The sequence below is a fragment of the Salmo trutta genome, chromosome 1 (assembly GCF_901001165.1).
Source record: "Salmo trutta chromosome 1, fSalTru1.1, whole genome shotgun sequence".
NCBI lineage: Eukaryota > Metazoa > Chordata > Actinopteri > Salmoniformes > Salmonidae > Salmo > Salmo trutta.
This window is the reverse complement of record NC_042957.1, coordinates 50486618-50558706: the sequence shown is the minus strand read 5'-3', so window position 1 is coordinate 50558706 and position 72089 is coordinate 50486618. Positions and strand designations below refer to the sequence as shown.

Genomic DNA, 72089 nt, shown 5'->3' with positions numbered 1-72089 from the left:
TAAAAATAGGATCAATACTTTATTTTAAGAATGTGAAATGTCAGAATAATAGTTGGGAGGGATATATTTCAGCTTTTATTTCTTTCATCACATTCCCAGTGGGTCAGAAGTTTACATGCACTCAATTAGTATTTGGTTCCATTGCCTTAAAATTGTGTAATATGGGTCAAACATTTCGGGTAGCCTTCCACAAGCTTCCCACCATAAGTTGGGTGAATTTTGGCCAATTCCTCCTGACAGAGCTGGTGTAACTGAGTCAGGTTTGTAGGCCTCCATGCTTGCACACGCTTTTTCAGTTCTGCCCACAAATTTTATATAGGATTGAGGTCAGGGCTTTGTGATGGCCACTCCAATACCTTGACTTTGCTGTCCTTAAGCAATTTTGCCACAACTTTGGAAGTATGCTTGGGGTCATTGTTCATTTGGAAGACCCATTTGCGACCAAGCTTTAACCTCCTGATTGAAGTCTTGTGATGTTGCTTCAATATATCCACATAATTTTCCTACCTCATGATGCCATCTATTTTGTGAAGTGCACCAGTCCCTCCTGCAGCAAAGCACCCCCACAACATGATGCTGCCACCCCCTTGCTTCACGGTTGGGATGGTGTTCTTCGGCTTGCAAGTCTCCCCCTTTTTCCTCCAAATATAATGATGGTCATTATGGCCAAACAGTTCTATTTTTGTTTCATCAGACCAGAGGACATTTCTCCAAAAAGTACGATCTTTGGCCCCATGTGCAGTTGCGAACCGTAGTCTGGCTTTTTTATGGCGGTTTTGGAGCAGTGGCTTCTTCCTTGCTGAGCAGCCTTTCAGGTTATGTTGATATAGGACTCGTTTTACTGTGGATATAGATACATTTGTACCTGTTTCCTCCAGCATCTTCACAAGGTCCTTTGCTGTTGTTCTGGGATTGATTTGCACTTTTCGCACCAAAGTACGTTCATCTCTAGGAGACAGAACGCGTCTCCTTCCTGAGCGGTAGGATGGCTGCGTGGTCCCATGGTGTTTATACTTGCGTACTATTGTTTGTACAGATGAACGTGGTACCTTCAGGTGTTTGGAAATTGCTCCCAAGGATGAACCAGACTTGTGGAGGTCTCCAATTTATTTTCTGAGGTCTTGGCTGATTTCTTTAGATTATCCCATGATGTCAAGCAAAGAGGCACTGAGTTTGAAGGTAGGCCTTGAAATACATCCACAGATACACCTCCAATTGACTCAAATTATGTCAATTAGCCTATCAAAAGCTTCTAAAGCCATGACATCATTTTCTGGAAGCTGTTTAAAGGCACAGTCAATTTAGTGTATGTAAATTTCTGACCCACTGGAATTGTGATACAGTAAATTATAAATGAAATAATCTGTCTGTAAACAAATTTTGGAAAAATTACTTGTGTCACGCACACAATAGATGTCCTAACCGACTTGCCAAAACTATAGTTTGTTAACAAGAAATTTGTGAAGTGGTTGAAAAACAAGTTTTAGTGACGCCAACCTAAGTGTATGTAAACTTCCGCCTTCAACTGTAAGTATTTTTGATTACACTCTGTTCAAAGTGGCAACAGTCTGTAGCTACAAAGTGGCTTATAAAGTGTAATTGGCCTCCTCACTGGTTTGTGTTGCTGGAGAGAGAATCAAATCAGCTTTGATGTGCTTTATGAGAGCCAGATGAGACATTAACCATGGGTTGCCTCTGTTATTTATTGAAATGATGAAGATCATCACGCTCAATAATGAATAAGGAGTGGGGCTCGGACCCATGAGGTTGTGAGATGAATTAGAAGGTGCCTCTAGTCTTTTCATCTGCCCTGGTGAATGAGCCTCGCTCTGCAGTATCATCAAAGTTTTATAACTGTAACGCCCTGGCCATAGAGAGGGGTTTTTTGTTCTTTATTTTGGTTAGGCCAGGGTGTTACATTGGGTGGGCGTTCTATGTTCCTTTTTCTATGTTTTGGTATTTCTTTGTTTTGGGCCGTGTGTGTGTGGCTCCCAATCAGGCACAGCTGAAGCTCGTTGCTGCTGATTGGGAGTCACACATAAGGAGCATGTTTTTCCTTTGGGTTTTGTGGGTAATTGTTTCTGTTTGAGTATTTTCCTAACAGGACTGTTTGCTGTCGTTTTGGTCATTTTGTAGTGTTCTCTTGTTTATTTGAATTAAAATTCTAATGATGAGCACATCCTCTGCTGCACCTTGGTTCCCTCTTACAGACAGCCGTGACAGAATTACCCACCAACAACGGACCAAGCAGCAGAGGAAGGAGCAGCACAAGGAGAGGCACCAGGAGAAAAGCTATCTGGAGTCATGGACTTGGGAGGAAATCCTGGATGGGAAAGGACCATGGGCTCAAGCTGGGGATTATCGCCGCCCGCAGTGGGAGATCGAGGCGGCGAGAGCTGAGAGGCGCTGGTACGAGGCAAGGGAGCTCAACGGACACGGGAGGCAGCCCCACAATTTTTTTTGGGGGGGGGCACACGGGGAGATTGGCAGAGTCAGGTGGTAGACCTAAGCCAACTCCCCGTGCTTACCGGAAGCAGCGTGGTACTGGTAGGACACCGTGTTATGCTATGGAGCGCAAGGTGTCCCCAGTGCGCGTTCAAAGCCCGGTGCGCTACATACCAGCCCCCCGCAAGTGCCATGCGAGTGCAGGCATCGAGCCAGGGCGGATGGTGCCAGCTCAGCGCGTCTGGTCTCCAGTGCGCCTCCTCGGTCCAGGTTATCCTGCGCCGGCGTTGCGCACTGTGTCTCCAGAGCGCTGGGAGGGTCCAGTTCCCCCAATGCCTGCTCTCCGCCTGTGCCGGGCCAAAGTGGGCTTTCAGCCTGGAGTGTGGGTAAAGAGTGTCCGTACCAGAACTCCAGTGCTCCCCCACAGCCCGGTTTATCCTGTGCCTCCTCCTCGGACCAGGCCTCCAGTGGGTCTCCCCATCCTGGTCCATCCTGTGCCACCTCCCAGGACCAGGCCTCCAGTGGGTCTCCCCATCCTGGTCCATCCTGTGCCACCTCCCAGGACTAGGCCTCCAGTGGGTCTCCCCATCCTGGTCCGTCCTGTGCCACCTCCCAGGACTAGGCCTCCAGTGGGTCTCAACTGTCCTGAACTGCCAGAGTGGCCAGGGACGCCCGCCAGCCCGGTGAGTCCTGTGCCTACGCCTAGGGCCAGGCCTCTGTCATGTCTCCCCAGCCTGGTGAATCCTGGGTCAGTGCCGTCGGAGCAGCCAGGGTCGCCCGCCAGCCCGGAGCAGCCAGGGTCGCCCGCCAGCCGGGCGCAGCCAGGGTCGCCCGCCAGCCGGGCGCAGCCAGGGTCGCCCGCCAGCCGGGCGCAGCCAGGGTCGCCCGCCAGCCGGGCGCAACCATCGCCGGCCGCCAGCCGGGCACAACAAGGGTCGCCCGCCAGCCGGGCGCAACCATCGCCGCCCGCCAGCCGGGCGCAGCCAGGGTCGCCCGCCAGCCGGGCGCAACCATCGCCGGCCGCCAGCCGGGCGCAACAAGGGTCGCCCGCCAGCCGGGCGCAACCATCGCCGCCCGCCAGCCGGGCGCAGTCAGCGTCGCCCACCAGACCTTCGGCGCGGCCAGGTGCGCCACCTAAGAGGGCGACGTCAAGGGTGGAGCAGAGGCCACGTCCCGCACCTGAGCCGCCGCCGTAAGAAGGCCCACCCGGACCCTCCCCTTCAGAGTCAGGTTTTGCGGCCGGAGTCCGCACCTTTGGGGGGGGGTACTGTAACGCCCTGGCCATAGAGAGGGGTTTTTTGTTCTTTATTTTGGTTAGGCCAGGGTGTTACATTGGGTGGGCGTTCTATGTTCCTTTTTCTATGTTTTGGTATTTCTTTGTTTTGGGCCGTGTGTGTGGCTCCCAATCAGGCACAGCTGAAGCTCGTTGCTGCTGATTGGGAGTCACACATAAGGAGCATGTTTTTCCTTTGGGTTTTGTGGGTAATTGTTTCTGTTTGAGTATTTTCCTAACAGGACTGTTTGCTGTCGTTTTGGTCATTTTGTAGTGTTCTCTTGTTTATTTGAATTAAAATTCTAATGATGAGCACATCCTCTGCTGCACCTTGGTTCCCTCTTACAGACAGCCGTGACAATAACTCTGTTTTATGCACTGGCCTATTGTCTAAAATAATGGAAAAGAGCTCTAATTTTCATGAGACCTTTTCGGGTAGGGAGCCTAAAGTATTATTTAGATGGACACCATGCATTGTGATGCACAAGTTATTTTCAAGCAAAATACTCTTTGACTTGTGTTTGATGTCATGATTAATAATATCATATTAATTGATTTCATCTGCCTGATTAATGAAAGCTTCTCTTACTGAAACTAACCCTGCTGAAAAAAAACAGCATAGACCAGCATACATTTCAAGCTGTTTCATGCTGGTTTATGCTGGTCAGTGCAGGTCTGATGCTGGTCAAACTGGTCTGACAAGCATGGTCTAGCTTAGGGATGGGCAACTTTGATGGGGGTGGGTGCCACAAAAAATAGGAACTCATCATTACAGGCCGGATTGGCTCTTGCCATGGGTTATACAGAAAATGTAGCAGTTTTAAAGCAAGTTTGCGGCAATCCTACACATTTTGCAACTGTGTAACTAGTTTCATGCAATTCTACTCATTTTGCCATGGGGCAGAGAGAAATGTTTTCAGTTTTTAATATATCTGAGTGAGAGTGACTAATAAAATCAATGGGGCCTCCCCGGTCGGTAATTCGACCATGAATACTACAAGTTTACATAGCTGGACGCTAGACTTACCAATCTAAAACATTTTAGCTGGCATGGGCTAATTGAGTGACTGTCAGTGACTGAGATAACAAGAGAAAAACTGCTGATGAACAACCACATTTTGAAATTGCACCTTGTCAATTCTATTATTCTAACTCTCAACAGTAACTGAGTGGGGTCTCGACGGGCCTCCGAAAGGGCGGGCCGCTAGTTGCCCATCCCTGGTCTAGCTGGTCTGACTAGCATGGGTCTGAGTTTTGGACACTGGGGACCAGCATTCACTGTTTTGGACACAAACCAGCTTATGCTGGTATTCTGGTGACCAAGCAGGGCCATGCTGGTCTATGCTGGTCCAACATAGTCTAGCTTGTCAAGCTGGTCTGACCACACCCGTCATTATCATATTTCTTAGCATGCTCTTCTGCAGTTGATTTCAAAATAATCATGTTTGTTTCAATATCTTTTTTGTTTGCTGTGTTGTTGCATGTACATTGATTGATTAATTAATATTATGCTAAAAAACATATATTTCTCTAAACTAATCCAATTTGTTAGTTGGACTTATTGCACCCATTACTGAAATGGTTGTTCCAGTTTAGATGGCTTAGGAAGTCTCATTTATACATTTTTCTAACCTTGGCAGTCATTCTGAATTCATATTGTGGATAAAGAAAAGTTATAATTGTTGGATATCCCCACTTTCGCTGGATTCCAATAGGAATTAAATGTCACTTTGCAAGCCAGCATTACGTGACTTGATGCTGTTCACCAGTGTCCAAAACACAGCGAGGGCTGGTCACCAGCAAAAACACAGCGAAGGCTGTTCACTACAAAAACACAGCGCAGGTACCAGCAAAAAAACGTAGCGAAGGCACCAGCAAAAACGCAGAGAAGGCACCAGCAAAAACACAGCAAATGATGGTCACCAGAAAAAACAACACCTATGCTGGACCAGCATATGTATCAAATTTCAGGGAAGACCCAGATGCAGACAGAGTCGAAGTAACAAGAGTTTATTACTAGAAAAGGGGGCAGGCAAAACGTCAGGTCAAGGCAGGCAGAGGTCAGTAATCCAGATCGGAGTCCAAAGGGCACAGAATGGCAGGCAGGTTCAGGGTCAGGGCAGGCAGAATGGTCAAAACCGGGAAAATTTGAAAACATAAACTGGCAACAGACAAACAGAGAACACAGGTATAAATACACTGGGGATAATGAGGAAGATGGGCGGCACCTGGAGGGGGGTGGAGACAAGCACAAATGCTGTTTTTTTCAGCAGGGAAATTGAATATATATATATACTGTGTGTGTGCAGTCCACATGAGCCGTGCTGTAATTATTGAGGTAATCCTGTTTAAAGCATTTACTTTAGCTCTTCTCTCTGGATTTATACTGACACCTAAACAGCCTGCACACTTTGAATGAAATGATCCCAGCCAAAAGGGCTCTTGGCTCACTGGACAGAGCTAGTGTATGTTTTTTTTTTGCATGTTTGTGTCCGTGTGTGTGTGTGAGGGACTGTTTTTGGCAGCCTCTAGCAAGTCTAGCGCAAACAATGTTTCCGTTCCATTTGTCGTGCTGAGAGCAACTCCTATCTCTGGCCTCGTAAAAGTTATAGAACACGACCATTACCAGCATCGTCAATCTACCAATTTACAGTCACCAAGACACTTTGTAAATCAACGGTTTGTATCAAGTCCTTCTAAAACCTTGCCACTTACATCCAGTAATTGAACATGTCTCATAGAGACGTGCAGAAATGTTAATATACAGTATATGACCTTCTGAACGTCAAACTAGCATGTCTATTCAGTGTAATAACTGGTGACAAGTTACATGACTGTTTCCTTTTTGAGATATCTCTTTCATCAAGTCTTCAACAACAAAACTGTGGCATATACAACATCTTCACTTCATTTCCTATTCACCCCACACCATGACTAGATAAACAAATATACAACTAGATCACACAGAAAAATAGATGGACAGGGAGGGAGGCAGCGGCGCTTTCTCCAGAGAATGGTGAAATCCTGGATTTTCAAGTGGGAAACCTTACTGTTTTTCAGTGTTTGTGAAATCACCAACATGGAGTAGTCTTATTTCACGTCTTTTTTCCTCGGCTTTTTGCATAGAGCACCTATACAAAGCCCACCTGGTTCCTCGCTGTACCCTATGTGACAGAGCGGAGAGGGTGGAGGAGTAAGGTACATGTTTGAGTTAGTAAGACGTCACTGGCTGCGCCCTTTCACCTGAGGCAGTGCCATGAAAAACAGGTTATTTACTGGACAATTACCGACTCTTAAACTCACCAGTAGTGAAGGACTCCCATTGGGTCAGTGACGTGGCAGGAACACTACAGTTCTCCCACCAGCACGGCTTCTTCAAGTCCTGTACTCCTCACAGGCTGTTATCTACATCCAGTTCAAAACACATTCAGTCATACAGTATTTTGTCCATTCTTAAGCTGCAGGTATAGGCAGTGTAGAAGTGACTAGCCCAACTGTGGTGTATGTCACCTCTGCCATGAGACTTAGTGGGAGGGAAAGTGGTAATAATTCTTTGAACAGAATGACATATCTCATGGCCTAACGATCCCACCTAAATAAAGGCTCTGTGACATGCACAGGAACAGCTGAGATTTTTTTTGCATTACTGAAATTGGCCCATGTGTCAAGGTTTCATTTCCTAGCCTTGTTTCTGTCTCAACCTTTAATTTGGGGCGCTGAAGCATCATTGTTCAACGAGTCACACACTGCCTGCAGCACAATATCAGTAATTGGGTTTGACCTTTTTTCTGGAATACCAAAGCTACAAATGAAATTCAAACAGTTTCAATAATGACGTTTTCGTAGGTGGGGGCTGGGAGATTTACAATGCCACAGCTGTAACAGTGTCTCAGTGCCCTGGGTAAGAGAATAATAAACATAAATGTAGGTGCCTGTATCACAAATACAACAGGGATAAATGGGACTGCTACGTCTGGGTTCACTTCCATGTGCTCCCTCTTTTCTAGGATCAACTATCACAATGTCATCACACTTGGGACTAAGAATATCATGCACTTACAAGAGCAAGAACACATTTGTCTAAATCATCTTTTCGATAAGAACACGTCATGTGTACATACAGAGTGCTTATACTTTGAGACAGGAAGCACTATGACATCTAAGAGTAACTGTTAACATTAACATATGAATAAGAATATCTCATCCATGCATGAATGACAGTGGATGCTTTGGGCTAAAAGATTCAGATTCAGATGAAGACAGAATGAGTAATATGTTGTGGTTAGCTGTACTGTATTATTCATAGTTGTTTTAGAAGACATCCTCGGAATATTCGTATCAGTCAATATGATTTAGATCTGCAGTATTTACAGATTGCTGTATTGTGCACATTCTCAAATGAATCTAATAGAAAAGCAATCAATACACTTGCATTTCTGTGTGAAATAGTTTAGATTCTCACAGAGAATCAAATCGTTTGTACAAAAGCATTAATAGGTGTTTTTAGTCTTGATTGAATAGTTTTCTACTGACATGTCTTTTATATCCATCCTAACATAAAGCCGTCCTGCAATCTATTCTTGAAGGTTATCATATTTCTCTTGACATGTTGAATGTGGAGTGCGTCTGCTGGCCATGGTACAGTGGTGTGTAAAAGGCTGTTTGTTTGATGGATGTCTCAATAGGAGTGAATAAGGGGAAAGTTAACATGATATTTATAGTCCCGTTGTGCTTGGAATACAGTTGGTAATGGTTATAAATGCGTCACTGGGAGTCATGTGCCTGCTTGATTGAGTTCAGTCAGTCACTCGTGACATAGATTTCACAGGGAAGTAAAGCACTCCCTTCCAGCTCCAAACGTTTAGTGGTATGAAATTGTTCCAATACATTTTAAGTAGGTTAAATCTAAGTTAGGTAATATTTCCCCCAAAGCACTTTCTTTTGATAATATAAAAAAGGGACCCTGAATGTAACCAATGATCCTAGTACAATGAAAAGGTCTGTAAATTGTTGCAACATTTCTTTGCCCAGTACTTCCACTCCAATGTCGACGATGAGGATACATTGAACTCAATTTTCATCATCATCATCACAATCTACAGCAACCATTGCAAGAAACAGATGCTTACAGTACTAAGCATCAGCACGTCCCACATCTTAACAAAACGCACAAATTGATCAATAACCTGCCTGAGATCCATATTACTGGAGGCCATGTACAGTATACTGCATGCATTAGTGGTCTGACACCTCTGTACCTAACCTCTGTATGGTGCCTATTCTCCTTTGTCTGTGCTGTGCATGGTGCGGCAGTCCGGGAGCTTTCCATGGTGCTGAATCTCCACCATGAAAACCTTGCTGTAGCCTTCAACTGCATAGTCTCTCACTCACATCACATCCTATGAAGGGCCAAGGACAGACGATTCAGGTTTGCTGGAGAAAGGTAGATAATGAGAAATTTAGTGAGTGCATTATATTTCTATCCTCCACTCATCTCTCGAGGTTTAGAATAAGCTGTTAAGAGAGGTATTTGACCCCCCAGACTATTACCTTAGCCAGTTATCTAACGTTCTCTCTCTGGAACAGTTATCTATCTCTGGAATGATCAACCCTCATTAGATGTCGTATAGACACAGACTTCATTACGGACATTGGATCCTCATCTGTTGATTGTGGCAGTGAATGCTTACCACAGGAGGGCGATAGAGAGCTTCAGAGGCATTGGCGGTGGACAGTATGTTTGAGATCTTTTGAATACCCCCTATTGATTAGTAAACAGTATTTAATATCCTATCAAATCCACTCAGTGATGCTGAATTTTCTCTTAATATAATAGTATTTAACCATATTTTCTCTCTTAATAGAAAATAGCATAAGGCAAGCCAATTACCAATATGACATTCTGGATGCTAAATTTAAGACAGCATAATTGACCCCTCTCTATTCCCTAAAAAAAGCTACAATGTATTTCCCTTTAAATGCCTGACAACATGGCATTATAATCATGCAATATATCCACAAAATCACAAAGTACATGATGCACTGGTCTATCAGTGAAGTGTGGGGGCAGACAGATAGGGAGAATCTACATTGTGATGCGAGTGCTGGCTGGCTGCTTTCATTACCTGTCACACAACAGACCAGATGTTGAAACCAAGCGTGAAAATAATTCCACCCAGTCCTGACCCTGCAGGCCCCAGGGCTCACACGCTTGGTAAGTGTCTCCCCGCTGGAGATGCTATGCAAAATAGGATGGAGGGCTGAGGGTGGAGAGGCAGGAGCTCTGCTACTCGACCCGAGCCCGATGGGCCCCAACATTATACATCGAGGTAGGGCTGGGTAGGGCCTGTTTTTGATTAACAACTAGGGTACGGGTAGGGATTAGGTATCACTAAATGGAGTTTTGTCGTGGTGAAGTTTAGAGTGACGAAAGTTGTTTAAAAGCTAGCTGTTCTCTGTCTCGTCATGGAGCAGAACAGCAGAGCAGAGGCATTTCTATCTATACTCACACAAGCAGAACCATTCACAGAGCGCATGCAGAGCGAGCAGCGCAGGGAGCGAGAGACAGACAGACGAGCTGCTAATGAATTTACTAATGGAGGAAGTTATTTCTGATTTCCGGCAGGGCCGGGCTTTAAACTTGGCAGAAGCAATCGGGCCTGGGTAGGGTAGGGCCTGCATGTCACGGGCATGGGTAGGGCTTAAAATGTATGCCCGTGTAGGGCTCTGGGAGGGGCTGGTGCCAGGGGTTGTAGGTCAGTGTCACTGGTGGTCTGTGGGTACTGTGACCAAAAGGGACACTGCTGCATGAGGAAAAGTCCCTGAGGTGTCTTCAAAGCATCCTTGGAATGGTCCACCGAATACACCTCATCCTTGGAATCTCCATCTTCCCAGACAGCACACCTACTGTATATGAGAATGGTTACTTGCAACCCCCACTAGCTGAAAGGAAAAACAAGTGGAATACGAAACAGTTGGAAAGACAAGGAACCGTATTTACAACACTGAACTCAATTGTGTGAAGTTACAAAGTAATTACTACACTATTATATAACAGCATATAAGTACGATCTTGTCTCTACAGTAATTAGTGTTACAGTTACTAGTACAAGGGGAAAGTGTTACCAAACAGGGATATAACGGAGCAAACTCTGGTACAAATAAACTGTGAATATCCATCATACCCGTTGCAATTCACATCACTCGTCCAATCAGATGAGCGGAGTGAGTGCTAGTGGAAGGGATGGTGTACAGCCGGGTGCTGCTTTCAGAGGGTAACAATGCTATTTTCTAATCCCAAATGCAATTCCCTCTGATTGTTTTTAGAGGTCTTTCTACTGTTCTGTGTCAGACATGCATATTCAATTACCTCAGATGAGCAGTGTTGTTCGTTACTTGATTTAGTCCGGAATTTAGAAACAGACCAGGTTTCAGGTGTCAATCTTTTCTCAGGTGTAAGTATGTATTTGTTTGTGTGTGCGAGTGTTTGCGTGCGCCTGCGTGTTCGCCTGCGTGTGTGTGTTTGTGTTTGTGGTGGGAGATGGTAAAATACTAATTCCTCTGATCCCAAGCAGCAGTCATTTCTTGTGAGGATGCAGACATTGTAAGCTGGGAAGGTTACTACAGAATTGGATTTCACTCCGACATATGGAAACTTTTTCTATCAAAGCTTCTGAAAGTTGGCTGTGGTACAGTTTATCAGTCAGAGGTATAGGTAAGGACTGGGGATAACACAAAGGGAGATAAAAGATCATGTCAAACAAGTGGCAGAAAAGGAAGTTGAAAGGCAAGGCCTAAGGCTTCTTAAAAGTATCCCGCTTTACAAGAACGGGTTGAACTCACGCTTTGCCTCCATTCACAGTGTTTAATTAGTATATTATTGATTTAATGCTGCTATTATTAGAGGTAATAGTATTAAATGTATTGGTGGTGTATATCACAGTTTATGGAACATTTAGATTTGAATGCACTGAGGCCCAAGGGCAAATTAGATTCACATGAATTCCCAACTGCATTTCAACAATTCTATTTATCCTGTTCATTGGATTTGAAGTCAAGTTCAGTCAAAACATAATCAAGATTGCATGAGGGTGTTGTTTATCAGACCATGCGGACAAAATGAACTACAAATGACTCTGTCTTTGACAGCAGTGAGTACCATAATAATAACCTCAATTCAAAAAGTTAACACATCTTTCCTCTACGTAATGAAATTAATAATATATTTTTCAGATTCTCAGAACCGTTTATCACTTTTATGGGGGCATTGCTGGAGGCAGTCCAATGCTTGAATACAAAAAAGAGAACTACAAATAGGTCTGCCTTTGGATAATCTATGTATTTGATAAGGATACCATAGAAGCTTAACACATATTCCAGTGTCACGGAGCTCTGATGTTTTAAATACAAAATCAGTTGTTGTTGCATAGACTTTCAATAATTAATTTAGCTACTGGCTTGCAGTGCCTATAGTAATAACATTAGAGTCCATTATCCTCTGCCACTCTGGTCTGTAGTAAACTTTATTTGTTATCAGTAGAGCTGTAGCCTGAGCTGCATTGCTCAGCAAATATCCTCGCAGGATTTTGTAGCTGGTGATAAATCCAAACATAAATCTCATTAGAGATTGTAAAGTTAACCGTTCCTATCCACCATGACATTGATAACACAATCACACACTCCATGGCAGGCACGCTGTGTGGAATGTTCCATAGGAAAGCCTGGAGCAAGGGATGGAGAAAAAAAGAATAGTTAAGCATAAATATTATTTGAAGACCAAAGATCAATTGTCTCCAGTGATCAAAAAGGACATCGCTGGACTAATTCACTTTGAAGCTGAAGGCACTTCTGCTGAAGCCTCCTGAATTCGAGCATTGCTGATTCAGTGACACGTTTGACCCTTTAAACTGCATTGGAGTGTCCAATCCATTTTATACTTAGTAGATGACACAAAGAAAACTTTTTTTGGGGTGTGGCTTAAGACCCCCTTTTTTTCTACTGCAGAACTTCAAGTACATCGGGACGTCAGTTGATATTGAATGGCTAAACTGCCCTTGGCAAATACTGTTTGGTATTCTTCTCAAATTCTCACAAATGCGAGTAGACAAATGCACATACCAGAGAGAGAATCTCCATAACCCCTTGACACATTATATGTCTGTCTCTGTGTAGATATGGAATACTTGGAGCTGGAGGGTTTTAAATTACACTGTTCGTCCCAACTGATGCTGTTTGAGGATAACCTTTTTTATATTCTGTCCGCTTGCAAACTGAGGAATGACAATGTCAGCATTCCAGTATGTGACACCATGCTAAATAACAGCGCTTTGCTTTCAGGTCTTATTTGAGGCTGTGTTGGCAGGCTTACCAAACAGAGATAAATTACTAATGCAACATCTTCTACGAAAAAAGGCAAGACGCTTCACTGAATAAATCAGACCTCTGCATAGCTGGAAAAGGAAGATGTGTTTCTAAACAGTGTTCTAGGAACGATCGTCTAGATGACCAGGTGCCCTTCCGTCTTAATGATGGGATGAAGATGATGATGTATTTTAATTAGGAAATCTTGATATTGATTATGGCTTTTAGACCAGTGATGACGCAATACATACTAACGTGAAACTGCACGTGCACTGTAGCACTTTTGTACTCTGTATGGCGTATTTCATGATCTCAAGGATGATATCTGTCTGATGGTGTTTAATGTCTGTTTCCATGTTGCGAAGCCAAAGACAAATTTCCATTTCCACATTGCGTGGACAATAAAGTTTTTCTAATTCAAATTCTAATTCAGAATGATCTGAAAACCCAATTTCGAACCTGTATTAAGATATAGCTTCTCTCTCCTCACCACTGTCTCCAGATTCTTGTCAATGCTTCCTTACAGTATGTGTGACCTTTCTGTGATGAATTGTTGGGGACATGAGTTCTGACATGTCGCTTTGTCTTGGGAATGTCTGGCAGTGGAGAAGGTTCAGCCCTCCTCGGTGCAAGGACGCATGACAGAAACCTGGGGTATCCCAAAGGCCACTATCTGTCTTTAGTAAATTTGCCAAGCATAGCATTTAAAGGGAAATGTATTCATCATCTCCTGCACTACCCGAACATCAGCGTGGTGAAAATGGCGCGTTTCTATGTTTTGTAGTAAAAAAGATTGAGGAAGAAACGTTTTTCCAATGGCATCATCTGGCATCGTGACTTAAATCCACATGAAATCACAAATCACATGATGCACACCAGATGATGCAATTGAATTAAAACATAATAATCTCTCCAACACTAGAAGAGCCAAGTGAGTGATTTTGACTCAATATGAATTTAAATTTGAAATCTATTTTTAATTCATGCCCCCCTCAGTCTTCGACATTTCCTAAATAAATCTATTTCAGACACGTATGGTAGAATTTCAATAACACAAACATAATTCGGGTTATACGCAGTTAAGAGGACACCAAAAAGTGACTATTTCAAATCCTCCTACAGAGTCACATGCAGGTAAGACATTTTTATTCATATTTAGTATCAGAAAGAGCAGATTCTGAGGTTTCCAAAACACTTACCATTGCCAAATGACTCTCAAAATAGAACTTTTCCCAAGAATAACCATTGTTCCGGGCACTACACATTTCAGCACATGGCAACAGATAGCCTACAGTAACAAAAAACGAATGAAAATGCTATTGTGTATTGATGGAATGCTACTCAACACCTTCATAAACACAACCAAAATATAGTTTTTGGAATAGTGTTCGGTATATGAAATATATTTATTCGACTGTTAGAATGTTGGAGTCAAAATGACTCGTTTTGGCCTGAAGGGGGGTCCCTCAAGGCCAGACTTTTCCAGTGTTGAAGGTACATCTCAAATAGAGAACAAAGGGAAGAACTTCCTTCAGAACTGTTTTGTACCATCTAACCCACAGCCTCTGGCATCAGGATCAGTGGTGTTCACTCCTGGTCTCATATAGTCACAGTGTCTGATGGTGCACTTTGTTATGCACCACATACTGGACGTACTGTTGGTGAGAGAGAGAAAAACACAGCCTGAAACCACTTCAGATCTACCGAGCAGTAAGGGAGACTCACGCTGACTCGGAAAAACAAAGTAAGACTTTCACTTCAAAGCCTACAGGAGAGCTTCGTCTATGTCAAAGCTCTGCTAACAACACACACTTTCTGAGAATAAAAATACCTACAGGGAATAGAAAAAACTTACAACTGCCCTTGACATTCTGAATGTCGTAGTGAAAGTGATAGGACTCAGATTGCCATGGTTCGAGAGCTAGAATTCAGTTTTAAAGTCCCTCTCCAAACTTTGTGAAGATTCTAAAACTGTCACAGAGATCAGAGGAGAAATGGAGACAGGCTGTGAGAATATCAATCATTAACATCCTATAATATTTAGTGGAGTGCAAATTCTTGTATCTTCCTCATCACCCTTTCCTTTTTTAAGACACGCATGGCATGTTTTACATATCTCAGTAAGTGAGTGGTATGGGAATGACTCTGCCGCTGCTGACTGGTTTGAGACCCTAGACAGTAAAGCTGACGACATTAACAATGAAGCCTGGGCTTCCCTTGACATAAAATGCAACAAATGAATGGGTATACTCTATAGTAATCATGCTGTGACACATTCTGATCTATATTCAACTTATGTTGTATTCAAATTGTTGACAGGCCTTTTTAATTACTCACTGCACACACCGGGATGTTGAAATGACAAACACAAACTCCGGCTGTTCCACTGGACCCCAAGTCCCAATTATGTCAACAAATATTCATGTTTAATTTCTTGGCAATATCTGCTTATCTTTGGAACTTGCTTGGTACTACCTGTCACATATTCTGGATTGATGTATTTTTGCATTTACAGAGCCTCTTTGTAGTTATAAACTATTGTGCTTTGCTCACAGCTGAGCTAAAGTCCCCTTGATGAGGAAATGATACAGCATTGTCCTCCACTGTATATGTGTTCCAGACCTGTGACTGATAAGGTATTACTTACAGGAACTTGTGATGTGGGTCTATAAATAAAGTACTGGTCCTGACCTTCTGTTGTGCTCAGCGGTGCTGCCTGCGCTACTCAGGCCATTTTTAAGGCCGGTCGCCATGTCTCTCCAGTTATCGACCATATGCTAGGCTCTTCAGCGCCTGAAAAACAACACAGGCAGGCCGCTTTCTCTCTACGGAATGTTTGTTTTCAAAAACGATGGACCTGTTATTCAATAAAGTAGTTCCAATGGTAACATCTGAATAGTGATTACTTTACTATAGTACTTTTTTCTGTTATAAAATAAAACATTTTATTCATTCTATCACCAATTTTGAAAAACCTGTATTATAATGGATTTTAGAATACAGCGCAATCACTGGTAATTAAATGGACCGGTTCTCTGGTTGTGTTGCTTTCCTTTCAGAGCACGAGGAAACAAACGGATTCTCTCAGAGCTCAATCAGAGTGGAATGGACTAGGATTCATCATGAGGTGAGCAGTTTCCTTCTGTGTTTTTAACTGAAGTTGATAATTACTTCGTAATTAAATGGTTGTCAATATCAGTGGGGAAAAACTGACAGAAAAGTTATTCAACTTTGAGTCCTGTCAACAAAGTGAAATGGCCTCTTTGCCTTAATGGATATGAACAGCAGACAGAACCACAGAGATTGTTAATAATATATCCTGGGAGGTCTATTAATCCATAGTTGATAGGAATACATCTGTTTCACACCCATGCTAATCCATTGGCTTTTATGAATGTATGACTTACGCTAATAACTGATATGAGCTTCTCAACAGAATGAGAATAATGCATTTTCGATGCCATGCAGGGAATTAAATGTCACCATGGGAAGTGCTTGGATACGGAATACTAAACCACCAGCAGTGTGAGAACAAAATAGCTTGCAAAGTCTACAATAATTCCACTTCCTGCCGCGTATAATCAGAATGCCTTTTTATTTTGGTCTGATTGCAACAAATGGTCTCCTGCTTTCTAGAGTAAAACCATTAGACCCACAGTTACTGACAGTTATGCCCCTGAATGATCCATGTATTTTCTCTAACTGCATACACATTACGGGTCAATGAGACATTACATCAGCAGTCCACGTCTCCCCACCCTGTTTATGGCATTGATTAGGCTTTATTCACACCCTCCAAACAGCCATGACAGGTTTATGACTCAGTATTATGAGAAATGCCTTTATAAATCTGAGCTTCACACTACTAATTGCAACGGGGCTAGCAGCAAAACAGCAGTACAGTATTTATCTCTTGCGAATAACCAAACAGTTGTCAATAGCATTAGCCTTTCTTCTTACCGCTTTCAACAATGTTATTTAAGAACGTTACAACTGGCTTTGTTGGACCCAAGCAATTAGATACTTAGGCCTTGCCAAGGCATAGACAGACCCCCCCCCCATCCCCCCCAAATTACCATTGCAACCTGGTGCATAGCACCTTAAATAACAGGGTATTTACACTTCGCCCATGATGTTCTTTTCTTCAGGTTGTGGTGCAGAGCCCACACCTTAGATTCTGAATCTAAATCTATAACCTAAAAGTAGACACAGCTCTCACTTTGCCAATGAACGGTTTCACAGTTGTCAGAGACATTTACATCATCATTTGGCATCTCCTTATCGTCTGGGGTGTGAGAGAGACAGATAGGGTGGGCATGAGGCAGAACACAGGTGGTGTGAAGCTATGAAATGTGAGAAAATCTTTCTGTACAAGACATTGAAGACTGGTTTGCAAGCTGGTATTTAAAAGTGAGAATAATTTTTTGGGGGTGAGAGCACCGATCAGATAGATGGACATTCAAATGAGCACATGTCCTTGGCATTGTTACTACAGTAAAATCCCAGGGAATCCCAGCATCAAACAAATAGGCCCTAGGTAGTCATTTTTAAATACAACTGAGAATTTCAGGATTATACATGTGCTTGTAAAGTAATACGTGATTGGAATTATAATGATTTGCATAAATGAAAAGTTGTTATTTAAAGGTTTCCGCAAGAGGAAATCGGAGTAGATAAAACATGCATCAAATCAATTGTAACCAATATCTGTGAAGCACGTTTGAGAAAGACTAATAAAAAATGCTGGAATACCGTCAGAGCATTCAAATATACTGCAATCAAAACTGCTTTGACTATCAGTAATGATGGAAGGATCGGTCCGCATGCAAACAAGATATGTGAATGGGATCAATATCTACCCAATCATTAAATGTATCTGGCTCTGAGCACATCCTAATATCCAGTACACTACATCCAGTACATACTATACAGCACACTGTCAGTTGAGTTCTATAAGATCCTGAGGGGATGCAGAGGGGTATGATTACAAGAGAATGCAAATGGCTACACATGCATGAATCTGGGACAAGCTGGCCGTGACCTCCAGAGGTCTACCCATGGCTGGTGGTACTGTAGCTATCCAGGGAGCTGGTATCCTCCAACGTTGCAGCTTGTTGCTAATTAGCCACACTGGGGTCCTGAAATCCTGTCCTGAGACTGACCTTTCTCCAAGGTCGGGCAGCTTACTGCATGTTCAACAGGCCGCGGAGAAATGAGACGAGTCAAGGTAGAGCGTTTCCTGTTCGGTTAAGAGGGGCCACAGTCCAGGGAAAGTCTATTGAGAGACATATCGCAGAGACGTTCACCAACAAACTTTTTAACTCTGGAATCAACCTGAAAATAGATTCTTATTTATACCGTTAGGTACGGGGTCTCTGAAGAATGCAGAGAATCAAAAGATGTTTTACTATACCATGGTGTGTGTATCCATACGTTTTTTGTCTTTTCTTCTCACTACACGTACAGGGCTTGACAGGATCAAAGGCGATGAGACTTTCTGCAGCAGTTTTAATGGCATTGGTCTTCGTTAGTGTGGCATTCAGCCTGTCAGGTGGAGAGCAGATCAACCACGAAGCAGCAACATCCACACAGCTTCCCTTCCAGACCTCTCAATAACAAATGTGTTATCCACTATCCCTCCTGTCTGGGAAATATCTGCATTCGTTTTGTACACCTTTTGATTTCAAATATCCCCTTGAGGTAAAGCATAGCAAATATGTGTTCTCAGGGAAGGCCTTGGGGAATTATAGGGGTTCATGCACTATTGATGCACGTAGAGGTTTGCTCACATGCCATCTCCTGCATTTAATGAGAGTTCCTTGGAGAGGGGGTTATTGCTGCCACCATATAAATCATCCATATTGCTTCCTTATTGTACTACGGAGAAAAGAAACATCCTCATTATCCTCTATGGCTTAGCCTTAGGAGGAGAGAGAAGGTGATGTCTCCCATAAAATAATCTATAAATACCACAAGACTATTAACTTTTATACGGAAGAATCCAAGTTGCTGAGAAAAGTGTGAGGGGGGGGGGGGATACCATAGCCATATGTTACATATTTATTAAAATGGTTACATTTCCCTGCAGTGCATTGGTCACCACTTTCATTGTGCACCCTACAGTGTTACGGTGATTAATTTAGAGAACTACATACAATTACGCAACCATGTAAATGCTAAGATGGATCTGTTTTCTTCTAAAGTAAAAGAGAGTGAACATTGAATATCAATCCACATACTTTCAATTTCCTGTTTTGAGAAAAGGTTCTGGCTCCAGTTTCTGTATAATTGCTGTTAGAAACAAACCAACACTGAACAAGCTGGCTAATCATTGCCTGCAACAAATATCTAAATATACCTGGCCTGTCATCTGAACTACGTTCTTGTGAATGTGCAGAGAGAAAGATGAGTTGCAACTCATTTGGTGTAAGGATTGCAGAAACCGTTAGTTCAGTCCTCAACAGATGCTCCTCTGATCAGCTACAGTAGATGTCAATTGGAACTGAGTAACACTCACCTTTTCAAGCTGAAACATCTGGTTTGTAAGTGGGAACCTCCCAAATGCTATAATCATTGGGGATGGTACGCCTCTGGAGTGACCTACTGTGTGGTGAATTCTGACATTACATAATCTACTGTACAGTAGGTTGTATGAAAGGCCAACGCCACATAAGTGAAATATTGCAGGGCATGATCAAGTTGCCTATAGGACAACAGACAATCAGCAGAATAAACTGCAAGTCTGTCTAAAAAAAAATTCCTAGCTCAGTTGAAGCTTAAACTTCGGATAGAGAATAGGTAAGAGTTCAGGTAATTTTGTCACACCTTGATCAGTATCACCTGTCCTTGTTATTGTCTCCACCCCCTCCAGGTGTCGCTTGTTATCCCTGGTGTATATATCCCTGTGTTTCCTGTCTCTCTGTGCCAGTTCATCTTGTATGTTCAAGTCAACCAGCGTGTTTTTCCCATGCTCCTGCCTTTTCTATTCTCTTTTACTCGTCCTCCTGGTTTTGACCCTTGCCTGTTTTCTGGACTCTGTACCCGCCAGCCCTGACCTCGAGCCTGCCTGCCACACTGTACCTCCTGGACTCTGAACTGGTTTTTACCTTTTGCCTGTCCACGACCATTCTCTTGCCTACCTCTTTTGGATGTAATAAATATCAAAGACTCAAAGCATCTGCTTCCCGTGTCTGTTAAAAGAGAGAAGTGAAGAGGGTTGCACAGTCCCTCTTCACTTCTCTCTTTTAACAGTTGTTTATTTAACACTGCCGAGAGCAGACATCAATTCTGTAAAGTTCATGAAGTTTCGGGTCCCCCTTGAAATCACAATGGGATTTCCTGTCTGGTGAGGTAAAATAAGTTTCAGTAAACCGTTAACAACTCTGAAAATAATGACTCCTTAAATGCTGTCCTGCATGTATATTGTTTTTTTTTTATTCAAAGGCTGTCCTGACAGTGAAGGTTTTGACGAAATGAAACAATGAATCCATGGGAATTGATCGCATCATGTACTGCTTGACATTGCCTGGTAAATGCTGTGGCAAAACTTGCCTCAGTCTTTTCAAAGTTCATGACATTTACAACAGCAGCCTGTTTGCTGCTTGGTATTTCTTTTGAAGGTTAGGCCGGCCATCGGAGGTAATTGGACTGTTACTTCTCCCATGATCATGTCCAATCAATACCTGATGTGGAGAGCACAGTAGAGTAGGCCTGGGAAAGATGACATTTTGCCTATGACCCTACCAGTTCACTATGCTGACTGTAGTGGCTAAAGGACAGTTCTGAGGTTCACTGTCAACACAGTCTATTTGAATGGCAGGGAAGAAATAGAACACACACACACAAGGGATAATATATGAGCCTCAGACTTCAGGCTGTAGACATATTTCTATATATTACCATGGTGATGGATTCTCACACACTCCTCTTTATTGACAACCATCTGGGATTAGTTACCCATAAACATTATGTGAGGTGTGTTTCTTGCATGGCTGCTACAAGTCAGCTAGAAGTCCCAAAAGTCTGTTTTCTTTGTACAGGATGGATCATTATTTCTGTCTGCAGTGCAATCGCACCAAACCGGGAAATAACTTTCTCTCAGTGCTCTGTAGTCAAGCCAAATGCATTCTGGGAGGGAAAAAAATGTGTAATCAACTGTGGTTAGATAAAGTTGAGCTCATTGCTAAACTGCTCAGCGTATCAGTGTGTACGGTGGTGGCTCACAAAGTAGCAGGCAGGGGTAGACAAGCATTGGCAGGTTAATCAAGAATTAATGGAGAGTATCACAAATGACAATTTAAATTAGGGATGGGAAACTTTGATGGGGTGGGGGCCGCAGAGGCTCGCAGGTCTGCATACCCACATCCATACCCACACATGCAGTCAGAGCCGGCCCTAGCCTTTTGGGGGCCCTAAGCAACATTTGAAATAGTGCTATGGCACGTAGGTCCCCTGAACGCAGCTCACTTTCCAGCTCACACTCTCAAACACCTAGATCCCCTGAACGGAGCTCACTCTCCAGATCCCAGTCACCTGAATTCTAATCACGTGTTCACACACCTGTAGGTCATTATTACACACTATTTAGTTCAGTTCTTTGCACCTCGTCACTGTGAGGTATTGCTTGTTTTGTGACACACGTCTTCGGGAACTCTGTTTTTCCCCGTGATTTACACCTCTCGTGTATGATAGTTTTTGCCTGCCTCATTAGCGATGCCTTTTGCCTATTCCCTGCCTGTACTGTAGCCTATCAGATTTCCTGTTGCCTACCTATTGCCTGATCTCCCGGACAACGTTACTAGCCTTTTCCCTGCCTGTACTGTTGCCCTTTTGGACCCCCTGTGTATGACCTTCTGCCTGCCCCTGGACCCAGCTACCTGCCTCCTCCTGTGGTCCTTCTCAAGTATCACCTGCTGCGCCCTGCGCTTGAAACCAGCTCTCTGCCTCCCCTCGTGTTCATTACACCAAGGACATGCCGTGGAAGGAACAACACCGTTTTAATGCTGCTGCTATGAATATGTAATAAATATGTAAAATATGCATTGGTTCTGTGCGTCTATGTTACATGGAGGTGGTTATTTTACAACCCTAATGATTGCAATTAAACGAGGAATACTGGGCATTTATTACATCCCCAAATTTGCAAATGCTTTGTCGGGGTTAAATTAGATGTAAACGCTCTGTAATTTGTGTACTTCTATGTACTGTTTGGGCAATGTTAATACACACGTTCTGCCTTGAAACATTTAACCAAGACTGCAGTACTCAACTTACATTATTCAATCTGAATCTGCTTGTTTGGGAGCTTCTTAGTTTAGCTTCTTTAATCAAGCCATTCCTAATTTCTCAAAAGGCTGAGTAAAAGCATCTGCTGTTTTTCTACATTGCTGCCTTGGATGAAGAGCTCACTTTGCTCTGTAGTTCAACTCCACCTTTTCCTCTATGTCTTTCCATTACATTCTACCTCTTCTCTGTGTGAAGCTGATAAGACAAATGCTTCCAATTATCATCATAATGGCCATGATTTGATACGATAATATGCATGAGGGCATCCATTAATCGTTTTTACATTCATTATTGTCTTAATTTGCCAGAATGCCTTTATGATACACATTTTATGCCAAGTTCATCATACTGTAGCATAGGACGGACATGTTACAACAAATCTCAGCTGTCTCTATACTCTTTATTGTTGTCCATTGAGTTGGAACGATTGACATGGTACAGTGTTGTAAAAGTAACAGGCCTTTGTGAAGAAACACAATTTAGTGTATGACGAATACTAATTGTGAGATTAAATGGCGTGGCAGCATATCTTTCTCTTTTATTTGGTTAACAAAACAGGCATGATGTTAAAGTTGGAACTAGGAAATTAAATCAAAGGTTTTAAAGTTAGAGGCAGATTACACACACCTTGTTAAACTCGCACTGTATTTTCAAACATGAAGAGAAATTGAATTTACTTTAAGGTGTCCTCATTCGAATGACTCCACTGAGGTATCCATTTCAATAAGCACATATCACCTGCCCATTTTTAATCAGATTCTTAATCCCACCTAAAGTCTTGCCCCACCATCTCATAGAATTTGATATTAAAAGGCCTATAAAAGTCCCGGAGCTGCTCAATGACCTCCCGGTCTATCTGCACATGAGTTCTACCCTTTGACTTGCCCAGGCAGCGGGGCTGGCTGCTGCTCTCCGGCTTCTTCAGGCAAGGGAAGCCTTTGGTTCGGTTAAAGTAGAAGTGCTTGTCTGTGATGATGCGTTTGAGACCCAAGAAGTCCTGGACGCGGCCCAGCTCCCCCGCCGGGTCCGTGATCAGCCGCTCGCCGCTCACGAAGTGGATTTGGGAGAGGCGAAAGTACTGCAGCCAGTTCTCTAGGTGGCGGATGTACATCCCTATGCGGATAGCATTCCATGAGGTGTCTACCAGACCCTGGCTCCGGTTCTGGAAGGCCAGCTCCTCGAAGGTTGGGATGTCCGGCTTCTTGGACAGAGTCTGTGTGTAGTCTGAGATGGCCCTGGTGACTGGGTTACGCACCACCACAATCAGCTTGGTGTTGGGGGACATACTGGCGATGCGTCTGGGAGCCTCTCGTGTCACAAAGTAGCTGGGGGTTTTCTCCAAGGTGATTTGGCTGTCTAGAGTCCGTGGCATTAGTCCTCTAAATAGGGAAAGACAGAAAGAGAAAAACGTTGATTTAAAATGTGTTTTTATGCCTGGAATCCATTGTATTAGTACTCTAGAAGGGGATAGAATAGTAAAGCAATTTAATTGTCTTGCAGAAATTGTTATCCACTTCGATAGCTGAAAAGGTTTCATGAAAACAACTCATGTTCCCTATCTCCAGGGTGACAGTGATGCTGAGGGCTGGAGGGAAATCATCCAATCACATTTTAGACTGGTGTTCATAAATCACAATCACCTGCATTAAGGACATCCAACAGAAAAAGATACTTGGGAAAATCTGGGACACGCTAAATAGGTCCTCATTTTCATAAAGTTTCTGGGGAAATGCACCTTAAAATGTTTGAAAAGTTTTTCTCATATCTATGGAAACTATGCATAGCAAAGTAAACTAGCGTTCTGATATTTTACAAGAAAATGTAGAGACCGGCATTTCTCTGGAAACTTCCTTTCATGATTCGAGCAATGGGAGTTAAGAAATGCATCATTCCTGTTTAAAACCTGGGTTATGCAAAAGTTGTATTTAAACAAGGAGTCACTAGAGCGCATTGAGCCAAGTAAAGCCCCACCCTCCCCTAACCCGAATGACACTGGGCCAAATGTGCACCGTCCTATGGGACTCCCGGTTGTGGCACAGCCCGGGAATGAACCCGGGTCAGTTGTAACGCGTCTAGCACTGCAATGTAGTGCCTTAGACCGCTGTACCACCCGGGAGGCCTGAATAGTTCTAAGATACAATTACAACCTACATTTGAATACAACATTATTGTCCATGGGTTAGAACAGAAATGTGTCTTCTGCCTTTCCCAACATGCTTCTGGTCCACCTCTCTAACCTCTAGGCTACTGGGCTTTCCCATTGTGTATCCATAATACAAGCTCTAGATCCAGTAAAATGCTTCTTCCCTCCAGGTCAGGACCTTGTTTCCAGAAATCTTTGAACATTAACATGGATAGATCCCACCTGAAGTGCATCGAGCAGTTTCTCCCAAAACCATTCTTGCACTAAAACCGATACAGGAAATAAAATAGTAACTTTATGTTTGTGACTGAGGATTCTGTGCTTCCGACTTTGTGGCAACAGTTTGGGGAAGGCCCTTTCCTGTTTCTGCATGACAATACAGAAATGGTTTGTCGAGATCTTTGTGGAAGAACTTGACTGTCCTGCTCAGATCCCTGACCTCAACCTCATCGAACACCTTTGGGATGAATTGGTATACCGACTGCGAGCCAGGCCTAAACGCCCCAACATCACTGCCCGACCTCACCGATGCTCTTGTGGCTGAATAGTAGTCACCGCAGCAATGTTCCAACATATAGTGTAAAGCCTTCCCAGAAGAGTGGAGGCTGTTATAGCAGCAAAGGGGGCGACCAACTCCATATTAACGCCTATGATTTTGGAATGAGACGTTTGACATGAAGGTGTCCACATACTTTTGGTCATGTAGTGTACCTTAACAGTCTGAGAAATATTGATCAGTTTAGCTTGATTTATGAATCCTGTGCTGTTCTGCTGGGTGTCTCAGTTAGCCTTACCAGTTTAGGGCCACAGGCAATCATTAATCTTCCATGGGATGGAAGGAACAGAACAGCAGTAGCACCAGCCCCGGAAAACAGCTTTACAGTACGCTAAAAACACACTACTACTGTATATCTCAGGTGCTATGTGATGGAACTTAGTTACATCATCAACCTTAACCTATAGTATAGCATATTCTTCCTCTTTTTTTCACACTTCCATCATCATAAATGTATTATTGCGTTGATGGAATTTTAGGAACCTATATAATCTCATGGATGAAAGCTACAGACATTCCAACACTGTTGGTTATTATCATTTCCAACGCTACCCTTTTCGGTTTCACAATTCTCATCAACACTGTTAAAAGAAATAGCTGCAATTAGGCATATTACATAAACCTTTACAAACATCAACCCAACCAACACCCAGGATGGTGTTACTGACAGTCTAACACTTCCACTGGTGCCTGGTGCAGGAGCTGATCGCAGTGTGAACAAGATCTGAAATTGTCACTTTTCTGCTGATGAGAAGGAGTGTTGGTGCTGTACTAGCTTTAGCGGCCGTGCTTCGTAGCATTTCTCAACTGCCACAAAGAGGTGCATTTCTGGTCGATTAGGAATGAAAGACAATCCATCACCTCCTATAACTTTATTTAATCCACCAAGGTTTCAGATGAGACCAGGACACAAAAAGGTTTTGTGCAGCTTTCCATAGAAAAGCCATAATGGAACATATAATTCATGGGATGCTCTTACTTCACACAACCAATTACATTCTCCATTTTCCAAGTACAGTACAACAATGATCCACTGCCTAAAGAGGAACATGTGCATTTTGGGGAGCACAAGAAACAACATGACATGCTCACATTATCTACTGGGTTTGCTTGAACAGAAACCTAGCTTGAATTGAACTTTATTTGTTCACGATTGGAGTGATGAGATACGCATGCACATTTGCTCTTTAGATTATTCCCCCCTTCTCTTTATCATTAAGCGTTAACAGCTTGTCAGGGACAGCTTTACCACTGTTTTATAAACCGGATTTTAATTACATTGGTGGAAATAGCATTAACATAATTTGCACTTCCATCGTGTGGGCCTGCACGTTGTGCATACATTCTCAATTCAGCAGGGATTTAATCCATGCCATGTATTTGAGAAATGAATTTACCCTCTCAGATCTAATAAACGACATTGATAAAATAAATGATCCACCTGCTGTTCTCTGTAGTTTTTTTTATTGAACTAACATTTGTTTTACAGATATTGATTATTATAAATTAAAGCCCATCCACATTATTTCAAAACATTCAACTGACCAGAATATAAACCTGCTTCTCATCAATAAATATTTCATTAATATTTAAACTAAAGTGCCAACTTCCATTTTCCTCTTATGTAAATACCCAAACCGTGCAGAAGAACAGTTATTCATATGAGCATACTGACTGCATTACTGAAAACACAACCACCACAGTGGGAAATTAGGAATGGCACCATGCAGAAGTCTGATATTACACCTCAAACTTCCGCTAACATTAATTGCCAGTTGCTATTTGCGTTGCCCTCCCTGTATTTAGACGCCTGCCTTTTTCAATGGAGGTGCTTGTAGCATAAGAGAGGACAGGAGGCTCTCGCTGTAAACTGTAATATGCCAAGGTTACTGTAACATGCAGTAAGCCATTTAGCAGCAGCGGATTCTGTCCTGACACCCTATGGTGCTTGAAGAGAACAGCACCTTCAGTAGTGTAGCTTTCTGAAAGCCTTCATTGTCGCGCGATAGGCTGACTCTCAAAAGGATAGGGTCACCATGATCACTCCAGCTCTCAATACCGGCGAGCTGCGTGGAGCTCTGGGACTAAGCTACAGATGATATATTGTAAATCATATCAGATAACTCTGTAGAATTAACCATTAGTAAAATATTAATAATGATGTAGAATATAGTTGGAAGGTATACACACAATGTGGAAATGTACTGCCATTGCACACATTTTGACACATACAGTACATCCACCCACCCACCCACACACACACACACACACACACACACACACACACACACACACACACACACACATATCTATAAAGCTGGCAGTAACTGGCATTTTGTGTCATGAATCAAAGTTGTAGAGAGATGGATGGGCTCCCTGCTCTGATCATCATCCGGATCCTGTGAGCTGGAACTAAATTGACTGGAGTAATTTACAGCCGTCTCCTGTTCAGGTTATTGGTGAAACTCTGAGAGGAGTCAGGATGTGTTACAGGCTGTGACATTTTAATCACTCTGTTAAAATGAACCGAGGTGTGAAGGATCTATACCAACATTGTAAATGTGCCCAGTGCTCACAAGATTGCAAAGAGATAGCAATTCCCCCCTCACCGGTAAAAACACACGTGTGTATTTAATACCCCCCCTGACAGATGTGTTGAGACCAACACCTAAAAATCATGTCTGGCATACTGTAACATTAAAAGTGCCAAAGGATGTGCCAAGTAACCTGTCTGCTAACATGACTCCGCTGAGCAAGTCAACATTGTACAGACACACAGGCACCAGCTATATCAGGCATGTAACACCGTAGCAGCAGGTAAAGGTCAGCTTTGGATCACCTCCTTCAGCACAATCAATTAACCCAGACCTCGCCAGTGGAACTTCATTGATGTTTCAGATCAAGAGGGAATTGAGTGCATTATAAGAGTCCTCAGTAAATATTTGCTCGTGAACCACAGTAGTGCGTTTACATAACTTTGGTATGGTCATTAGCAGGTTTTCTGATGTGGACAAAATGGAATGTATGTGGCGGCAGATGCACAGAACACGTGTAGCATCTCTAAGGTTGAGTTCAAATGTAGCATAGCATCTTTCAATAGATGTACAGAACACGTGTGGCCTCTCTAAGGTTGAGCTAAAATGTAGCATAGCATCTTTCAATAGATGTACAGAGTCAGGTATTGATGTGGCTAAATCAATAACTCAATCATGGAGTATTCTGTTTAATCTCAAACCTTTGTGGCACAGGAGGTTGGCGGCACCTTAATTGGGGAGGACGGGCTCGTGGTAATGGCTGGAGCGGAGTCTGCGGAATGGTATCAAATACATCAAACATGTTTTGATGCCATTCCATTTGCTCTGTTCCAGACATTATTGTGAGCCATCCTCCCCTCAGCAGCCTCCACTGCTTTGTGGATTTTGTTTGCCTACTTCAGTGTTGTATTCACTTCCTCCACGTTCAAGCTATCACCCACTGTCAGTAGAAAGGCTGTGGCGGTGACAGACTGTTTGCAACAGAATTAATCCAGGCCTCGTGGTACTAATTACCCAGCTTTATGATGAGTCAGAGGATTGGACAGTAATGCGAGGGCCAGGCCTGATCTGATTGGGATTTAAATTGGAAACCATCAATCATGACAAGCAGGCAGCGTCCCTGCAACAGACAGACAGCCGGAGAGATTTAGAGAGTGGCCCCTATCTCTGGCAGAGCAGAACGTGTCTGTCATCACACAGACTAATAATGAACCCTGCCTACTATACAACACACAGCTTGTGAGTTACTGTCTACTAACCAGGGACACGGAGCATGGTGACTTCCACGTGTCCATTATATGTGGTGTTGGGATGGCCTCGGCTCGAGGGGAGGTTATTTGGAAAAGCCCCTGATTAAATGATGACAAAGGTCTCATGGCTCATCATGGTCACTTCCAAATGGTCTGTAGAACGTAAGATGAAGTGAGATCAGTGCAGGGAAAAGCCTGGGATTTAGAGCGTGTCTATACTGCTTTCTTGGTGGATGCTAAGAGCATGTTGTTGAATTGTAGTGTTATACAGTATTGTATGTGGATTTCAAAGCTTTCTCCCATACCTCTATTACCGGGGCCTGAATTATATTCACATTCACATAGACAGTCATACTATTATCCATTGCTTTCATTCTGAAGCCTTTCATCTTCTAATTTGTATTGCATCTCACAACAATACAGTGAATACTCTATCTAATGTTATAGGATTCAGGGACAGGTAATACCAGTATGTGAGAAAGCTTTTAAATCATTATATTGCTACAAACCACGGTATGTGCCTATGTTTAAGGTATGGCTACGTCATATCTTCAATGACACAAGGAGGGTTCATTTGTACAGACCATGTTATGTTACAGTTGAGAACAACCCAGATTGCAATTACACAGCTTCATGTGTTCTAACACACAAAGCTGTAATAAAACCAGTCTCTATACAACCGCATCACCGCAGTCTACTCCCCTCGCCTGGTACGAAGGAAAAAGCTTCATTCTGTCTCCACTGGAAAAGATTATCTTATTAATATTTCACTCACTCCCATTTCTGCTGGGATGACGTCCAAGCATTAATCACCAGTCAGCAGCTACAGAAGCTGGTCTCAATGGAAGTCAATTAAGAGTTACCTAGCAATGCCCCAGACAGCAATACTGAAGCCAGGTCAGCTGGTTGGTTAACTAGACCAAGGAATCAGTTATAGTCAACTGCCAAGACAACCAGCAGCAGGTCTTATTCAACAAAGCTCTGATCTGTTGTGTACACACCTTGACAATCTTTTCCAGAGTAAACTATGTTTTTACATCAGGACTGTCCTGTTTGTCTGTATGGGAAACAAATATTTCAGAATCAGAATCAGTCTGACCTCAATTTATGTCTGATTGAGTCGTGTTGGCTGTGCACTACATTTCACAGAAATGACAACACATTGCAATATTCTAATCCACTGAGGATGTTGAGAGACAATTGCTCTCCTGAAGCGATAAAGTGTTGAATTATGGCGAACCAATTGCTGTTACTGTGTCTGACTTTGATGTGGGAAAGTGTCCAACTATCCCAAAATGAAGACACTCTCAGGAAGACCCCGAAATCCATGGCTGGCAAGCTGCACATCCTCAGATGAGCGTTTCAGTTAATTGGGTAAATGTTTCAGATTAATTAACTGCGGCTCAGCTGCCAATTTCAATGAAACACAGTGTAAACAAAACTATTTCAGTGCATGTCAGCCTAACCTCACATCCTGTTCAGTTACAACTTGTTTCTTCCTGTCACATTTCCCCCTGTCTGTCTTTGCAAAAGGCTTTCTGCTGAACTGCAGGGAGTAATGGAAAACATTACCAACGCATAATGAGACAATGCAAATATTCATTCAGTCTGTCGTTCAAATACAAATGGTTCTAAAGACACCTGGCATATGCTAGAGAAAGGAAATATTGGAATATTGCTTGCAAGGAATCCATTCAAAATCAAATCAAATTGTATTTGTCACATGCGCCGAATACAACAGGTGTAGACCTTACTGTGAAATGCTTACAAGCCCTTAACCAACAATGCTTTAAGAAGTCAATAACATTTTTTAAAGTGTTAAGTAAAAAATTGATAAGTTAAAAAAAAATGTTTTAAATAAAAGTAACAAATAATTAAACAGCAGCAGTAAAATAACAAGCGAGACAATATATGGGGCTACAGGTACAGAGTCAATGTGCGGGGGCACCAGTTAGTCGAGGTAATTGAGGTAATATGTACATGTAGGTAGAGTTAAAGTGACTATGCATAGATTATGAACAGAGAGTAGCAGCAGCGTAAAAGAGGGGTCTGGGTAGCCCTTTGATTAGCTGTTCAGGAGTTTTATGGCTTGGAGGTAGAAGCCATTAAGAAGCCTTTTGGACCTAGACTTGGCGCTCCGGTACCGCTTGTCAGAGAGAACAGTCTATGACTAGGGTGGCTGGAGTCTTTGACAATTTTTAGGGCCTTCCTCTGACACCGCCTGATATAGAGGTTCTGGGTGGCAGGAAGCTTGGCTCCAGTGATGTACTGGACCATACACACTACCCTCTGTAGTGCCTTGAGGTCGGAGGCCATGTCACGGTAGTCGAAGGGATTAGACCAAGGCGCAGCGGGTTGCGTGCTCATCATTTTTTATTTATATGTGAACACGAAAAAAACAAAGAAACAAAGAAACGACAGTACGACAGTTTCGCAGGCTATCCAAAACAGCAATGCAAAAAACAACTACCCACAAAGGGACAGGTGGAAAACAAGCTCCCTAAGTATGACTCTCAATCAGAAACAACGATGTACAGCTGTTCCTGATTGAGAGCCACACCAGGCCAACAAAGAAATACACAAGATAGAAACCCTAGAATACAAAACAAGAACATAAACCAAAAACCCCGGAACACATAAATCCAACACCCCTCTACATACACACACACCCCGAACCATATAAAACAAATACCCCCTGCCACATCCTGACCAAACTACAATAACCAATAACCCCTTATACTGGTCAGAACGTGACAGGCCAAGCAGTTGCCATACCAGGCAGTGAGGCAACCAGTCAGGATGCTCTCGATGGTGCAGCTGTAGAACCTTTTGAGGATCTGAAGACCCATGACAAATCTTTTCAGTCTCCTGAGGGGGAATAGACTTTGTCGTGCCCTCTTTACGACTGTCTTAGTGTGTTTGGACCATGATAGTTTGTTGATGATGTGGACACCAAGGAACTTGAAGCTCTCAACCTGCTCCACTACAGCCCCGTCGATGAGAATGGGGGCGTGCTCGGTCCTCCTTTTCCTGTAGTCCACAGTCATCTCCTTTGTCTTGATCACGTTGAGGGAGAGTTGTTGTCCTGGCACCACACGACCAGGTCTCTGACCTCCTCCCTATAGGCTGTCTCATCGTTGTCAGTGATCAGGCCTACCACTGTTTTGTCATCGGGAAAATTGATGATGGTGTTGGAGTCGTGCCTGGCCATGCAGTCATGAGTGAACGGGGAGAACAGTGTTCTTTGGCACAGGAACTATGGTGGTCTGCTTGAAACATGTTGGTATTACAGACTGTCAGTGAAGACACTTGCCAGTTGGTCAGCGCATGTTCGGAGTACATGTCCTGGTAATCCATCTGGCCCTGTGGTCTTGTGAATGTTGACCTGTTTAAAGGTCTTCCTCACATCGGCTACGGAGAGCGTTATCACACAGTCTTCCGAAACAGCTGGTGCTCTCATGCGAGTTTCAGTGTTACTTGCCTCGAAGCGAGCATAGAAGTAATTTAGCTAATCTGGTAGGTCTGTGTCACTGGGCAGCTCGTGGCTGTGCTTCCCTTTTTAGTCTGTAATAGTTTGCAAGCCCTGCCACATCCGAGGAGCAGTACGATTCAATCTTAGTCCTGTATTGACGCTTTGCCTGTTTGATGGTTTGTCGGAGGGCATAGCGGAAATTCTTATAAGCTTCCGGGTTAGAGTCCCCCTCCTTGAAAGCGGCAGCTCTACTCTTTAGCTCAGTGCGAATGTTCCCTGTAATCCATGGCTTCTGGTTGGGGTATGTATGTACGGTCACTGTGGGGACTATGTCATCGATGCACTTATTGATGAAGCCAGTGACTGATGTGGTGTACTCCTCAATGCCATAGGAAGAATCCCGGAACATATTCCAGTATGTGCTTGCAAAACAGTCCTGTGGCTGAGCATCTGCTTCATCTGACCACTTTCTTATTGACCGAGTCACTAGTGCTTCCTGCTTTAGTATTTGCTTGTAAGCAGGAATCAGGAGGATAGAATTATGGTCAGATTTGCCAAATGGAGGGTGAGGGAGAGCATTGTACGTGTCTCTGTGTGTGGAATAAAGGTGATCTAGAGTTGTTTTCCCTCTGGTTGCACATTTAACATGCTGATAGAAATGAGACAAAACTGATTTGGGTTTCCCTGCATTAAAGTCCCCGGCTACTAGGAGCGCCGCCTCTGGATGAACGTTTTCCTGTTTGCTTATGGCCGTATACAGCTCATTGAGTGCTGTCTTAGTGCCAGCATCAGTCTGTGGCGGTATATAGACAGCTACGAAAAATATAGATGTAAACTCTCTTGGTAAATAGTGTGGTCTACAGCTGATCATGAGATACTCTATCTCAGGTGAGCAAAACCTCGAGACTTCCTTGGAATTCGTGCACCAGCTGTTGTTTACAAATATACATAGGCCAACGCCCCTTGTCTTACCAGAGGCCACTGTTCTATCCTGCCGAAAAAGCTTGAAACCTGCCAGCTGTACATTAATCATGTCGTCGTTCAGCCACAACTCAGTGAAACATAAGATATTACAGTTTTAATGTCCAGCTGGTAGGATATATGTGCTCGTAGTTCGTCTATTTTATTATCGATTGATTGTACGTTGGCTAATAGGACCGATGGTAAAGGTAGATTATCCTCTCGGTGATGGATCCTTACACCCGGACCGTCGTCCACGATATCTCCGTCTTTTCCTCCTGCGAACGACAGGGATGAGGGCCTTGTCGGGTGTCTGGAGTAAATCCTTCCCGTCCAACTCATTGAAGAAGATGAATTCCTCCAGTACGGGGTGAGTAATGGCTGCCCTGATATCAAGAAGCTCTTTTCGGTCATAAGACACGGTGGCAGAAACATTATGTACAAAATGAGTTACAAATAACGCAAAAAAACATACACAATAGCACAATCGGTTATGGGATTGTAAAACGGCGGCCATCTCCTTCGAAATTGTTTGATGCGTGTATACTATGTATTGTACTAACTAGACTAGACTCCAGGAAAAACAGTTTGAACAGAGTTGTGCATATCCCCATTTAATCAAACTCAATTTACTAGAGTCAAAACTACACATTTATTTAATCACATTATACATTGCTAGGCTTGGTGTCGGCCATGTTAGATTCTGTCTCTCAGAATAGTGTCATTGTGTGGCCTTGCCTCCAGGGTGGCCTACCATTCTCAACAGCTCTTAATGATATGTACAGCTGGGTTACTTACAGTTGGTAAAGGCTCTATCCGTGTCTCTGAGTAGGAAACTCACAACACCACTACCTCTGCCTCTTGCTGCTGGCAACTCCAGCTAATGACTTATTCAATACAAAATCCTAATACCAAAACCTCACTCTGCCATGGTGTCTTTGGGGGATATTCCCGAGAGAAGTTGTTTTTGTAATTAATGGTAACTGCTACATGTTTCTGAGCTATATCGGGATTAAGACTCCTCATTACTAGTGGAGAGAGATGCCTGGGCCAGTGGAATGTGCAGTTCCCTCCGTTAAATGAGCAGCAGACAACTTTCTGTCCTTGTCAACCTTTCTGACGCTAGAGTTCCGGGGCTCAGTATCCTCCCTGAGCCAATTAATGGTGGACCTGGAGAATACTCTTGGCTGAAGCAGATTCTACGAGGCCTCTTGCACAATTTGAACACTTCTCATTTGATGTGCATCTGACTCCTGTAAAATCAGTAGAGCTGAGATGCCCTTTTAAGTTCTGATGGTGATGGTGTGTTGGGATGCGGATTTGTTCGATTTTTTTGATCGCGTGCAAAAATGGAAAAATGCGTCCACGAAGAGTTGCGGAATTGGTTGCAGTATAATGTATGATTCAGCTGCCCCTTATATAGTCACAGGGATGGAGAGACACTCACATCCAATCTAAATGAGGCCAAATGGGTCTTATTCTATTCTGGAGATCAAGTAATGAGCATTGCACCATTTCACTGTCGTCGCACAGGTCTGTCACTTACAATGGGGTGAAAATAGTTGGACTATGCAAGTAATGCTCAATTAAAAAGATTAAAAATAGAAGACAGTCTATCACAGTGCCTCATTAGACGATGGCGACAATCGTATTATTTAAAGCTGAGACCAGGTCATATTAGTTGTAGTCCGCATAAAGTTTCAGCCACCATGACTGAGGTGAACTAATACAGCAAACACTCATTACATTTAAATGGATGGTGTCTCATGTCTTGGACTGAAATAAAATGAAAAATAAGACTCTCTAAAGCACATTATTAAAGGTGATTTGTATGGAACTTCTGACGTTAATCAGCCAATTTATCTGTCTCATTACTGGCGGCATTTATGTGGCTCTTATTGCAAGATGTCAGTGGCTAAACTAAAATTGCTTTCAGAGGGGATTAGAGACACTGTTGCTAGGTCCTGGCCTCTGTGGCATTTTAATTAATCAGTCCCCAAATGGTACTGATGAATTTAGAGCCTGTGTGTGTGTGTGTGTGTGTGTGTGTGTGTGTGTGTGTGTGTGTGTGTGTGTGTGTGTGTGTGTGTGTGTGTGTGTGTGTGTGTGTGTACGTGTGTGCATGCATGGGGGTGGGTACGTAAGTGTGAGTGTGTAATTAATAATTAACGTGAAACTAATTATATGAATACAGTATCTGCTAATATTGGCACTATATTGGCACAAGCCTACTGCACACAAACTTCCCGCTGTTCTATTAGTCTAATATTAGCATTATTGCAATTATATTATAGGCCTATTCTTAACCTCCAGAGTGTGTGAAAAAGCACTGCTACATCAAGTCCTCAGCCCTGAACTGAATGCCTCCAGGTCCCTTTTATGGATTTAAGCAGCTCCCCAATGGGTGAGTCTGACTCAACTGACTTAAACACAGCAGGTATAAATGGCTTCACACTGCGATGGGACAGTGAGCACACACCCCAACCAACTGGGCTTAGGGAGAGCTGCTGGGTGATTTCACTAGAGTGGCCTGTCTGACAGAATCTCCTACAGAACAGAACACTTTCTAATGGCACATTCTTTGTTTCAGTGGGTTTTCTCTCTCAGCTAACTGTAGATGCGGCCCATGAGAGTTCCCTGCTCGGTTTCACTCAACAGGTACCATGTTCTGTCAGAGAGGAGAATGTGACACCTGTGTAATGCCTGATTTTAGGCATGCGGGTACCATCTTCAGCAAAGGTCTTACGGTTGCCAAGGGATGAGAGCAGGTGGAGTCACACAACTGAGCCAAGCTGAGCTGAGATTTACTGGACCTGGCCATGCTGGAAAGGATCATGTGAAAGGAAAATATAAAAGCCAGCGCAGTACTGTTTGGGTAGGCACAATAATGAGAAAAGGCTATTACTCTTCTATGGACTTTGTTATCCAAGGTCTGACTCGTGGGTAAGAGACAGCGCCAGTGTCCCGTCTCATCGATGTACACTGGAGCGACATCCCGTCAGAGGGAAGGCAGGAGGAGTCCTGCCTTATCCGAGGTCTCTAATCAATATTAGCCATGTTTCTGCTGGAGAGGGTTTCTTAAAAGTCTGCCGCTGAAAATATCTATTACCGTTGATCTGCATGTTTACTTACTGAAATTTGACACTGCAGCTATACTGTGGCATTTCAACCTGGGTATCAAGCCAAAGTAACTTCATCCTGGATTTGGGGCATGATTTACTTGTAATGCTTACGATTCCAATTGCTTTTGTTCTGAGTGTTTCTTTTACTCTAGTATTCCAAAATATTTGTATGCCTTGGGAAATCAAAGCTTTCGATCAATTATCTCACAAACTACACTATATGGTATGTGGCTCCCTCTTCAAATTAGCGGATTTGACTATTTCAGTCACACCGTTGCTGACAGGTGTATAAAATTGAGCACACAGCCATGCGATCTCCATAGACAAACATTGACAGCAGAATGGCCTTACTGAAGAGCTCATTGACTTTCAACAAGTCAGTTTGTCAAATTTCTGCCCTGCTACAGCTGCCCCGGTCAACTGCTGTTATTGTGAAGTGGCAACGTCTAGCAAAAACGGCTCAGCCGCAAAGTGGTAGGCCACACAAGCTCACAGAACGGGACCACCGAGTGCTGAAGCGCGTAGCGAGTAGAAATCATCTGTGTTCGATTGCAGCACTCACTACCGTGTTCCAAACTGCCTCTGGAAGCAATGTCAGCACAATAACTGTTTGTCAGGAGCTTCATGAAATGGGTTTCCATGAACGAGCAGCCGCACACAAGCCTAAGATCCCCATGCGCAATGCCAAGCGTCGGCTGGAGTGGTGTAAAGCTCGCCACCGTGGTGCAGTGGAAACGGGTTCTCTGGAGTGATGAATCACGCTTCATCAACTGGCAGTCTGACGGACGAATATGGGTTTTGCGGATGGCAGGAGAACGCTACCTGCCCCAATGCACAGTGCCAACTATAAAGTTTGGTGGAGGAGGAATAATAGTCTGGGGCTGTTTTTCATGGTTCGGGCTAGGCCGCTTAGTTCCAGTGAAGGGAAAACTTAATGCTACAGCATACAATGACATTCTAGACGATTCTGTGCTTCCAACTTTGTGGCAACAGTTTGAGGAAGAACTTTTCCTGTTTCAGCAGAACAGTGCCCCCCATGCACAAAGCGAGGTCCATACAGAAAATGTTTGTCGAGATCAGTGTGGAAGAACTTGACTGGCCTGCACAGAGCCCTGACCTCAACCCCATTGAACACTTTAGGGATGAATTGGAACGGCGACTGCGACCCAACCTCACTAATGCTCTTGTGGCTGAATGGAAGCGAGTCTTACCGGAAGAGTGGAGGTTGTTATAGCAGCAATGGGGGAACCAACATCCATATTAATACCCATAATTTTGGAATGAGATGTTTGACGAGGCTGTGTCCACATAATTTTTGGTCATGCAGTGTATCTACACTGAGAATACAAAACATGAATAACACCTGCACTTTCCATGAAATAGACTGACCAGGTGAATCCAGGTGAAAGCAATAATCCCTTATTGACGTCACTTGTTAAATCCACTTCAATTACTGTAGATGAAGGGGAGGAGAACAGTTAAAGAAGGACATTTAAGCCTTGCGACAATTGAGACATGAATTGTGTGTGTATCATTCAGAGGGTGAATGGGCAAGACAAAATATTGAAGTGCCTTTGAATGGGGTATAGTAATAGGTGCCAGGTGCACCGGTTTGTGTCAAGAACAGCAATGCTGATGGGTTTTTCACGCTCAACGGTTTCCCGTGTGTATCAAGAATGGTCCACCACCCAAAGGACATCCAGCCAACTTGGTACAACTGTGGGAAGCATTGGAGTCAACATGGGCCAACATCTCCGTGGAACGCTTTCGACACCTTGTAGAGTCCATACCCCGATGAACTGAGGCTGCAACTCAATATCAGGAAGGTGTCCCTAATTGTCGTTATACTCAGTGTTCACTACTGTACTGTGTTATGAAAAAGGATCTCTAAGTGATCATTATCAACAATCTCAACAAGAGTGGTAGGTAGAGAGGAGGGAATATACTGCACACTTATTCCATGTACCACAAGGTACATGATTAGCCTAATGATCATGAAAAACGTTATGGACTTTCACGAACACAATCGTGGGACAGTCAAGTATACACCCTGGTACACACTTCTTTTTAAGCGGACTAATAATGTCAGAGATACGCATTAGAATAGAATGGATATAAATGCAATACACCCAACCATATCTATATTATCTCATAGGCAGGCCTACATACATTAGGTTGTAAGAAGTCATAAGACTACTCAGCCGAAGCCTACTGTTTTATTGTGACAAATGCCTTTGTAGGGGGGGCATGCACTTGTTCGAAAAATAAAATATTGAAAATGAAAATATATCATAAAACAGACAAATGAGTTTATTATATATTGAAATCAACGTGACATTTCGTACCTGTACCAGTCCAATCCTCGGTCATAGTTTCTATCGAAAAAGTGGGGCTCTGTTCCAAGCGCGCGCACATCTGGATGAATTCGAATGAACTCCAGCACCGCCCTGGTGCCGCCCTTCTTCACCCCGATGATTAGCGCGTTAGGTAACTTTTTTTTTCCATATTTCTGTGCAACAGTAATATTATATTCGGATGGGGCAATACTCCGTTTGTGAGTGATGGGCAAGGCAGAATTTCTACTTTGGTTGCGAGCATGACTTGATCCTTGGTGAGTGAGTGCCACGTTTAAAGTCTCATCCAGAGCTGTCCTCCTGTCCGCGGTGCAATCTTTTTGCAGAAGTTTTTTGCTTCCTACGTTCTTGTGATGGAGGCACCTTTTTTCCTCATAACTCTGGGTTGGCATGATTGTACCGCAACAAAACAGTATGCTGTAGCATAAATATGTGAAGGACAATGAAATGGTGAATATAAAAATAAATCGTTTGCTCAACCTATTTGAAGATGGCACGATTCGGTTTGAGATCAACCTATATGCCATATCTCCATGGGTCAAGGGACTGCATGTTTTTCTTCTGTGCTGCGCCTGGACTGCGGTGTCTCCCTGTGGAACAGGACTCTGCCTCTGCCAACATCCCAATACGACAGAAAACCAGGTAAATGTTCCTCCAAGAAATTACTTATGCACAATTTGCATCGTTTCCAATTAAACAATTGTTGGATAACTTTGGAGTAAATTGATTTCAGCCATTTTCTTGGAAAAAGGAGAATGATTCCGCCTAAATGAGTTCATATAGTTTGAGTGGTAGGATGATTGCATCAGGAATATTAACTAATTGCATAATATTTTGTCGAAACACTTAAACCCCCACGGAGTCGTTATCCTCAATCCCATTCTTCGTTTTCCTCAATCCGTTGGTCTGGGTAAAATATGCCGTCCGTTGGATAATGATGAGTGACTTTGGAAACCTGCCGAAATCCATAAATCTGCTTCTCTTTCAAAAGGCACGGTGTAATCTGCCATTGACTCTAATCCGTGCGAAGCCTCAGCCTCGCCTTCACGGGATCTGCGATGTTCAGCTCATGTTTGGCTGCTTTCTCAAAGTTCTCAAGAATGCGGTTGCGGCAGTCGGGGACAGATGATGAATATATAAAGATGCCGTCTGACGTCACTCTTCATATGATCATATTCTCCATGCATTTAACTTTTTAAAGGAATACTCCTGGTAGCCGATTTTATAGAGACATACAGCATATATAGTTGGCAGGTGAAGCATAGTCAATGTGGATACCTGTGTGCGAACATTTCCACATAACTCACATGAATGTGTGTTCCCTAGCCAATTGGAATTAATAGGACAACAAGCATTTTTATTTAGAAAATAACTTTGAATTGCACAATGGCAGGCCATTAATTGCTCCCTTTCAATCATGAAAGTACACAACACAGATTATCTCTAATCTTGAATCTCCAAGCTGTTGCACAGATCTCTGCTTCAAGGACATTCTAAACTGAGAGACATGACTGAATATTCCTAGTCTGAGTCATAAAGGGCTTAGATTTGAACAGGTGAAATCTCCATGATTCTGTGCTCTCTCTCACATATGGGTCTTCTGGGGCCCTGCACTGTAGCCAAGGAGATAAACATGTTGCTTTGTGTCATACATAAGCACACCCATTGAGCAGATGTTATCCAGTAAAGCCATACAGTCTACCCACCAGACAACATCAAATCAATTCACATTTTATTTGTCACATGCGCCGAATACAACAGTGAAATGCTTACTTACAAGCCCTTAACCAACAATGCAGTTTTACTAAAAAGAAGTGTTCTTAGAACTGCATTGTTGGTAAATGGCTTGTAAGTAAGTGTAAGAATCAAAATATCAAAATATTTATCCACACACACACAAATACAAACACACACACCGTATGTTTGTTATTCCACAATTCCATCACAGCTTTTTATTTCAGTCATTTTAGCATCATTACTTGAAAACCAAACCGCAAACGTAATGGCTCACAATACATCATTACATGATTTGAGCATATTTTAATCAGTTTACTCAGCTATTGTGGATGCTCTCCCAGTCTCACAGAGCAGAGAGGGAACGTTGGAGTAGTGAAACACTAGATTTTCCAAATTAGCGAGGCACCAGGGAGTCTGTTTCTCTATTTCACTCTGTGGCTCTGCCATGGGGCTGAACCTGCTATTAGTGAAATGTGATTTGGGACCACCGATCAATTGGGGCCACAGTCCCCAGTAATATGACATTGATACAGCAAGGCGTAGGGGGGTTCATTAACCTTTCCAGCCCAGCTAGAGAGAACCCTGGGGCTTCAAAGTGCAAATGCTTTACAGTCATGTCTAAGGGAGCTCTACAATATTACCCAACTGTGTACTGCTCAGTGTGTACTGGTAATGTAGGTTCATCACTCTTAGAATGGTGAAGGTCTGTTGTATTGAGGCTGGGTTCTGGACTCATGTCCTCATAGCTCAACTTCCATCTAGCAGAATTGTTAATATTGAAAGAATCCACGGGACAGTGCAAAGGGAATTTTAAAAGCATGTCCTCTCTGGCTGTATTCCTTGCCTCACAGTTAGCTTTTTTATTTCATAATGAGTCTCAATGTCCAATTTAGAAAAGTAGGCACTGTAGGTTTCTGTATACACACGGATAAAACGCTCAAACTCCTGTCCTTGCATGGGGGGTTCTAAATTCTCCTATTTCAAATAAATGAGGTCTAATCATCAGATTCTGAGGGAGTAGTAAGGATTGGTGGCTGATGGTTAATGTCCTATCAGTTTTTGATAATCAATCATTTGAAGGAAGACATTTTCCCCACAGTATTACTTTGGATGCTGTCCACGGTGCTGAAAATGGTTCACAGTTATAATACTGCCCATTGTGCTGTCCATGGTGCTGAATATTGTTCACAGTTACAATAATGTACATGGTGCTGTCCATGGTGTTGAAAATGGTTCACAGTTATAATAATGTGCATGATGCTGTCCATGGTGCTGAAAAGGGTTCAATGTTTTAATAACGTGCATGATGCTGTCCATGGTGCTGAAAATGGTTCACAGTTCTAATAATGAGCATTGTGCTGTGCATTGTGCTGTCCATGGTGCTGAAAATGTCAACTGTTCTCTACTGTATGCTGCTCTGAGCTCTAACTCCTGTACCCCAATGCTGTAAAAAGGACGGATGTCTCAATGCAGTGCATGTAGGGAACTTAATAATGTTATCCAGTGTATAGCTTATGTATGATATTTTACATGTTATTGTGGTAATTTTTTACCTGTTGAATACTGTTAATGAGAGATTGTCACACAGTTACAATGAACGTTGAGATACACACATGTTCTAGTGCTTTTCCGCATTGGGAGATAACTTTGTTTATACCCTATGGGAGAAACTGCAGTTGCACTGACAACTGTAATGCAATGACACAATATTCCTCACCCGTACATATAGTAAATAAATAAATGTGCCAACCAAGTTGAAGAAAAAATGATTAGCCAGCTTGTGTTTAATTGAAGTCTGATGTAGTTTGTTGTTGTTGAACAGGGATAAACTACTGCATTCCACCGCCATGGTACTGTACAGTATGCAGCACAGCAGGAGAATTTTACATATTTAAGCAAACCACTCCACCAAAATGCTGGCTGCCCTTTCTGTTACCTTTTGCATTGAGCTGAGCTGTCCTCCTTGCTCTTTACTTTACTGTCCATAGCATATCTGTTCATTTCTTTTAATGTGGTTTCATGCTATCATTCAGCCATAATGAGATCACAGACTTTACTGAATGCGTCACTTGGAGTCTGAAAGAGAAAATGACTCCACCCACACTAAGGGTGCTACCTAGAGTGGAAAACGTGACATTATGTACTGGAGAATGTATGACATATGCAGCACAATTGTAGATACCATTTGAGTAAGAGCCCTATGTGAAGCTGACGCTGAAGAATGTGTTTTCATATGAACCTATTTGATTTCTTCACCGCTAGGCAGTGCTACGTATACAGTTACATGGACTTTTTTCAGCCAACAACAGTAAAACATTAAACTATGACTTTGTGCAGACCTCCGTGTACTGTATACACATCATTTGGGTGGCAGGTAGCCTAGCAGTTAGAGCATTGGGCCAGTAACCGAAAAGTTGCTGGTTTGATTCCAGAGCCGACAAGGTGAAAAATCGGTCTGTGCCCTTGAGCAAAGCACTTAACCCTAATTTACTCCAGGGGTGCTGTACTACTACGGCTGACCCTATAAAACAACACATTTCACTGCACCTGTCTGGGGGTTTTATTTATTTGTTTTTTTTAATAAATATCTTGGTTTCTGCTTTCTGATCTATAGAAACAGAATAATAGACAAGCCAGAACCCAGCTAAAGGCCATTGAACAGCAGGCCATTTCCCTGCCTGCCAGCCACTGACTCAGCTAATTGTTGCTGACATTTTGCCCGTGTTGTTCAAATCAAAACATTTTCATCTATCGATTTCCTAAGTCTCTCACAAAAGGAGGAACATGGGCTTAGAAATGTCACCCTTTTGGTGATCCGCTGAGTGTCTCAGTGGGAGTGCTTCCTGGAAATGAGTAATTGTCTCATAGACAGTTTATGCTGGCAGTGTTCAGCAGGATCCTCAGTACAGGGATCAGGTCTGATCCTCTCCAATTTGTTCACACTGAGGAGCAGGGTCCAAAGTCCGAGCACAGCGTTTTTGCAAGCACAGGGGGAAAAGATGCCAACGTCACATTATTCATATCCTGTGCACATAGAGCTGAGACACAGGAGCTTAGAAAGGGGCAGTGAACTCTCTGAGAGGTAGCAGAGACTATATAACTAACTTCTACAGAAGGCTAGACATGCTACTGTGGCAAGATGCAGTATGTGCTCATTAATGCAATCTCAAGCTGGTCTGTTTTGAACTCCTCAAAAAGACTTCCTAACATGGATTTTATTCTGAAGGGGTTTGTCGGTCTGATATTAGGTATTTAGTTGATTTGAATATGTTGAATTATTTATCTGTGTTGGATGTCCAAAGGCTGTAACTTTATGAGGAAATAAAAATGTTATGAATAACTTGTGACTCTTATGTGGTCTGACAGTGTATAATGTACGTTTTCAATATTCTTACCTGTATTATTAGTAATGGTAATTAATAAGCTTTCCTAGTGGCATTTCTTGCTCAGTTCTTGATGGTTTGTGGACAATGACGGAGGTATTGTCAAACACTATCTTTGAAGAATGCAGAATGATACTAAGAACCGCACATGGCATAATTCATCGGAAAGTGTCATCTTTCAAATTGTGGGTCGTTTTTCTAGTGCTGGTTGTGTCTCTGCCAGACAGCTGAGGAGGATTTGACTAGAAAAATGTTATTAGATGTCATAAAGAGCCCCTCCATACATCTCTGTCCCACCCACACATTTGATATTAAACTCTTAGTTTTAATGGGAGCACCTACCATAAGTGGTTTTCTGCTGAGGCTCCAGCATCATTGAGTTCTTAAAAGGTAGGAGACGATCATGGACTTTTGGAAGTTTATGATACTTATAGGTAGCACATTTATTTGCATTCATTTTTTTCAATAGCGATCAGGTATGGGATGCTATATGTTTCACTATCAGCACAGACCTTCTCCTGGTGGATGGACTGTGGTTTACAGTGGAAGACACAGAACCAATAACATACTGTAGACGCTGCATAAATACTGTGCCATCTCCTCTGAGTTGACTGTTTTGCTAATTTACATTCCATTCACACCCCATGTCATGGTTACAATTTTAGATGCATCAGCATTTAAGGGACAGAGCTGTTCATTAGTGGTGGAAAACATCATTTTGAGACAGAGGTAACTGTCTGTCAAATGGTACAGGGCAAGGGAAACAACAAGCTGAAAATGGGGGCATTTTAGGGTGAGAGATATTGCATATTTAATTTTGATGGAATTAAATGAAAAAAAAATGCTAACAAACCTTTTCACAATAACAGAGTTTAGTTCCACCAGTTACTGAATGCAATATTTAACATTAAAACATTTTGTTTAAGTATCAGCATAGAACTGGTGGCAAATATTTTGGTATTTCTTGCCAGACAACATTTTGGAAGTTGACCGTATAGGTCTGGATTTCAACAGCAGGAACCAGACCTTTGTCTTTGAAAACTATACTGTCGAACATAATCCAGCCATTTTTCTGCAAACCGCAAATGCAATGAGAGTAGATCGATGGGTGTGATAAGGTTTTCAACGCCTTTTCATTTCCTGCCCCCTCTTTAAGATTGCATTTCCACATATTCTTTACAGCATGTGGTTCACTGACACCCTGTGAAATGCATGCAAACAGCGAGCACCTAACCAGAGCGTTATCTATTTTGAGCCCCCAACCAAATTGAATCCAAACAAAATGGCTGAGGAATGAGAGCTGGCCTTCAATGAGGCCATCTATCACAGGTTCTCCTCAGGCTTCCAGACCGGAAATGATTCTGATAATGACACTGAATGTGCTGAATCTCTCCCTGTCCCAATAAACCAAACGTTGCCCTCTCATTAGTAAGGCCAGTGACGACTATTAGTTACTGTCAACGGATTCCTTAGTAATTAGCTGAACGCAATTTAAAGGGCAGTCTCTGTTTCTTTTCTGCATCCTTTAGTGATGACAGTATCTGCTTCTTTTCAGTTGGACTCAGACAGTGGCTTTAGATTAGGAGTTTCAGCTCAACCATAGAAAGGTGTACCACACTGTTCGGTACACACTGATTACGTCTTGTATTGATCATCAATAGAAGATGAAGAAAGCATTATTGAACAAAATCCAACAAGTGCCTAGCCTATGGCAGACTTGTCTCTGGTAAAAGCTTTTAAATGAATAGGATACTAGGTGAATGACCCATAGTGCTCCTTAAAGCTCACCCTATTGTCTATGTAAATCACAGCTGTTTGTGTCACTGACTCCTCCCCCTAGACAGAAGCACTTGTCTGTGAAATGGGTTGACACAGACCATTGATCCCAGTACTAACAGGTGATTTGCTAGAGGCCACGATCAAAGCACGCCTGCAACGAGGAGGCGAGGAGGCGAGGAGGCGAGGAGGGCCTCATGGTCTTCATATGGTGCTTATTTCAACTGTTGGCACACATAAAGACATTGGCTCATTGCTGTGTCCTTCTATCATAGAGTTGAGAGAAATGTTTGCAGAGCTACACTCATAGAAAAAAGGGTTCCCAAAGGGTTCTGCGGATGTCCCATAGGAAACCCCTTTTTGGTTTCAGGTAGAACTCTTTTAGGTTCTATGTAGAAACTTCTGTGGAAAGGGTTCTACATGGAAACCAAAAGGGGTTCTTCAAAGGGTTCTCCTATGGGAAGAGCCAAAGAACCCTTTTTGGTTCCAGGTAGCACTTTTTTCCCTAGAGTTTCACCAATGCAACGTTCAAACAACGTGAAAAGCAAGTTATACTATTTTTAACCAAGTACATACAAGCAACTCATGACTATACTTTGATGTTGAGTTGCTTAGACAGAGCAGAGCAAATTTCAATCTTCACCATCAATAGGGAAATGTAATATTGAATTCTTACTAGACAAACAGAATACAGATGTTTAGCTTTTCACTGTCACAAACACCAGTACATAAAATCTCAAATGCATCAGCCAAGCACCAAACCATATGCATAATTCATGTGTGAGGGCTACATTTTAGAGCACTCTGAGATTCAACTGTGTTCATTATTTATGTGTGAATATTACTCAGTCCCCTCTTCATTCAGAACTCATTTAGTCTCATCCATGCAGACGTGGCACCTTTATCCTCCTGAAATCTAGTCTCAATTAATGTTCTTACTGGGATTTGGGAAGGGATTTAAAATGAAAAGGCACGGGGCGCCGACTGTGGAGAAACACTGAGCTGAAAGTGTCTGGGGGTTCTTGCACATCCGCTTTTTCTTGTTCTTCTTTAGAATAACTTGTGGCGATAATGCTGCCAGATTCTTTGTTGCTATGTTTGCATCACGCTTTGTGTCACAAAGTTCTGAAACAGCCAGAGAGAAGACGTGCCGCACACTACAGTATGTTCATTTCAATTTGAGGAGATCGGGCACCGCAGAGACCATCTAGTGAGGTCTCTATCACGAGGCAGCTTAAGGACGGATACATAAATATTTAATAAGAACAAGTTGATTGTGGCAAATACTGATGCTGCTGTTACATTTTCTACCCAGTTGGTCCTGGAAGGAGTCCAGTCAGATAGGCAGTCAGTGTCTGCTGGAGGAGAGGTACTGTAGGGGGGGGGGGGGGGCTGTAGCTAGGTACCTTGTGGTGGAAAGAAAACAGGAGGACAGGAGGAGTACTAAAAAATGCAATCATTGATCATCTCTCCCTGCGCCAATGTCAAGTTGAGGAGGAGAATAAGCATAAACAGAACAGGGTCCAAAAAAATAGGAGAGAATCTTTTTTTGGTCATTTGTCATATGCTGACTGTAGCGTCAGAGACTCTATTGCATTACCATTTGGCCGTTGGCAGGATTTCCTGGAACACAATGTCCAAAGTGTCAGCTGGAGAATGTTGTTGTGTGTTTTTGTTTGTGTGTTTGGTAACACTTTACTTGACACCCAGCGTCATAAGACGTTATGACACGGTCATAACCGTGTCAAAATATGTTATAACAGCTGACGTAACATGTCATTACACCATAGCCTACGTGTCAACAGTATGTTTATGTCATATAACATGACAGGCCTATCTGGCTTGTGAGTATGGTGGTCATAATGCTTCATGACAGTGTCAAAGTGTATTTTCTAAAAGTTATTTAAAATATGATGTAAAAAACATGACTGTAACGAATTCATTACAACAACAACAACAACAAAGGATTTAAGAAACAAACTTTCAAAGAAAAGGAAAGTTCTTGGCAGGCAAAAAACTAATTTGAATAAATGTGGGTTTTGACACTCTTATGTAGGTGTCATAACCAGCCATTAAATAATGCAATATGTCACAACAGGTGTAAACATATGGGTCATAACAGTGTTGTGACATATTATGACATGGTTATGACTGTGTTTAAGCCTTGAGACATGGATTGTGTATGTGTGCCATTCAGAGGGTGAATGGGCAAGACAAAATATTTAAGTGCCTTTGAACGGGGTATGGTAGTAGGTGCCAGGAGCACTGGTTTGAGTATGTCAAGAACTGCAAAGCTGCTGGGTTTTTCACACTCAAGAGTTTCCTGGGTGTATCAAGAATGGTCCTCCACCCACAGGACATCCAGCCACATAACATGTTATGACACTGGGTATCAAGTAAAGTTTTACCGTTTGGATAATACCTGCATGTTTAAACACACTTTGACCTGTGCAAACATCAAATTTAGCCTGATCATACTTGATTTAATTAAGATGAGAAAAATAACTTTTCTGTAGTTAATAGGGATGGTAGCCAGCCAGGAATTCCATCCTCATTCAGACCACATTCTCCTACGAGCCTCCCCCTATATAGTCCAGCCATACTAAACACAAGAGTCTGAACAGTAAAACTCCGACCTGATCCCCAGTCAGGTATACTGCTCTTTTGTATTTGTCTAAACTGGTCCACTGGGTCCTGTTACAGATGTGTTGAAGGGCGTAGTGTCCTTCTGTGTATCAGTGCATTGGATTACCTCCCATACTAATACTTATCCAGTCATCTCGAGAGACTTTTTTGTTGTGGTTGAAGTCTCATCTATTGCTAGTGCATGACACAAATACACAAATATACTGCAGACACACATATTGCCGTATTGCAACACATTGCACAATATATTTGATCAGATGCAGGTATCAGCACTCAAAGCACTGGGAATCTATGTCTGAATGGGAATCATATAATAACTAAGAAACAGTCTGTCTGTCTGTCTGTCTGTCTGTCTGTCTGTCTGTCTGTCTGTCTGTCTGTCTGTCTGTCTGTCTGTCTGTCTGTCTGTCTGTCTGTCTGTCTGTCTGTCTGTCTGTCTGTCTGTCTGTCTGTCTGTCTATTCCTTTCTTCTCTGAGCTACAGTCGCATAGTTATGTGTTTTTGTTTGCTGTCCATGACACCTGCATAAGGAACAATTTCCAATTTAGTATACAGCATTGTAGATATACAGTACTCTCTCCAGTCAGTATAGATGAAAGAGAGGAAACAGGTTAACAGATGTTTAAGCCTTGAGACATGGATTGAGTGTGTGCCAATCAGAGGGTGAATGGGCAAGACAAAATATTTAAGTGTCTTTGAATGGGGTATGGTAGTAGGTGCCATGAGGACCGGTTTGAGTATGAAAAGAACTGCAAAGCCGCTGGGTTTTTCACACTCAAGAGTTTCCCGGGTGTATCAAGAATGGTCCACCACCCAAAGGACATCTAGCCACCGGCAGGCCAGTTGTCGAAAACAGGTCATTGATGAAAGAGGACAAAGGAGTCTGACAGGAATTGTGCAGAGCAACAGATGGGCTACAGTTAGTCAACTGTCAGTCCAGTACAACATTGGTGCCCAAAGACCTATAAAAGAATGAACTCGTCGTACCTTGACACGAATGGGGTATGGCAGCCGACGACCTTACAGAGTTCCACTTCTTTCAGGAAAAACAAGAAACTGCGGTTGCAGTGGGCTAAGGAAGGAAAAACACTGGACACTGAAGAATTAGAAAAACATTGCCTGGTCTGGTGAATCCTGGTTCATGACGTTTCAAGCTGATGGGAGGACTAGGGTATGGAGAAAACCACGAGTACATGCATCCATCATGTCACGTGTCAACATTGCAGGCTGGTGGTGATGGTGTGATGGTGTGGGGGATGTTTGATAAAAGTGGAGCAACGTTTGAATGCCACAGGATATCTGAACATCATTGCCAATCAGGTGCATCCCTTCATGGCAGCAGTGTATCTATCTGCGAGGATAAACAGGATAAAGCCCCATGCCACAAGGCTTGTCCAGGAATGGTTCCATGAACATGACTGGGAATTCATCTTACTGCAGTGGCCTGCCCAGTCACCAGACCTCTATCCAATTGATAATCTGTGGGATGAAATGGAACGAGTTATTCAGAGTAGAGCTCCACTACCAGCCAACTTGATACAACTGGAGTTAACATGGGCCAGCATCCCTGTTGAGCACTTTCAACACCTTGTAGAGTCCATGGCCCGACGAACTGAGGCTGTTCGAAGGGCAAAAGGGGGTAAAAAACGTCTTCATGTTTTGCACACTCAGTGTAGATCTGAGTGAGAAGCTGACTATTTCTATTTACTTTTAGTCCGTCTCCCAAACGTGAAAAGTTATTTATTTTTATTCAACCTAAACAACTTTTCTCGTTAACTGTCTAAACTTCTAAAATGTAATGAAAACTATTGATTCTTATAGATTGCTTGCAGAGTTGCATTATACCCTACTGATCTCCTCTTAACTCCCAGAGATAAGAGAATATTACAGATAAGAACTATTAAGGAAAACAAAGATGAAAGTCGAGGTTCTTATTCCAGGAAAAGTATCTGCCAGCAGCAATTACTTTCAACCAATCTTCATCAAGGGCTACAAATACAGCCTCAGATGAAACAATCTCCTAAAATACTCCAGAATGGAGTGTAGCAACTCAATGCAGCCTCAATGGTTTAAAATGGAAAGAAAGAATAACATTCCTGGCCAACTGAAGCTGAGAGCACTCCCATTTTAAGGAAATTACAGCCCTGAAAGCTTTGCTTGACTTGATACGTCCGTTGAAAGCATGTTATAATGTCCTACCACTGAGGCTTGACAAGCTGCCATGCTATCAATTGTACCACTCTGCTATTAAGGGGGGGGGGGGGGGGGGGGGGGGGGGGGGGGCTGGAGGAACACGTACCACCCAATGAAGATTTGGTGTAAAAAGGTTGCTCAGCTGTGACCACCAGGCTGAGAGCATGTATACAGGCCAACCTGAAGACTATGTTGATATCCCCCAATAAATGAAGGCTGAATTCTGTTTCACTCTGAAAGATGAACCCTTTAGTTTGGGATGATATGAAGGATTTTACAGTATATTCCAGCGCAGGTATAGACACCACAAAAGCTATACTGTTACAGTCCAGAGTCCAGTTTGACTATTTTATATGCATTATCCAGTGTTTCGAAGGACAATACTGTATTAAATATCAGTACAATACAGATTCAACTCTTACAACTAAATAGGGAAATACTCCATCGGAGCTGCTCTCAAATCATAATCAATTGAACGTTTATTGGTTGCGTACACAGATTTGCAGGTGTTATAGCAAGTGCAGCAAAATGCTTATGTTACTAGCTCCAACAGTGCAGTAGAATGTCTAACAAATAGAATACAAAAAAAATAAAAAATAAAAAATCTAAACAAGTAATCAAGAAATCAAGAAATGAAAGAACGAGTATAATTAAGAATCCAGATTAAATATATTACAGTGAGCATGTGTCAGAATCCAGATTAGATATATTACAGTGAGCATGTGTCAGAATCCAGATTAGATCTTTTACAGTGAGCATGTGTCAGAATCCAGATTAGATATATTACAGTGAGCATGTGTCAGAATCCAGATTAGATATATTACAGTGAGCATGTGTCAGAATACAGATTAGATATATTGCAGTGAGCATGTGTCAGAATACAGTATATTAACATGTGGTGTCTATAGACAGTATAGAATTACATTTGGAAGGAAAATGGTATGTACAGTAGTGCTGTAGGTTTATTAGGAGAGTACAGTATATATAGTGCCTTCAGAAAGTACTCATACCCCTTGAATTATTCCACATTTTGTTGTGCTACAGCCTGAATTAACAATGGATTAAATGTACCTTTTTCCTCACCCATCTACACAATACCCCATAATGACAAATTAAATATGTTTTTAGAATTGTTTGTATTGAAATGTATTGAAAATATAATACAGAAATATCTAATTTACATACAGTACCAGTCAAAAGTTTGGATACACCTACTCATTCCAGGGTTTTTCTTTATGTTTACTATTTTCTACATTGTAGAATAATAGTGAAGACATCAAAAATATGAAATAAGACACAATGAATAATGTAGTAACCAAAAAAGTGTTAAACAAATCAAAATATATTTTACATTTGAGATTCTTCAAAGTAGCCACCCTTTGCCTTGACAGCTATGCAAACTCTTGGCATTCTCTCAACCAGCTTCATTAGGTAGTCACCTGGAATGCATTTCAATTAACAGGTGTGTCTTGTTAAAGGTTCATTTGTGGAATTTATTTTCTTAATGTGTTTGAGCCAATCAGTTGTGTTGTGACAAGGTAGGGGAGGTATACAGAAGATAGCCCTATTTGGTAAAAGACCAAGTCCATATTATGGCAAGAACAGCTCAAATAAGCAAAGAGAAATGACAGTCCAGCATTAGTTTAAGACATGAAGGTCAGTCAATCCGGAAAATGTCAAGAACTTTGAAAGTTTCTTCAAGTGCAGTCGCAAAAACCATCATCCATTCTGATGAAACTGGCTCTCAGAGTTACCTCTGCTGCAAAGGATAAATTCATTAGAGTTAACTGCACCTCAGATTGCATCCCAAATAAATGCTTTACAGAGATCTCTGCATGTGTGGTTCCCACCGTGAAGCATGGAGGAGGGTGTGTGATGGTGTGGGGGTGCTTTCTGGTGACACTGTCAGTGATTTATTTAGAATTCATGGCACACTTAACCAGCATGGCTACCACAGCATTCTGCGGCGATACGCCATCCCATCTGGTTTGCACTTAGAGGGACTATCATTTGTTTTTCAATGACCTAACACACCTCCAGGCCGTGTAAGGGCTATTTGACCAAGAGAGAGTGATGAAGTGCTGCATCAGTTGACCTGACCTCCACAATCACCCGACCTCAACCCAATTGAGATGGCGTGGGATGTTGGAACAGCATTCCAGGTGAAGCTGGTTGAGAGAATGCTAAGAGTGTGGAGAACTGTCACCAAGACAAAGGATGGCTACTTTGAGTAATCTAAAATATAAAATGGATTTTGATTTGTTTAACACTTTTTTGGTTACTACATGATTCCATATGTGTTATTTCATAGTTTTTAATGATTCTATAATATATAAAATAGTAAAAATAAAGAAAAACCCTTGAATGAGTAGGTGTGTCCAAACTTTTGACTCTTACTGTAAGTATTCACACCCCTGAATCAAAACATTTTAGAACCACCTTTGGCAGCAATTATAGTCTGTGGGATGAGATGGAAAGAGCTTTTCAGATTAGAGATCCACTACCAGCCAACTTGACACAACTGGAGTTAACATGCGCCAGCATCCCTGTGCATTGGAGTTAACATGGACCAGCATCCCTGTTGAGCACTTGAGACTTTCTGTAAGAGCTTTGCACATCTGGATTGTACAATATTTGCACATTATTCCTTAAAAAAATTCTTCAAACTCTATCAAGTTGGTTGTATATCTGCCATTTTCAAATATTTCCATACATTTTCAAGCCTATTTAAGGCAAAACTGTAACTTGCCACACAGGAACGTTCAATGTCGTCTTGGAAAACTCCAGAGTATATTTGGCTTTGTGTTTTAGGTTATTGTCCTGCTGAAAGGTGAATTTGTCTCCCAATGTCTGTTGGAAAGCAGACTTAACCATGTTTCCTCAAGGACTTTGCCTGTGCCTAGCTCTATTCCATTTATTTTTATCCTAAAAATCTCCTTAGTCTTTGCCGAAGACAAGCATACCCATAACATGATGCAGTCACCATCATGCTTGAAAATATGAGTACTGGGTGGTACTCAGTGATGTGTTGGATTTGCCCCAAATATAACCCTTTGTATTCAGGACATAAAGTTAATTTCTTTGCCACATTTTTTTGCATTTACTTTAGTGCCTTATTGCAGACAGGATGCATGTTTCGGAATATTTTTATTCTGTAAAATCTTCCTTCTTTTCACTTTAGTTTAGTGGAGTAACTACAATGTTGTTGATCCGTCCTCATTTATTTTATGTAATTTTAGCAGACGTTCTTATCCAGAATGGCTTACAGGAGCAATTAGTTTGAAGTGTCTTGCTCAAGGGCACATCAGCAGATTTTTCACTTAGTCAGCTCAGGGACTCGAAGCAGCAACATTTCAGTTACTGGCCCAACGCACTTAACCTAGTCTACCTCCCACCCCAGGTTGCTCAATCATTCAAAAATCATGTTAAACACTATTATTGCACACAGTGAGTCCATGCAACTTATTATGTAACTTGTTAAGTAAAAGAAAAAACATAGAAAAAGGGTTCCAAAAGGGTTCTTTGGTTGTCCCCATAGGAAAACCCTTTTTGGTTCCATGGAGAACCCTTTTTGGTTCCAGGTAGAACCCTTGTAGGTTGCATGTAAAACCCTCTGTGGAAAGGGTTCTATATGGAACCCAAAAAGGTTCTACCGGGAAACAAAAAATGGTTATTCAAAGGGTTCTCCTATGGGAACAGCCGAATAAGCTTTTTAGGTTCTAGATAGGACCTTTTTTTCTAAGAGTACTGTACATGGGGCATTAGTCTCAAGGTGCAGGGCAGAGTACCCGGGCAGGTAGCTGGCTAGTGATGGCTGATCAACAGTCTGATGTCCTGGAGATGGCCTGTCTCTAGACTATCGAGCTTTCTCCACTGTGTAAAAAACTATTTCATTAGAACTCAAAAGGTAAATGTTGATTGTGCCGAGAGATGGAGAATAGATAGAGGAGAATAGCGAGAGTGTTGAGAGACACACATAGAGAGAGAGAGCTGAGTGCAAGAGGAGCAGTACCACAGACACTGGTCCTACTGTGTGGTCTGTGTGCTCTGATTAAACAATGATTCATGGGTCTGCTGGAGAGCCTTTTCAGCAATCTGTCTCCTCAATGAGATTTTTTCTCCTTTCAAGGAGTTTGGTAAATCAAGCATTCCTGGCAAGGATCCTGGCTGGACAATGTCTATGTATTACTGAGGATGAGTTATTAAACACTATAGTCACGGAAGCACATGGGTCTGATCGCCACACACAGACACATATTCATCTTGCCACTGTCAGTGGAATAACATCACCATGTGGAGACGGTTAGGTAATCACTCCCAAGACTGACCAGAGTAGCTTCCCACCTCCCGCCCTCCCTCTGCAGTGCTCATCTGCAGAGTGTGAGTGAGCCTGCTGGTGCTGTTTGATGGTGGGCTGTGTAATAGCGCTCTATGGGCGTTGCCAATTCTACATATTCTATTCCTCTGTAATCCTACAATATTCAGTAAATATAACAAATATAACAAAGATGCCTGCCGCGATGTGTAACGTACAGTGCACAAAGCAAGTTGTATGCAGGTATACTGTAGACGTGATTGATTTACCCTACTGTAAAGCTTTAGATTATACAGGTACAAAAGAGATTCAGGGTACATATTGTGAGAACTGGTAGCTTCCATAAACATGGCAGCCCATTGCTATAGTAAGTGTTTTGATGCACTCATTAATCATTATCAATTCGCCTTGGGGCTGGGGTGTATCAGAAACTATTATGATGCCATTAGTCCATTCCATAACTGTTAGATGTCCACGTGTTCTGTACCTCTATTAAGAGCAATTACTGCATTGATAAACGATATACCTTTACATTCACTCATTGTCTTCAAAGTCTAGACCTAGAGCACAGAAGCCTGTACATGAAAAACAACACATTCCTGTCCTTGCTGTGATCACTGTATTCAGGTCGGCTATCCAAAGTAAGGAAATAATGCAGAGGGGGTTGTTAGAGCTGTCTGAGGACCTGAAGGATCACAGGCAACATCAGAGCAGTGCTTTGTGACAGCAACGGATATAAAACGAGCCCTCGCATGAGAGCGTGTAGACAGGAAAAGCTAGGCACAAACATTGCTTGCAGCATCCACAGCCATCCATAATCAATGACAAATGGGCATTTATATTGGATCGGAGTGCTACTGTGTTCGAGTCAGATTAGGCATAGAGTTGATTTGTTGGTCAACTGTGAAGATTGCCTCAGGAAGAGAGTAAGGAAACCATTTGGCCATGGATTATTGAAAATACTAGGATGTCTCTGGATCACAGTGACTAAAGCAAAATGAAGGACTTTCTACCCTAGAAGGACTTGTTATGACATTGGCGACTATAACTGTCCTATTAAAGTTTCTATTTGCGAAACTAATCTCATAAAGACTTTAATTGCTTACATTGCATATCATTGTACTTGACCTCTCCTCAAAAGATGTGTTTACGATAGCTGGTTTATTTGAAGAAAATAATGACATACTTTAATACAGAAGCCAGTAATTTGTAAGTGTAGCTCGTGTTCACAGTAAATCCCTCGGTTATTAGTTGTTTTCATGTTACTTTGAGCATTCTTGAGCACTGCGTCTCTGTATTCTGTTCAAATAGTTTTCCTTGGGCCACCTTGACAAGCTGTAGTATTATTTTGTAATTGCCAACAATAATTCCTAAACCATGATTGAAATGAGGGACATTATTGAGCTTTAGACGTTTTAATCAACCACATTTATTTTATAAAGCTATTTTACATCAGCAGTTGGTACAAAAAGTGCTACACAGATACCCAGCCTAAAACCCTAAAGAGAAAGCAATGCAGATGCAGGAGTACAGTGGCTAGGAAAAACTCATATTTCTATTTATTATTATTGTTTTAACAGTTCCTGCAATCAGTGATATACATGTATTTATCCCTGTGTTGTCCATAAGTACAACCCTCCATGTGTTGTCCATAAGTACAACCCTCCATGTGTTGTCCAGAAGTACAACCCTCCATGTGTTGTCCAGAAGTACAACCCTCCATGTGTTGTCTATACAGTACAACCCTCCATGTGTTGTCCATAAGTACAACCCTCCATGTGTTGTCTATACAGTACAACCCTCCATGTGTTGTCCATAAGTACAACCCTCCATGTGTTGTCTATACAGTACAACCCTCCATGTGTTGTCTATACAGTACAACCCTCCATGTGTTGTCTATACAGTACATCCCTCCATGTGTTGTCCATAAGTACAACCCTCCATGTGTTGTCCTTAAGTACAACCCTCCATGTGTTGTCTATACAGTACAACCCTCCATGTGTTGTCTATACAGTACAACCCTCCATGTGTTGTCTATACAGTACAACCCTCCATGTGTTGTCCATACAGTACAACCCTCCATGTGTTGTCCAGAAGTACAACCCTCCATGTGTTGTCTATACAGTACAACCCTCCATGTGTTGTCCATACAGTACAACCCTGCATACAATGTCCATACAGTACAACCCTCCATGTGTTGTCCATACAGTACAACCCTCCATACAATGTCCATACAGTACAACCCTCCATGTGTTGTCCATATAGTACAACCATCCATGTGTTGTCCAGAAGTACAACCCTCCATGTGTTTTCCATACAGTACAACCCTCCATACAATGTCCATACAGTACAACCCTCCATGTGTTGTCTATACAGTACAACCCTCCATGTGTTATCTATACAGTACAACCCTCCATGTGTTGTCTATACAATACAACCCTCCATGTGTTGTCCATAAGTACAACCCTCCATGTGTTGTCCAGAAGTACAACCCTCCATGTGTTGTCTATACAGTACAACCCTCCATGTGTTGTCTATACAGTACAACCCTCCATGTGTAGTCTATACAGTACAACCCTCCATGTGTTGTCCATAAGTACAACCCTCCATGTGTTGTCCATATAGTACAACCATCCATGTGTTGTCCAGAAGTACAACCCTCCATACAATGTCCATACAGTACAACCCTCCATGTGTTGTCTATACAGTACAACCCTCCATGTGTTGTCTATACAGTACAACCCTCCATGTGTTGTCCATACAGTACAACCCTCCATGTGTTGTCCATACAGTACAACCCTGCATACAATGTCCATACAGTACAACCTCTCCGTGTTGTCCATACAGTACAACCCTCCATACAATGTCCATACAGTACAATCCTCCATGAGTTGTCCATACAGTACAACCCTCCATACAATGTCCATACAGTACAACCCTCCATGTGTTGTCCATATAGTACAATCATCCATGTGTTGTCCAGAAGTACAACCCTCCATGTGTTGTCCATACAGTAGAACCCTCCATACAATGTCCATAGAGTACACTTCTCCATGTGTTGTCCATACAGTACAACCCTCCATACAATGTCCATACAGTACAACCCTCCATGTGTTGTCTAAACAATACAACCCTCCATGTGTTGTCTAAACAGTACAACCCTCCATGTGTTGTCCATACAGTACAACCCTCCATGTGTTGTCTAAACAGTACAGCCCTCCATGTGTTGTCCATACAGTACAACCCTCCATGTGTTGTCCATACAGTACAACCCTCCATGTGTTGTCCACACAGTACAACCCTCCATACAATGTCCATACAGTGTGTTCTGAAAAGTATAATTAGTATACTAAGATGCACTGTTTAACACAAGCACGTTACCATGCCGAGATTATATTAGCTTAACCTTTTTTAACAGTCACAGCACACCCTGCCACATCATATGATGATGTTTTCAATCATGCCTTCCCATTCACCCATTTACATGAATTAGAATGTATATTCATGCCACACAACAAATAATCCAATAAACTTAAGCAGTTATTCATATTCTGTGAAGGTAATTACCACCTACTGTTTCCATTAATATAATATTATTTCTGTTGGGGAAGTGTTGCTGTGAAGCTGTGCTAGCTGGTGTGAAAAACAAGCCACCTTGAAATATGAGAGATTTGCTTCATTGTCTGTCTTTGTTTGGATGACAATGTAAATATCTAATTATTAGATTTGACAAAAATATAAACAAATGAAGACCACATTTTCTTCATTTTAATATGAGACGAAGGAGGTAAATCTCACAGATGTTGACCATTTGTAATGCGGACTGTGACCAAGCTGTGAACGATCAACATGGCCTGAGGGCTGTACAAACATTCTGGGAGTATGCATCAGTAAACAGCAGCCATTGCTGTTATTGTAGTGCCATCTCCAGAGTCTCTGCTTGTGATATTTACCATTTCTCTGTTAAGTCTTGTCCAATAGTGTGGGGATGCCCATTGACCAGAGTACGCTTAAATGTTTATAATGGAATTTTGAGTACATTTTTGCAGTTATACTTAACTCTGAAAATATCATGTTACTTTAATGCAAACAAAAATCTGCATGGCCCCCCAGCTAGAGTCTATAGTTTCCAGTATACAGTATACTATTGGGTTAGTTGTCTGACTTTTAAAATTCACATCTTTCTTTAATCCATTGAGAATTGGGAGATGGTACTGAGATTTTCACACAGATGAAGGAGGTGAGAGAAAGCTCTACAGCTGTGAGGTAGTTATGCAGCCTAGTCTCATAGACTAGACGTAACATAGTAAATGTAAATCCGAGCCATGAAATGTGTATATTTTACATTTGGCATGGTTACATAAGACAGAAGGTTATTTAAGGCAAAATTGAAAGGGGGTGGATGGTTAGGTGTATAACGCAAATGTCTAGCAACCCAAAGGCTGCATGTTCGAATCTCATCAAGGACAACTTTAAATAATTAGCAACTTTGCAACTAGGGAAAGGGGGACACCTAGTCAGTTGTACAACTGAATGCCTTCAACTGTAATGTGTCGTCTGCATTTAACCCAACCCCTCTGATTCGACATGCCTTAATCGACATCCACAGCACCCGGGGAACAGTGGGTTAACTGCCTTGCTCAGGGGCAGAACGACAGATTTTTACCTTGTCAGCTTGGGGATTCAATCCAGCAACCTTTCGGTTACTGGCCCAACGCTCTAACAACTAGGCTACCTGCCGCTACTTGCAACTTTGTGGTTACTTTGCAAGTACAACACTTCCTCCTAACCATAATCGTAACCCTTTAACCTAACTCCTAACCCTAACCTTAACCTTAAACTTAACCTTTAACCTAGCCACCAAGCTGACGTTAGACACAACAAATTGGAATTGGTAATTATCATACGTATGGCAAATTTGTAACATATTGTACTAATTGCAATTGGTAACCTATCATACTAATTGGAGGGAGACAGATTTACATTTACTATGCTATGAGTCCAGGTTGCAGCTCCTCCACGTTCTCCTCCACATCCTATGCCATGTTGGAACAATGACTCCCCATGATTTACCAGGTAGCACAGCTCACGTGAATATGACAAAGGCCCGCTGTGATTATGCGCTGAATAAGTTATGGATTTTTTCGAAAGCAAGTGTTTAGCTCCCTGCAACAGAACCATCTCCATGGAAAAAAATGCCAATTATACTATTAAAGCTGTCTGTACCAGTGACCTTTTTGCATTTGCTCTGTATGCTATTAAACTCAATCAAGAAAGGTCAGCAGCGGACGTGGGTCCCATGCAAACCATCTGTTTTCTCTATTGTGTCGGCTGTTTGTTCATTCTGACCTGAGCACACTGAATTATGCACTTGGATATTTGTTCATGGCCAAAGTGAACTTACATTTGATTTGATATTTGTTTTGTCTGATATAAATCCTATGCTGTTGGTTGTTCGATACCAGGTTTATTAGTTAGTTCAGAAAGGATACAGTTGGATACCCGTTGCAGTTCCAGGTTCTAGGAGAAATATACAGAATAATTATGAAACAGAACTCGAACACACTGGTATTCTTGTTTTATTTCATTTTTTATTTTAGTTATTTAGCAGGCAATCTTATTCAGAGCAACTTAGAGTTAGTGGAATCATCTTAAGATACAGTGCATTCGGAAAGTATTCAGACCCCTTGACTTTTTCCACATGTTCTTACTTGTAAACAGCCTTATTCTAAAATGTATTAAGTAAATTGTTTTCCTCATCAATCTACACACAATACCCCATAATGACAAAGCGAAAAAAAAACGTTTTTTCGAAATGTTTGCAAATGTATTAAAAATCTAAATCAAAAATACCTTATTTACATAAGTATTCAGACCCTTTGTTACGAGACTTGAAAATTGAGCTCAGGTGCATCCTGTTTCCATTGATCCTCCTTGAGATGTTTCTCCAAAACTTGATTGGAGTCCAGCTGTGGTACATTGACTTGATTGGATATGATTTGGAATAGCACACACCTGTCTACAGTGCATTCAGAAAGTATTAAGACCCCTTGACTTTATCTACATTTTGTTGCGTTACAGCCTTATTCTAAAATGGATTAAATCGTTTTTTTCTCCCCTCATCAATCTACACACAATACCCCCTAATGACAAAGCAAAAACTGGTTTCTAGAAATGTAGAAAATGTATTACAAATAAAAAACGTAAATATCACGTTTACATAAGTATTCAGACCCTTCACTCAGTACTTTATTGAAGCACTTTTGGCAGTGATTACAGCCTCGAGTCTTCTTGGGTATGACTCGACAAGCTTGGCACACCTGTATTTGGGGAGTTTCTCCCATTCTTCTCTGCAGATCCTCGCAAGCTCTATCAGGTTGGATGGGGAGCGTTGCTCCACAGCTATTTTCAGGTCTGTCCAGAGAAGTTCAATCAGGTTCAAGTCTGGGCTCTGGCTGGGCCACTCAAGGACATTCAGAGACTTGTCCCAATGCCACTCCTGCGTTGAACTCTGGAGCTCTGTCAGAGTGACCATCGGGTTCTTGTTCAGCTCCCTGACCAAGCCCCTTCTCCCCTGATTGCTCAGTTTGGCCGGCCGGCCAGCTCAAGGAAGAGTCTTGGTGGTTCCAAACTTCTTCCATTTAAAAATTATGGAGGCCCCTGTGTTCTTGGGGACCTTCAATGCTGCAGATTTTTTTTGGTACCCTTCCACAGATCTGTGCCTCGACACAATTCTGTCTCGGAGCTCTTTGGACAATTCCATCGACGTCATGGCTTGGTTTTTGCTCTGACATGCACTGTCAATTGTTGGACATTATATAGACAGAGGTGTGCCTTTCTAAATCATGTCCAATCAATTGAATTTACCACAGGTGGAATCCAATCAAGTTGGAGAAACATCTCAAGGATGACAAAACAAAACAAAGGAGATGATCGTGGACTTCAGGAAACAGCAGGGAGGGTGCACCCCCCATCTACATTGACAGGATTGCAGTGGAGAAGGTGGAAAGCTTCAAGTTCCTTGGCATGCACATCACTGACTATCAAGGCACAAGGCGAGACCCAGATGCAGACACAGGAGGCAGATGGTTGGAGTCTTACAATGTTTATTAATCCAAAGGGATAGGCAAGAGAATGGTCGTGGACAGGCAAAAAGGTCAAAACCAGATCAGAGTCCAATAGGTACCGAAGGTCAAGCAGAATCCAGGTCAGGGCAGGCAGGATGATCAGGCAGGCAGGAAAGTAGTCCAGAGTGAGGCAGGTGTCAGCACCGGCAGGACTAGAAAAAGAGACTAGAAAAGGAGTACGGGAAAAACACGCTGGTTGACTTGACTAAACATACAAGACGAACTGGCACAGAGAGACAGGAAACACAGAGATAAATACACTGGGGAAAATAAGCGACACCTGGAGGGGGTGGAGACAATCACAGGAACAGGTGAAACAAATCAGGGCGTGACACTGACAAACTGAAATGGACCACCCACACAGACAGTGTGGTGAAGAAGGCGCAATAGAGCCTCTTCAACCTCAGGAGGCTAACGAAATTTGGCTTGTCACCTAAAACCCTCACACATTTTTACAGATGCACAATTGAAAGCATCCTGTCGGGCTGTATCACTGCCTGGTACGGCAACTGCACCGCCTGCAAACGCAAAGCTCTCCAGAGGGTGGTGCGGTCTGCCCAACGCATTACCGGGGGCAAGCTACCCGCCCTCCAGGACACCTCCTGTCACAGGAAGGTCAAAAAGAACATCAAGGACATCAACTACCCGAGCCATTGCCTGTTCACCCCGTTATCATCCAGAAGGCGAGGTCAGTACAGGTGCATCAAAGCTGGGGCCGAGAGATTGAAAAACAGCTTCTATCTCAAGGCCATCAGACTGTTAAATAGCCAACACTGGCACATTAGAGGCTGCTGCCTATAGGCATAGACTAGGAATCACTGGCCACTTTAAGGAATGGAACACTAGTCACTTTAATAATGTTTACATATCTGGCATTACTCATCTCATATGTATATACTGCATTCTATACTACTCTACCGTATCTTAGTGACTTAATAAAGTTTACAGAGCTTGCATTACTCATCTCATGTCTATATACTGTTTTCTACACTATTTTACTGAATCTTAGTCTGTCCGCTCTGACATTGCTCGTCCATATGTGTATATAGTCTTAATTCATTCCTACTTAGATTTCTATGTATTGTGTATGTTGTGTAATTTGTTAGATATTACTTCTTAGATATTACTGCACTGTCGGAGCTAGAAGCACAAGCATTTCGCTACACCCGCAATAACATCTGCTAATCACGTGTATGTGACCAATACAATTTGATTTGATTTGGAAACAGGATGCACCTGAGCTCAATTACGAGTCTCATAGCAAAGGGTCTGAATACTTATGTAAATATTTTTTATACATTTGCAAAAAATTCTAAAAACCTGTTTAGCTTTGTCATTATGAGGTATTGTGCGTAGATTTATGAAGGAAATATATAATTTACTCCATTTTAGAATAAGGCTGTAAGGTAACAAAATGTGGAAAAAGTCAAGGGGTCTGAATACTTTCCGAATGCACTGTAGATAGGTGGGACAACCACATATAACAGTCATACTAAGTCAATTCTTTCCTCAATAAAGTAGCTATCAGCAAAGTCAGATCTAGCAAGGGGGGGAAAAAGTTAGTTCACCATTCATTTATTTGTATTAATGATTTCTTTGCTGATGCTCCACTGTAAGCCTCTTTTAACCAACATTTTGGTTAGAAGACCGTCAGGGTATTCGATTAGCCTATTAAAAAGCACTCAAGACATCTTTGTTTCTCAAATCAGTGTCCTGTCACTGTCATTACAGTATGGCAGGTAGTAGCATTCAGATCTAGTGTTTCTTGGATATCACAGCTGTTTTTCAGACAGCATTCAGAAAGGTTGAGAAGGGAGACACTCAGTGGATAAAGACTGAACATAATCTTGCTGGATCAGAGGAAGAAGCAGAGAAAACAACCATTAAATGCCCTAAGCAGACATTTTTATATCATTATCAAATCATTTATGGGTAACAATTAAGTCCCTTACTGTAACAGTTTTCCATTAACTGTAACAGTTTTCCATTTTAGCAAAATTTTTCTCAATCCAAATTTTCGCTAGGACTGTCTGGGTGTGGTCTGGGTGGCGAGGAAAACTGAAAACTATCTGTTACTGGTAGAGAAGTTTGGAACTCTCTTTCTAATTGGTCTATTAGCAAATTTACCGCCTGGTGATGTCACCAGGTAAGATGAAACTCCACCCATGCAAAACCTGCTGATTAGAAGGTCCTATGAGATTATGGTGAACTGTCATTACAATTGCTTCACAGGAACTGGTAAAATTAAGTTTGTAGTGTGGCTAACCACTGGATGGATCTGAATGCACTGTGCATGCAGTCAAAGCTACGAACCACTTTTGGAGCTAACACCTGCTCTCAAATCCTTTGCTGATGTCGACAGCAGATGAGAGTTATATTCCTAATATAGCCAACGTAGATACATTTGGAGAAAACAAGTTATATTATCCAACTGGTAAGCTAGCTATCTAGCGTTAGCAACGTTTTCAATGAATGCTAGCAAACCAGCTAGCTAGCATACAATGCAACAGTGTAATTATGATTCAAAACACTCTCCAATAGTCTCTGTATGTCAGGTATCATAGTTGCAACTACCCCTTGTGCACTGTTCAAATTATTTAGCCATTTAAACAATACATTTTTTACAGTCACTATGGGAACTCTTTCTAGAGCTCCCAGTTAAATTGCACATAAGAGCATTTTTAAACTCTAAATGGTTAAACTAGTGAGAAATAAATGTGATTTTTGTAAAAATCTGTGCGTTTGCTTCATTTACTATCATCCTAAATTAAAATATGAAATCATTTTTGACATATTTAGTTAATTTTTATTACTCTACTTTCCTTGATGTGGACAGTATGTGTTACTCGTTCAGTGAAAATAACGAATCTTTCGACTAATTTTGTTCATTTGAGTCAGTAATGCCCACAGCATGCCCTGCCGGCGAACGTTGAACTGAAAACTCAAAAGAGTCATGATTCTACAAGCCTCTCGTTCACATCTCATTCACCATAGGCGGCAGGCAAGACCCCCTAACGGCAAACGATGAACTTAAAAATCTAAATAGCCATTCTACAAGCCTTTAGCTCACATGTTGTTCACCATAGGGGGTTTATTGAAGCTGGCATTTGTGACAGAGACATGATTTAAACAATGGACATTTGTTGATTGCTAGGCATACAAATATGATACATTTTTTATACATTTGAAACAAGGTCTAGTTGGGGCTGCAACCGGACTAGCTGCAGAATGACATTTCATGTTAATTAACCAGCTCCCTGTCTCAGCTTGCACATTTAAATATAGGGGCTCATGTTGATAGAGTTCCCCCTACAGACCAGCAAGGATATCACATCTTGAATCAGTGAAACGCTGACTAAAGTTATCAAACACTTCACATTTTGATATAGTTGACATGATTACTTTAGGAAAGTAAAATTGTAGTTGAATATGTAAATGTCCGTTATTTGAGTTTAAAATGATGTTATTCCACTGAAGGTATGTTTAGAGCCCTAAACCATACTAGAGGAGAAACCTCCTTGGATGAATGGTTATAGCCATCAACATGTCCGGCATGCACTGCAAGTCCCTTAGTCTCCCTCTGAGTTCCACAGCATTGCTTTCTCTAGATGGAAGATGTCATGAAATCCCACACAACAGCACACTTTTGGATGAAGGACGGCAAATTGAATTTCTTCTCAATTTGCTGAATGCCCTTGGAAATGGATGGTTATTGACATCTGTACCGGAGAGCCCCAAACGTCCATACCTCAAGTCAAATCAATATTATCTATCAGCACGCCTATGCAACCAGTCTAGGTGAATTAATAATATAACCCAAACTAATATCTGTGCAAAAATATAGATTTATTGTTGGTTCTTCGTCATATTACTTGACTCCATTCATCTTTGTCATTTCGACAACATTGTCTATCAATCAATAACTGTGGGCCAAAGTAGTCAAGATGAATAATGCTCTAAATTAGGATTCCTAACCATTATCGATTATGAATTTGTCCCTGTCCTTGAACTCATTCACTGGGCCTAAATGCTTTTATGTGAAGGGAGTGCTTCAATCTCTTTATTTGCCAACTTTTTTTTAACAAACAGTATCTATCCCATGCCCATCATGTATACTAAGATGCAGGTTGTTAACATTACTGTCTGTGTAGCGTGAGATTCCTTAACATTGCCCTTTAGAACAGAGCAAGCCAGTATTGCTGATGAATCATGGCTGCAGTGGTTATCTGCATCTGATAACCTGGTAAGGTGTGGAGAGTGCCAGAGAGAAAGGCCTGACAGCTGTGAAAATCAGCCCAGAATATTTCCCGGGAAACAGGCTTTGTTGCATCATGGCATGAGGCCTTGGCAAAGTACAAGAAAGAAACATGGAGTCTGAAATTATGTATCTGTCTCTCTGGGTAAACAAGCCAGCACACATTCATTACACAGCTCTTGACTGGGCCTCAAATGTGTATTGAACAGCTGGGGGCAAATGGGAACAATTTCCTTCTATGAATTGAACCCATTTGTTATATTTTAGGATTGATTCTTTGTCATGGGAACCATCAATACCAGTATGTGGATGTGAAATACGATATTATGTTATCTCAACAAAATGGATTCCCACAAAAATGTAATCTCTCTCTGACAGATTGAAAATCCTTATCAAGATGCCACCCAGTTTTGACCGTAAACATCAAAAGAATGTGGCTGTATTTTTTAAAACATAACATTTGCATTTTCATGCATTTAACAGTGTCATCGTGAGCCTTGGCCTGTCCAGCAGCAACAGTCTTTGCCTCCCCCAATACCCTGTAGAGAGCTACCCAACAAAGCAACTCTGACATGGCATCAGTGTTACATGTAACGGATGTTTGAGAAGCCATTACCTTGGCACATAGTAGACAGCTTTATTTAATCTACAAGCTGCCAGGCCTGTCGCCTTCGCAGACTGGCACAGCGGGTGCTTGTTCCTCCAATCTGCAGGGGTTGGCACGAGCCAGGTCATTTTATACAATCTGGGGGGGGGGGCTGGAAAATCAGGCAAGGAACAAAGTTCAAAGCTGACACCTCCAGGTAAATGTAAAATTATTGGTACCGACCATACGCTTTCAATCTTCCAGTATACACCAGACAGAGGACTGCAATGGAGTCAAATTAAGAGTTCAAAATGAATGCATTGCTCTGGTGGAATCTTGGCCAAATGCAGCATTTGATATACCTGATTATGTATTTAAACCTTTTTTTATGTATTTTTCCCACATCTAAACAAAGGAAGATTGACCAAGTTATAATAGATATGTCTAGATATTGAGATGGTAAAATACCTCCCATATTAAATAGGTGTTCCCCATCTCTTTTTCATATCATCTAGATTTAGGAGCAGGGGAGCATTGCCCAAGAAGACTGTCATTCAGAGTGGACAATTACCTCGTCTCATACAGGGATCATTTTTTAAATTAGGGAGAGTAGGGCCAGGTGCTAAATGTAATGTTATGCTGTGAGAGCCACAGTGTGTCTGGGAACAAAGGTCGGTGGGATCCTCTGTCTTCAGTCAGGAGTTTGGAACTACATGTGGAAGAAAAGCTTCTCCCCAGGATCTACCAGGCCAGAGGGGTTAAAGGCACAGCTACAGGACTTGTCAGTGACTGTACGTACATACCCCAACTAGAAGCCATGGATTACAGGCAACATTCGCACTGAACTAAAGGGTAGAGCTGCCGCTTTCAAGGTGCGGGAATCTAACCCGGAAGCTTACAAGAAATCCTGCTATGTCCTGCGACGAACCATCAAACAGGCAAAGCGTCAATACAGGGCTAAGATTGAATCATACTACACTGGCTCCGACGCTCGTCTTATGTGGCAGGGCTTGCAAACTGTTACAGACTACAAAGGAAAGCACTGTCACGAGCTTCCCAGTGACACGAGCCTACCAGACGAGCTAAATTACTTCTATGCTCACTTCGAGGCAAGCAACACTGAGGCATGCATGAGGGCATCAGCTGTTCCGGACAAATGTGTGATCACGCTCTCCGTAGCCGACGTGAGTAAGACCTTTAAACAGGTCAACATACACAAGGCTGCAGGGCCAGACGGATTATCAGGACGTGTGCTCTGGGCATGTGCTGACCAACTGGCAGGTGTCTTCACTGACATTTTCAACATGTCCCTGATTGAGTCTGGAATACCAACATGTTTCAAGCAGACCACCATAGTCCCTGTGCCCAAGAACACAAAGGCAACCTACCTAAATGACTACAGACCCGTAGCACTCACGTCCGTAGCCATGAAGTGCTTTGAAAGGTTGGTAATGGCTCACATCAACACCATTATCCCAGAAACTCCAATTTGCGTTACCGCCCAAACAGATCCACAGATGATGCAATCTCTTTTGCACGCCACACTGCCCTTTCCCACCTGGACAAAAGGAACACTTATGTGAGAATGCTATTCATTGACTACAGCTCAGCGTTCAACACCATAGTGCCCTCAAAGCTCATCACTAAGCTAAGGATCCTGGGACTAAACACCTCCCTCTGCAACTGGATCCTGGACTTCCTGACGGGCCGCCCCCAGGTGGTGAGGGTAGGTTGCAACACATCTGCCATGCTGATTCTCAACACTGGAGCCCCCTAGGGGTGCGTGCTCAGTTCCCTCCTGTACTCCATGTTCACTCACGACTGCATGGCCAGGCACAACTCCAACACCATCATTAAGTTTGCAGATGACACAACAGTGGTAGGCCTGATCACCGACAACGACGAGACAGCCTATAGGGAGGAAGTCAGAGACCTGGCCGGGTGGTGCCAGAATAACAACCTATCCCTCAACGTAACCAAGACTAAGGAGATGATTGTGGACTACAGGGAAAGGAGCACCGAGCACGCCCCCATTCTCATCGACGGGGCTGTAGTGGAGCAGGTTGAGAGCTTCAAGTTCCTTGGTGTCCACATCAACAACAAACTAGAATGGTCCAAACACACCAAGACAGTCGTGAAGAGGGCACGACAAAGCCTATTCCCCCTCAGGAGACTAAAAAGATTTGGCATGGGTCCTGAGATCCTCAAAAGGTTCTACAGCTGCAACATCGAGAGCATCCTGACTGGGTGCATCCCTGCCTGGTACGGCAATTGCTCAGCCTCTGACTGCAAGGCACTACAGAGGGTAGTGCGTACGGCCCAATACATCACTGGGGCAAAGCTGCCTGCCATCCAGGACCTCTACACCAGGCGGTGTCAGAGGAAGGCCCTAAAAATGGTCAAAGACCCCAGCCACCCCAGTCATAGACTGTTCTCTCTACTACCGCATGGCAAGCGGTACCAGAGTGCCAAGTCTAGGACAAAAAGGCTTCTCAACAGTTTTTACCCCCAAGCCATAAGACTCCTGAACAGGTAATCAAATGGCTACCCGGACTATTTGCATTGTGTGCGCCCCCACCCCCCCCAAACCCCTCTTTTTACGCTGCATTGTGTCCCACCCACCAACCGCCAACCCCTCTTTTACGCTACTGCAACTCTCTGTTCATCATAATTGCATAGTCAGTTTAACCATATCTACATGTACATACTACCTCAAATCAGCCTGACTAACCGGTGTCTGTATGTAGCCTCGCTACTTTTATAGCCTCGCTACCGTATATAGCCTGTCTTTTTACTGTTGTTTTATTTCTTAACCTACCTATTGTTCACCTAATACCTTTTTTAGAGCCTGTAAGTAAGCATTTCACTGTAAGGGCTGCACCTGTTGTATTCAGCGCATGTGATAAATACACTTTGATTTGATTTGATTTGCCAGAGATGCCATGTTGGTGTCCCGATGTCAGGATTAGACCATGACCATGACATACATGTACGGTAGCTATGTACACTCAGGGAACTCCTACCTTAGATACTTAAAGCAAAGGGGAGCTGTGGTCATGGTGGAAATTCGGGCCGAGCATTTGAGTCCTATTTCATTATGAAATGAATTGTACATAAATGGCCTTTGTAGACACTTCAATTGAATATGACTCATATATTCATGTAGCTCATACGAGTGGTTGTATACCCACAATCATTTTGGATAAAAGCATCAACATCAGAGGCATCAGAAACAGGCTTTTTGTTGCACCTCAATGGAAACATTACCACTGGACCATCTGCTAACAATGGTTGACATGTTTTATTTTATTTTATTTGACAAGGCCTTCATAGTATCATTGCTTCGTTAACCTCCCCAATAACATTCCACCCCCCCACACACACTTTTTAACAAAGCACCTTTTTACGTTATTTTTAAACAGCATTGTCTTTAATTTTCAAAAACATTTTGTTATAATTTGTTTTAAAGTTCAGTTATTCTGACTCATGTCTGCCTTTAGTGGTGCTGCACCTCTCCATTTCAATTTTTCGGGTAGACAGAATATAAATTGAACTTTTATATTGTCTTACATTTCTCATGACTATTGAAGAAGAGAGGACGCGCCACTGTCATCTGCTATCTGAGCTTGTTAGTTTTCCCCAGATGAAAAGTGATTTGTCCGCACCCAAATCTCCACTGTTTAATGTGGGAGGTGATCAAGTGTGCAGGCCGTATCTATAATGCATCACCTTGTTGCTCTGCACAAGGAAAGGCCTATAATAAGTCCTCTTTCACCACACCATTAGAGAGCATGTCTCTTTTCATTTCAGTGTACATTGATAATTTACACGGGGCCTCACACAGTAAATGAGAATAACCAGGGTTATTTGTTGTTTTTACTCTCCTTTTCCAGTCTCATCAACATACTGGTGGTTAACACTTTTCTTCTTCATATACATTGTCTGAAAACGAGTTATTGTATTCTGTAATTGTTGAGCGGTAAACACAATGCTTGTTGACATTTGCAGAAAATAGGTGGTGATCACTGAGCCAGAGTAGATTCGCACAGCCAGGAATTGAATAGTGAGGAGTGCGGTGAGGGAGGGAAAGATGTGGCGAAGCCTGCTGTGAACAGCAGATGGCACTGGCGGTGCAGGAATGAGTGTGAGAGCTGAGCTCGGTCTATCTATGCTTTCCTCTCTTTTAGGCTGGCTGGTCCATCCACTCCACCAAGGTGAATAATGACGGTGTATAACCCACCCGAACACTAGAGTAGCACTTTTTAATCTAGTTCAGATTTATGATGTCAACAGCATGAAAATGCCCCCTGCTTCTTGTTCGGGATGAAATAGAATGTATGTGTGGGCATTTAATAAGAGGAGGGTGTTTTGAAAGGTGATAGAAGAAGGCCTTTGCCTCGGCTCTCACTGAAGTGAGTGGAGTTGTGAGTCATCTCTCAACCTTTTAGATGTGCGAGTGAGGAGGAAAAGCATGAGGTGAACTGATAACCAAGGACTACATCAGACAGGAATGAATTGAAAGACGAAGTGTAAATTGCAGCAACTCCAAGATAGATGAAAGGCAGAAGCGAAGAATGTTGAAATTGGAACTCAAAACAGGGCCAGAAAAAAAAGATGATGAATAGCAAATATAGATTGACTGTATCTAGTGCCTCATTCACCATGTGCACCCCTGTGGCAGCTTTCCTCATTTCCATAAAAGTCTACTTCCTCCATCTGACAAGAGAGAAAACACTAGCTGCTGCTTTACAAGAACACTGGGCATGCCATTAAGAATTCTCTATTACATGGCTGTAAATGTACTGTGCGTCTAGGTACGCTTGTACTTCATTGATTTATTCATGAATTTATTCATTCACTCATTAATTTCCGAACGATACCCATGGAAGCAGTTCAATATGAAATCCAACACGGGAATATATGGAAATACAATGTAATGTTGCAATTGGGAGTGTAATTTTAAGATACAGAGTAACTCTGCAATTGTCAACAATGAACAACAAAGAACGGATTAATTGTATTGCAAAGGATGTATGAACTGAAGACCTGATGCTCAAACTCCAGCCTCTAGCAACAAATGAGGGGTCAACCAACAAATAGACAGACTGTGAAAGAAAATTGACAAGCCAGAGTGCGAGAGATTAATGTGATAGATCAATCTAAAGATTTATTTCTTCCCAGCCAAAGTTCTCCATTTCTGTCAAATGCCTCGCTAGATCACTCACCATGGACACAGGGCCATATCATTATCTCCCTAAAATAATTGTTTTTTGGCTGGCAAACAGATACCAGCAAATGACCTTAATTATCAAGTGCC

The 72089-nt window shown here is 42.3% G+C and overlaps 1 protein-coding gene across 2 annotated transcripts; it reads right to left on the bottom strand.

Moving 5' to 3' along the window:
• Window positions 1-22760: 22760 nt before the first annotated feature.
• LOC115198709 (heparan sulfate glucosamine 3-O-sulfotransferase 2-like) lies at window positions 22761-39701 on the bottom strand. Of its 2 annotated transcripts, XM_029760887.1 has the most exons (2): window positions 38746-39701; window positions 22761-23742 (listed from the first exon to the last, which is right to left on the bottom strand). In XM_029760887.1, exons 1-2 carry the CDS (start codon window positions 39279-39281, stop codon window positions 23124-23126), a joined length of 1155 nt encoding a protein of 384 aa, XP_029616747.1. In that variant the 5' UTR covers window positions 39282-39701; the 3' UTR covers window positions 22761-23123. The 2 variants fall into 2 exon arrangements, with proteins under 2 accessions (XP_029616747.1, XP_029616756.1); XM_029760896.1 differs by lacking the exon at window positions 38746-39701 and having other exon boundaries at window positions 22761-23775.
• Between the last annotated feature and the right edge of the window lie 32388 nt (window positions 39702-72089).

Bases quoted from the DNA above. Each gene is read 5' to 3' on its own strand.
- LOC115198709 (XM_029760887.1), bottom strand. From the start codon at position 39,281: ATGGCATATAGGTTGATCTCAAACCGAATCGTGCCATCTTCAAATAGG. The intron at 23,743-38,745 runs GTACGAAATGTC...TTCCCTATTTAG, and splicing joins CGAGGATTGGACTGGTACAG to AGGACTAATGCCACGGACTC.